The 72,089-nt window shown below is 41.1% G+C and overlaps 2 protein-coding genes across 2 annotated transcripts; one reads left to right on the top strand and one right to left on the bottom strand.

The window, feature by feature from the left end:
* Positions 1–34,535: 34,535 nt before the first annotated feature.
* Positions 34,536–38,674, top strand: LOC127661353 (UDP-glucuronosyltransferase 2A1-like). Its single transcript, XM_052152000.1, has 2 exons — positions 34,536–34,628; positions 36,885–38,674. Exons 1-2 carry the CDS (start codon positions 34,601–34,603, stop codon positions 38,483–38,485), a joined length of 1,629 nt encoding a protein of 542 aa, XP_052007960.1. The 5' UTR covers positions 34,536–34,600; the 3' UTR covers positions 38,486–38,674.
* Positions 38,675–42,897: 4,223 nt separating this feature from the next.
* chrna5 (cholinergic receptor, nicotinic, alpha 5) lies at positions 42,898–70,782 on the bottom strand. Its single transcript, XM_052152228.1, is given in 11 exon segments — positions 42,898–43,531; positions 44,950–45,312; positions 45,314–45,334; positions 45,973–46,104; positions 52,877–52,896; positions 52,990–53,092; positions 53,985–54,029; positions 54,351–54,502; positions 69,962–70,158; positions 70,435–70,588; positions 70,746–70,782. Coding segments are annotated over 11 exon segments (1,383 nt in total). The 3' UTR covers positions 42,898–43,372.
* Between the last annotated feature and the right edge of the window lie 1,307 nt (positions 70,783–72,089).

Here is a 72,089-nt window from a genome sequence, read left to right as displayed (position 1 = left end):
AACTGCATTACAGTAACGCATTACTAGTAACGCGTTACTGCACAACACTGGTAATAACACACCCCACCCATCCACACACACACACACACACACACACACACACACACACACACACACACACACACACACACACACACAGCAATAAAAATGCACTGACTTTAGTTCAGGGAAACCTCACCCACATGCCATCAAACCAGACTGATCAAAGACTGTCTGCATGTGCTTGATCACATTTAAACACCAATAAACTCAATTGTAAAGTCAACATTCCTCACACACGGTGTGCTCCAGCTTCTATCTATCTATCTGTCTCTCTGTCAGTCCATCCGTCCGTCAAGCCTTTTCACTCCTGACTTTGTGTTTTTTTTTTTTTTTTATGTGCAGAAGGAGCATTTCATTTGTGTTATATGTGTCTTAGGGCAGGGGGTCTGCCTAAGGTTTATTAAAAGCCTGCTGGAAATGAAAACTATTTCTAGTGTCTCTGCAAGACACCTCGCTGCGTAACAGGTCTCTATACAGCCTAGCCCGTGTGTAGTGATGAACTCCATTTATAGAAGCAGAATTTACAGATAATATGCTGCACTACAAGTTAATTACAAAGCACACACACTTTTCCAAAGTCCATACTGGGAGAACTAAAAACACATTAGGGGATTGTTAATAAACATGACATGATATTTATAAAAATATAAACAGGAAGGAATTGTGTTGAATTTTATTTGCACTCAGCTTTGTTTTTGAATGATAAACCAACTATTAACACGCTGTTTGAATACCTGTAATATTAATCTGCATATCATATACAGCCCTGAATCTGAAAGCAGGAGCAGATTGGCCATAGATAGAACTGGGACATTTCCAGGTAGGCCAGATGCAAAACGGGGCAGAACGGGCAAAAGGCATTATGCTGAATGGGGCTGCAAAAGGACAGCGACATGTTATTCTTCATGGAGAGGGTCCGCACATGGGGGCTGCCATGTTAGATTCACATGTCCAGCCAAATACTTCTTGCTTAATTTCAGTAACCTTCCTGTTATTTGACAATTTCTCTCATCGATTAAAGAAATCATGGCTGATTGTGAATACTACATTTCTACAATGGCATCTGAAACTGTAAACTACTGATTTTAAATAATGTAGCATCCAAGCCACTAGGTGTCAGTGTAAGTCCAAGATGACACAACGACAAAATTTGTGTCACCTTTAGTGCACCTTTAAAGTCAACATGAAATCAAAATCCACCCCTATTACCTTTCCTTTTTTTTTCTCCCCTTTTCTCCCCAATTTGGATTGCACCATTCCCAATGCGCTCTAAGTCCTTGTGGTGGCGTAGTGACTTGCCTCAATCCAGGTGGCAGGGGACTAAGACTGAGTGCGTTACTGCAGAGACATAGCGTGTGTGGAGGCTTCACGTTATTCTCCGCGGCATCAACGCACAACTCACAACACGCCACACAGAGAGCGTGAGCCACATTATAGTGATCATGAGGAGGTTACTCCATATGACTCTACCCTCCATAGCAACCGGGCCAATTTGGTTGCTTAGGAGACCTGGCTGGAGTCACTCAGCATGCCCTGGATTCACAACTCACAACTCCAGGGGTGGTAGTCAGCATCTATTTTTTTTAATTCCATTTGATGACACTAGTGGCGCAGAAATGACAATCTTCACGTTTCAAACATTTCAACACTGTCTACATAGTCCAGTGATGGGCCGAATATAACATTTTATGAGAACCTTAGCTTTACTTCTCACTCTCTTCAGATGTGTGAATATTAGTGTCTGAGAAAGAGCAAGTGTGAGAGACAGACATACAGAGAAAACAGAGACTGAGAGAGAACAGGAGATGTAAAGTGTACTCTAGTTAGCAGTGGGGTAGAGGGTCAGTGGTTTGAATAGTCAATGCTTTGATCACAGAGGAGCTCAGTAACCTTCAGCTCAGCAGACTGGAAACACATTGGTGAAAGACGGGAGGGGGGGGGGACAAAGACACAAATAGACAGAGGGAATAAGAGATGTCTATTTGCCTGAGTTTGTGTTGTTTCCTGCTGTCCTTGACTCAGCGGTGCGTCTGATTGTTGTCGCTATTGTTTCAAGGATGAAGGGTTTTTGGCCATCAAGTCATGTTGGACTCCATTGCTACTTATCACTGAGTGATGATGACCAATAGCAGCCGGTGCCAGCCAAACATCACTTCAGTCTATTACAATGGACTTCAGAGGATGAACTGATGCCAACTCCAATCATAAGACATGGGATACTTCATATGCCATTGCCTGAACCTTGGACTTACGATAGACCTCACTGAAATTACCGTCCAGGTTGAATTGCGATGCACCTCACTGATCTCTGCCTGCATCACCTCGGTCTAATGATGGACTACACTCTTGAAATGGAATACATAGTCTATAAATGAATTGCCAACAAAACCCTTCATCAGCCAATTAACAAGGACAATTGCATCTATGTAAACATCTACAATTAATCCAAGATGGACTTCAAAGACATTAGTCATTAATCTCACAGTACAAAATCTTTGTTTAAACACTGACCCTTAACACTAACTTAGTTTAATCATTTTAAACCATGACTTGCACTATACATAAGTAATATTGGCATCATATTCATGCTGTTAACCAGAGGGGAACTGGCCCCCACAGTGAGTCTGGTTTCTCCCTGGGTTATTTTTCTCCCATTAACCAATATCTTATGGAGTTTTGTGTTCCTTGTCACAGTCACCTTCAGCTGCTCACTGGGGATATAAATACAATTATTATTTAATTACTTATTTTTAAACACAATTCACAATCGTATTTTATCAAACTACAAAATGATGACTCATAGACATTATAGACATTACAGTTTTATCTTCTGTTAATGCCTGATCTTCTGTAAAGCTGCTTTGAAACTATGTGTGTTGTGAAAGGCGCTATACAAATAAAATTGACTTGACTTTCCAAAGCCACAAAAGATATACACACCCATAAACAAAAACACACATGCGTAGACACACACACACACACAATATACCTTATATTGCAGTATAATACAACCCATTCTCTCTCTGCACAAAGGCCACTTTTGTCTCAGCACATAAATGACTAAAGTGAGCTGCCCTGCCTTTAGTCTGTAAAGTTAAAATCATTCTGCCACATGCAGCCATAAACACGCACAAGTTCATAGAACCAGAAACCATTGAGTCAAAGACTTTTGTGATCACCAGTACCTGATCAAAACAACTATGAAAGAAAACAACAAAGAAAAGTTGGACTCATCACTTAGTTTGTAAAAACAAACAAAACCTTGTACAGTAATGCACTTACAATAGAAGTCTATGCAAGAAGTGTGCTGGGGAAATTCAAAGCAAAAATCTCATATTTTTTATAAAGAATTATTCAGGAAAAATGTTGGTCTAACTACATATTAGGTGTGTTTAACTTCTATCTTCTTACAGTTACGAAATAAACATTTGAAAAAAAAAATGTAGGCACTTTGGGCATTTTTTGTATGTGTTGTTCTGCAAAACACTTCCAAGATTTGTACATTTGCTTCAACCAAGGTTGGAATAAAGGTAGTAGCGCTGGGACGTCAGATCGCACATCAGTTCTTTCTGACAGTTCGATTCATCTAACTGGTTCAAAAACAATTCAGTAGTTCTTTTACTTCATCATGTGATGATATCTCTAGCATGCAATTCTAACATCCCAGATTCATGGTTTTCACTCTCAAACATATAAATAAAGCAATATGTGAATGCACATTGCTGATTATTACCTCTTATTCAATTAAGATATAATAATAATGGTGTTCATTGTCATCAGTGTTTCATTCTGTGATCCTTTATATCGAATATGAATTGATTTCATTTTGGATACGTTTCCTACATTGAAGTTTTTTGCTTAAAGCACCCAATACTGACATTGTGCACTAACGGGGATATGTTCTATTTAATAAAACTAGTCATAAGCATATTTTCAGTATGTTTTGTTTGTCATTAAAAAAACGTACACTTTTCCCCAGGCTCGTTCATGTCCTCAGTACACACATGCTCATTGGATCAGCAGTTCACTCCTCGGTAATCCTCAGCAAACTTCAACAGTTCATGGACTGGTTCTTTCGGTTCTTTTTGAGATGGACATGACCAAAAAGCTGACTTTTGATTCTGCCTGTAGGTTTGATTCCTTCATTTCGAACGGGTTCTTTGGTTCAATAACTGGTGTAGTCTGCCTGTATGAGTCCAACTCCTTCATTTTGAACTCGGTGTCAGGCTACTTGTCATCTCTGCATTTAGTTAATGAATGTCAGTTCACATTAAGATACACAATTCATTAAGTCTCATTAAAAAATACAACTAGAAAACGAATATGTTATTAAATTGTTTAAGTAACATAATCGAGTAAAAATGCCTACCTAATTCTCGAGACATTCATTTGCAAATATTTTTGAAAGGATTAAAAAATAACACAGACAGAAACATCTGTTTGTTATATAAATGTTTTATTCTGATACTATTAACGTCTTAACACATTGGAAGTCCTCGCTAATCCTCTGCAAACTTCGACAGTTCGGAGGACCGGCTCATTCGGTTCTTTTTGTGTCGGACAGAACCGAAAAGTTGACTTTCGAATCAGCATGTAGGTTTGGTTCCTTCATTTCAAATGGGTTCTTTGGTTCAATAAATGATCTATTAACTCCTAAGAGCTGCCTGCCTGTATTTGTAACATCATCGATTAAAAATGCCTACTTAATTCTCGAGACCTTACTTCTCAATTCCCTACCATACCTTACTTAACCTCACTATACCTCACAATACCCCACCATACCATACATTGACTGCTGTGCATTGAACAAGCACTACACGGATGCCTTTAATGGTTGCACACTGTCACCATGTCAAAAACCGTGTCTCCCGCTGAAAGCATTTAAATGCGCTCCTCTTACAAACATGGATAGGGGAAAATAGACCCAATGGCCGCAAACTGGGCCCCATGGGACTTGTAGACCCCTGTGCTTCAGCCCGTATAAGCCAGTATGTTCATGCGCCACTGGTTGTGAACCGGCTTGACCAGTTACTTGCTGAGAATCGGCTCAATAGAACAATTCATTCAAGAATAAGACATCACTAACAGGTAGTGTTAAGGGTAGGTTTAGGGTCAACAGTGTAATTACAGATGTAATAGCATGCACATACTTTATATGTAAGTACAATGTAATGTAGAAAAACATGTCTCGAGATCCCTGCATTGGGAATTGCTCTCCTTCCAGCTGTTTTTGATTGCAAGAATACATTCTTATCTCGTGCTGTCGCTGGTGTCAATCAAGAATGAGTTCTGTGTACAGATGCGAGCTGTTTATACTGATGGACTTTCGCTTACTGCCCCCTGCTGAAAACAGGTTGTACTGAATTGCTCTGATGGTAGGAATATTCCTTATTATGGTACACGAACATGATTAAATGTTCATTTCTTTGAGGAGATATTTTTTATATAATTAATTACACTGATTTGAGGCATTAAATCGATGGCCCTAATTTTAATTTATTATTTACGTCATTCTTTACTGTGGTATTGACAGCATGTCACAGATGCAGTCGTACAGCTTAAAATGTATTTAACCCAAAATATATATTTACTGTAATACGAGTTTGTGAAAGAGTTACTAAACTGCAAAAAACGATTTCCAAGTATTTTTTGTATTTTCCTGTAAAATTATCTTTAAATGTTATTAGATTTATCTCAAAACAAGACTAAAAATCGTATATCAGTTTGCTTGTCAAGTCAATAAATCAAGTTTTAAGAATGGTTAGATATTTTTACAATAAAACAAGACAAAAATACTTGTCTGTGTATGTGTTTATGTGTGTGCGGATGCGGATGCTGTAAGACTCCATTATCTGAGAGAGGGATAGTTTGGTGGGTAATAGAATGTTGCATAACAAGGATAAAATTCTCACTGGGAACAGAGACATAGAAAACACTTCAGCTTCAATGCGAGAGACACTCTTCATAGACAGAGAGCAACACAATCTAAAGCTTATGTCAGAAGCACTTTCAGTATTTGAGAAGCACTTTTAAATGATTTTGCACCTTGAGATTCTTGATGTGTTGAAAATACATTAAATAAGAGAATATACGTGTAGAAATGTTGCCAGCGAGTCCACATTCAGCTATAATAACCACAACATTGTCAACACAGTCGACTGTGTACAGATCAATGACAAGCAGCAGCAGAACTATGGTAAGGTCAGGGGCTACCGAGGACAGCAGAAAGGCAACACAAAGGTCATAGGCCTGGTTGTTATGATAATCACAGTACACACACTGACACACAGAACCTATTGCCTGCCCTTATAGTCCCTTTTGCAGTGTAGCAGAGGAAGGTCAAAGCTCCAGCAGGAGATCTGGAACCCTGCAAAGTGCGCACACACACACACACACACACACACATTGATCAGGCCAATTTCCATTGCAAATGGCCATATGGTGGTGTGCTGCTGTTTAGTAATTTCTGTCATAGCAATGGTTAAATATGGTGGAATATGGTATTGTAAGGTTTTATGAGGTATGGTGAGGTATTGTGATGCTTGGTGAATTATTGTGAGGTATAGTGAGGTATTGGGATGTGGTGAAATATTGTGAGGTATGGTGGGGTATTGTGAAATATAGTGAGGTCTTGTAAGTCATAGTGAGATATTGGTAAGTATGGGGAAGTATTGTGATGTATGGTGTTGAGTGTTGTAAGATATTGTGAGGTTAAGTAAGGTATGGTGGGGTATTGTGAAGTATAGTGAGGTCTTGTAAGTCATAGTGAGATATTGGGAAGTATGGTGAAGTATTGTGATGTATGGTGTTGAATGTTGTAAGATATTGTGAGGTTAAGTAAGGTATGGTGGGGTATTGTGAAGTATAGTGGCATATTGTGAGGTACAGTGAGGTATTGTGATGTTTGGTGAAGTATGGTCTGGTATTGTTAGGTATAGTGAGGTCCTGTAAGGTACAGTGAGGTATGGTGGAGTATTGTTAGGTATAGTGAAGTCTTGTAAGGTACAGTGAGGTATGGTGGAGAATTGTTAGGTATAGTGAGGTCTTGTGAGGAATTGTGGTATATGGTAAAGTACTGTGGAGGTATGGTGTTGAGTGTTGTGAGATATTTTGAGGTTGTGGCAGCGGGGGCGTTGTCTGGAGCGGCCTCCTGGCTGAGGAGGCTCTGGATGGCGAGCCGGTCCTCTGCTTGAGCCCGCATGATCTCGAAGAACCGACGATCCTGGTCCTGCCGGAGATCAAGCAGGGTGGTCATATGGTGGTGTATGCACACTGCTCCCACCCGCGTTACAGAAGATGGGGCCGGCAGATGATCTAGAGGCGTTCCTGGACCTGTTTGAACGTACGGCGGAAATTTGGGGTTGGCCACAAGACCAGTGGGCAGCCCGCCTAGTCCCTCTCTTGTCCGGGGAAGCACAACTTGCGGCGCAACAACTGCCGGCAACAAACCTCCTGGCCTATACCGACTTGAAGAAAGCCATCCTGCAACGGGTTGGTCGGAGCCCGGAAGAAAATCGCCAGCTCTTCCGGGCTATGAAACTGGATAAGTCCGACCGCACATTTGCGTTCGCTCAGCGGCTCCGTGATGCCTGTTGGAGGTGGCTGCTTGCGGGGGACCGTGACGTCGAGGGACTTGTCGATCAGGTGGTACTGGAGCAGTTTGTTCAGCGCTTGCCCAGGAGAACCGGCTTGTCAACATAAATTATATTTTAATGAGAAACTTAAACATAAACAAACATAAACATAAACACACATGACGGACATGCCCGTAATTCTCTCTCTCGAACCTTTATCCCTCGCGCGCCTCATCAGGCCGATTGGAGACCGGGCGCGCGATATTCCGACCCGGCCCCGCCCCCCTCCGCTCCACAGAGGTTTTATGAGGTATGGTGGGGTATTGTGAGGTCTTGTAAAGTATAGCGAGGTATGGTGGGATATTTTGAAGTATAGTGAGGTGTGGTGAAATACTGCAAGGTATAGTGAGGTCTTTTGAGGTATTGTGATGTATGGTTAAGTATAGTGAGGTATGGTGTTGAGTGTTATGAGATATTATGAGGTTAAGTAAAGTATGGTGAGGTATGTGAAGTATAGTGAGATCTTGTTAGGTATGGTGAGGTATTGTGACATATGGTGAAGTACTGTGATGTATGATGTTGTGTTTTGAGATATTTGATCCCCACAGCCACCACCATTGTGTCCTTGAGCAAGGCACTTAACTCCAGGTTGCTCCGGGGGGATTGTCCCTGTAATAAATGCTCTGTAAATCACTTTGGATAAAAGCGTCTGCCAAATGCATAAATGTAAATGTAAATGTAAGTGAGGGATGGTGTGGTATTGTGAATACAGTAATGTATGGTGTTGTGAGATATGATATAATAAAATATAAAAAGTACACTTATGTAAAATCTCCTCATCTTTCTTCCTGAATGTGCAAAACAGCACTACATTAGCTCATTATCTTCTCTTGATTGACAGCTCATTTACAAAACACTGTAGAAGTTTGTGATAAAAGAGAAAATAACAGAATACTTAGTGTGTGTGTTTAACATGCATCTCCTGAAAGCTCTCTCACAATAGAGGTGTGCACCGGCCACCGCTCATGAATGTGAGGATTCAGTGAATGTGCATCTAATAACAGCCCTGTTGAGTCAGGCTGCTGTCCAAGGTAAACAGCGTAAGTGTATGAGTGGCTGCATTTGTGGCCATGCTTATGTATGCATTCATGTGGATGTGCGTAGCCGGTGTGCACTGTGGTTTCGTGCCTCACTTCTATTCTATTCTACGCGTAACCCTCCGCTGCTGCGCTGTTCATATGCTGATAGACCTTCTGTGTGTGTGCTAAAACACACTTTGAGACAAAAGACCCTCCTATGGACACACACACTTAGAAATACAGAAACAGTGTCTCCTCTACAAACACTCATTTAGAGGTTCAGTTGCCCTCCCTAAGGTTAAGGGGTGTTGAAATTAAATTTGTGTTTGTAACGGTTAGCAATTTGGATAGAAAGAACCTATAAATTATGCAAATACATCTGTTCAAATGCTATAAACTATCATGCCACATTGACTGCAGCAAAAATAACCCATGGACTGTCTAATGAAAATTGCACACAAAAATGGCAATAATAATAAAAAAGGATATGATATTATTTTGGACATATCTTAATGTCTAAGTACATTGTTCTTGGCTAAAATGAGCAACAATGTGGACCAGGTCCAGTGATGGGCAGTAGCTTTGCTTGTTTTTAAATCAAGTAGCTTTTTAGTAGAGAAGCTATATTTTTGATTAGGAAGTGGTTGCATCTATAATTAAGGTTATATGTCATGTGTATATATCATTTTTACTGAATATTCACTTCAAGCAATGATCACTTTTATATTGGGGCACATTTATTTTTAATTTCATTGTGTGTCAATATAAATCTTTGTCAACTGTGTCATCACTTGACAAAACCCCTATAAATCAGTAATGGTTTGCTCCAATGTCACATGTCCTACATCACGGGATGTCACTTCCTTCAGTGGCGGCCATTTTAAATATAGTGTGGTAAGTTTCTACTCATCCTCTTCAATATTTAATCAATATTATTGTCTGCACATAGAGTAGATTAATTGCTCATCAACATGCTCATGTGTACTTGCTTTAGATATTATATTTACAAAAATGTAGAGAACATTTTTAAAAACATGAGCTGACCAAAGCTACAGTACACCGATACATCATACATCACACCGGTGTATACTATCGCCAGTTTTGAATCAGAACTAAAGATGTAAGGCTCACAAATGAATCACTCATCTGAGTCGGTTCTTTACAATGAACTGGGCTCACGTTATAGCAAAACGGTCTGAATCGGTTCGTGATTCATTCTGAATGACTCACGCTCACGCATGCACTGCTGAATCATTTGGTGCACACTCTCACTTGCCAAAATGCTCACGGAATATTGAAAAATACGGAACATAACGATAACGCTGGTTGCAGTGGATCTACAATCAATGGAAGCCAAACCTTCAAGTTCAACACGTGTGCAGCTTGTGAACGGCACTGCATGTAAAGAAATGTTTACCTCCGAACGATTATCAAAACATTTAGAAACCTACATGAAAATACATAAAAAAAGTATCATGGCATTACCATGTCTTTTGGACATATACCATTGCCTGGGGGCATCATGTTAAGACAACTGTATATGAATAAGTTAACAATATAGTAATGTATCATAGCAGTATCATGGTATTCTTTGAAGTGCTTTAAAGCACCCTGTAAATACAAAATAGTATCTCAAAGTACCATGGTATTACCATCTGATACCATCAGATATCACATTGTTCTTACCTAGATGTGCTCACACACACACACAAGAAATGTGGCCTCTGATCAGAAGCTTCTAGTACATACAGAAATGCAACAGCTAGACAAAGAATTACAGGATAAGATGAACAGAAGAATGTGAAAAGGAAATTCTGTTCAAATGGGCATGGGTTTGTATAGGTAACATGCATGAATATGAATGTACATGTTTTTTTAACACAAACATTTCATATTGTACCATACTGTATACTTGTATTCTGTATTGCACTGTACTGTTCCATGGCTTAGATAAAATCATGTGATTATGTTAGATGATTTGTCTATGACCATATGCTCTGTGCATCTGGTTAAAAAAATTAAGTAGCTTAAATGTAGAAAGCTACTTTTGGCATGTAGCTTGTTGTTTAACTTGCTACTCTTACGTGTAGCTTTTGGCTTAGCTTCACAAATGGTTTTTAAGTAGTTGGTAGCTTGGCTTGCTAAATTTTTTGAGTAGCTTACCCGTCACTGACCAGATCGCTAATCAAATGTCTGGTTGTGCAAGACAACATTTTGGCAGTTTGGAATATTATATTTTGTTTCTTAAAAAATAAGCAATGAAACAATTTTGATTTAAATATTATTAATAATTGGAAAACAAAATGTGTTGCCCGAATCAAAGTCAGGTGGTTTAACTAAAATGTAGTTGCCATTTTGTTGTCGTGACAAAAAAAAAAGCACCCTTTTAGACCCTCATATCTGCATGTGAAGTTTTTAGATAATATCTGATATTTTGAATAAAAAAAAAAAAAAAATATTACCAATTTTTTTCATAATGTTATTAGAATTTATGATGTTAATGGCTTTCGCTGCAATGGCACATGAGTGAATGGGCAATTGAGAGAATCAGAGTAGATTTGATTCTTTTGTAGACTAATAAAACGTGGACTAAATGATTTTACAGATGTAGGTAAATTTGCACCAGCTTGCTAATAACTTGCACACCTGTGTGTTCATGTTGACTGATTTTGCCTGACTGAACAACAAAATTAGATGTCTGCCACAAGGTTGGTGTGCATCTGGGTCACACCTTCTAGTGACATAAACCAACAGCAGTTAAGGCCCAGATATACTTGAAATAGAAGAACAGCCAGTATGATATCATTTAGAACAAAATCTGACCAAAAAGGTGTTTTGTTTAGTTTTAGTGGTTCATAACAGCTTGTCAAGGTGAACTTTCAGGAAAAAGTCTAACTGGCTGCTAAATACCTTCTTGCTGACATTGGTCTACATCACTGGTAGGTGTGAACTGAAGCTTCGCCTATAATTTTGTTTTTCGGTCAGTATTTAGTGTGAACACACTAGCGTGAAAGACCACGTCATGGTCATTTTTTGTTTTGTTTAATTAGTCTACAAAAGGAATCAAATCTACTCTGATACTCTCAATTGCCCATTCACTCATGTTCCATTGCAAAGAAAGCCATTCACACATCTGCATGAAGTAAGATATGTCTCTATCACCATTCTTTTATCTGTATAGTGAATATCAACACAGTTTTATAAGTCTTTGCAGAAGTATCAGTCATTATAAAATACATTAATAGAGTGTAATCAGCGCATATTATGGCCATGTATAGCATGTTAGCGCATTAGCATCATGAATTCACAATGTAAACAAGACAAATGAAACATTTTCTACTGTACATATATTACTTTAAATCATCATCGAATGGTTAAAACAACTTCTTTTACTAATCTACAGTGAATTCTACTCCTAGAATGAGGCATAAAGTCATTGATGACACATTTTAATGTCTCATTAGTTGTAGCGTCCTCAAAGCAGTAGCCTCCCACTGTGGTACCAGTATACTGTTGCTCGGCTGTTTAGATCTTATATTTTACCTCCAAACAAACAATGAAAAAGAACATCTGTGGAAGTATATCAGGGCCTTAAGAAGGTGTTAAGTAGCCGGTAAGACAATTTCCTGAAAGCTGGCCCAGGTGAGCCGCTACCGAACCACCGAAACGAATGCAAAAACAGTCTTTTTGGACATACTTTGTTCTAAATGACGTCACACCCTTTCGTTCTTTGATTTTGTATGAAGTATATCGGGGCCTTAACCTTAACCTTTTTTTAAATATTCCTAGTTAATAGCCATAATTACAAAAACATACAGTATGCTGGGTGTTTTCAAAAATACTTTTCACATTAAAAACGGACAAAGGAGGAAGTCAGTCACAGATGGGGAGTTAGTGTTGTTCTCCTCATGGTAATTACAGAGCAGGTATTTTTTTAAATAGGCCTCCCATGGTCTTTGCCACCTCTTACCTTCTCTGAGAATAATAGAGGAAGGGCTGAAGGAGGGATGCAGGAGGGCTGTTCAGTGTGTGTAGGTGTGAAAGGATGGCGACCCCTGTGATGAGGTAATTACTGCCTCTCTCTCTGTCTGCTCAGGTGGAACACTCATTACACCCGTTCTCATGCAAACACACACAAACTCCCTCTGTGTCACACAAATGAATGCAGAACTGTACAGTCACTCTCCTCGACTGAAACACATTAAACAGCACGACTCTGCCTCTTATATCTTCAGATTTTACTTTAATATACAGTATCAGTCAAATGTTTAGACACTTTTTTTATTATTATTACAGATAATAATGGAATAATAATACATTTTTCAAACTATGAATAAACACATATTAAGTATGTGAATATTGTAGTAATGCTTTTGGATCAAGTTTTTAAATAAAAATGTTTTTATGATCATGAAAAATATTAAATCAATCAAGTTTTTCCCCAAACCACTGACTGGTAGTGTAGTACGTCTGTTGTGCAGCTCAAGCCATGATTCAGGGTCCATTTGAAAACATTAAACATACACACGTGAACACACACACACACACACACACACACACACACACACACATGTTGTGTTTCCATGTTTTATGGGGACTTTCCATAGACATAATGGTTTTTATACTGTACAAACTTTATATTCTATCCCCTAAACCTAACCATACCCCTAAACCTAACCCTCACAGAAAACTTTCTGCATTTTTACATTTTCAAAAAACATAATTTAGTATGATTTATAAGCTGTTTTCCTCATGGGGACCGACAAAATGTCCCCACAAGGTCAAAAATTTCGGGTTTTACTATCCTTATGGGGACATTTGGTCCCCCATAAAGTGATAAATACACGCTCACACACACACACACACACACACACACACACCAAAGGGGGGAGTGTGTGATGTTGAAGGAAGGAGAGGATGAAATCTGAGACACTCTATTCCTGTATTCCCTTAGAAGGCCCCTCAATCTCATAAACCACACAGTGCCTTTTCAGCTTCGCTGCACACTTCAATCTTCCTCACGCATACACACAAAGCTTAGAAAAGATGACTGTTAAATCCTCCAATATAACTTGCTATACAATGACTAGAGTGAACAGAACTTGCTTGCAGTCATATATGAGATTAGATGACATGCAATTGTTGGAGGTTTCCCAGTGATTGACTTTGAATTCTTTGTTCACTAAATGTATAACATCATGATAACTCTGCAGCAATAGCCAATCATCACTTATTAATGACAGAGATATCAAATAAATAAAAAAATTTACGTTCTCAATACAGGATTGAGATGGGACAGAAGGATGATACTGGGCTTGGACAGTTTATATTAGTGGGTCAACACCGCCATCTGTTGACGGTACGTGAGAACTGCATTGTTTTTTCATAGTTTGGACGCTTGATGTCGCTAGAGATCATCATCTTGATGTCGCTAGAGAGTGACTGAGGAGTCAGTTAGTCATGATCTACAGGAGCTCTTAAACTTTCTTTATGTTTGCTATTTTAAGATAAGAGTTTGATCAGACCATCAGCAAAATCAATGAGAATATAACATACAGAAGAGGACTTTGATGGAAAATTATCAGAAAATTTAATATTCTTTGATTTAAAAAAAAAAAAAAAAGATTCAGCATAGAGAAGCTGATTCAAACAGCACAGCAGCAGAGACTTGAAGACAATTGGATGGAAAACTGCAAACAGGACAAAACTATACAAAATTCCCATTGGCTAAAGCAGTGAGTACAACATAATCCTTATTGGATGTTTTTTCCTAAGAAAGGAACAACTAATTGTAGAACTTGGATGCTAAATTTTATCTTAAAGCTTAAAGTTTACAATTAGCCAAACGTAAAGCTAAAATGCTAATAAACTGAAGCCATGACTAGCAAAGAATCTGGAGCACCTCAGTGTAGCAATTCAAATGAGTCTGGGAAAATGAACCAATCAGAGGAGCAGCTGCAATCTCCCCACTGCTCTATGCAAATGAATTCCCCAGTCCTCACAGACTGTGTGCACATTCAGTATCCCCCACATATAAAAAGTGACACTGCAAGAAAACAGTTTAAACAGAAGCTGCTTAAAGACAGTCCAGAGACAGTTTTTGCTGACTTGTTTAAAAATGGAGAAATAAGCAATCTAATTTTCTTCTCTGAAAACCCCAGCTTCTGGCACAAAGCTATAATCAGCCACTACCCGTCAGTAAAGAAAGAGGGCATCTGTAATGGCTGGAAAGTCAAAATCAGAGAGACAGATGATCCTGAACAGCACAATGATCACTGTCTATATATATATAAAAATGGCACAGTTATGGTCCAGGGAAACCTAAAAGCTTTCCAGGCTGACTACAGTGCAATAAATGAAATTACCAAGCAAGAGAAAGTTTTATTAAACGAGAATCTGTCATGTGAGCAGAATGCACAGAGAACACCAGAGCCCAGGTCAGACCACAGCATGGCCCCTCCCACGAAGACTGAGGAAAAAGAGAGACCCAGCCAGGACCTGGACCTTCTAGCCCTCAAATCTGTTCCTCTGCTACAGGAACACTTCACAAGGCTGGAGTGTTCCTGTGTTAAAACAGCAGCCTGTGCACACAGACAGATGTGCCTGTCTCACCAAACTACAGCAGGATAAAAAGCAGGTCACACAACAACTAACAGCCCTCTCACAGCAAATGAGAGAGTTGCAGCGAGAAAAGGACAATTACCACCATGAGCTGATTGCATTAAGACAGCAGCTACAGGATAGAGAGCAGTGCACGTTAAAGCTAGAACAACAGGTGAGAGAGCTACAGGAAGAGAAAGCGCAGTGAGCTCACAGCACTGAGAGAGCAGAAAAGAGAGCTGCTGGAGACCAGAGAGGGCAGGAGCAGACCCTTACAGCACCACTGCTGCCCCCCACCACTGAGGAGCCCGACTCAGACATCCCACTGACGCCACAGCACCCCCTGCCAGATAACCCAAAGCCATTCAGCACAGAGAAACCGGAAATAGTGCTACTCATCGATTCAAATGGAAAATAAATAAACTGTAAATAAACTTTTACCCCATCACAAGCTGTTAAACTCTGGTGCCCCAACACTAAGAAAGCCCTGGAACTCCTCACAGAGTCACAACTTGGCTGCCCCAGCCACATCATTATACACACAGGCACAAATGACCTGAGGAGCCAGAAGGACGGGGTGGCTGATTCTCTGAGAGCTGTTCTGTAGAAAGCAAGACATTCCTTCCCCAGTTCAAAACTCAATATCCCCAAACACCCAGCACCTGCAGGATACCCCACAGCACTGAACCACCCTCCAAAGCACGCCACACCCCAGCCAGGTAAACTAAGCTATGCACAGGCTCTCAGTGGAGAAGCAAAACGAGCCAACACTGAACTTCAGGACATCCAGCACATGCTGAGCATCATCTGCTCACACTTACTGTCCCACACTGGGCAGTGGTAAGAAATAAGGAGAGGGGAAAAAAATAAATAAAAGAAATTGTGTAAGGACAGTGCTTCCAATTTAAAGGACCTTACATAATTATATTTTCACTAATCATTGTTTCTGCATTGTTTTTGGTCTTTTATGTCTTTCTCTTTCCTAAAAATAGCCAACAAATCCAACAGACTACCTTTAGATGAAATCATTTTGCATTTCCATGTGGAATATACATGGTCTGAGCTCCTCAGCTTTTGGCCTAAAGAGTCGAAACTCTGATTTCATCAGAGAATTTCAAGAACATGATGTCATTATTTTACAAGAAACATGGAGTAGAGGTGATTAGCACACTGGTTGTCCCGCAGGGTACAAAGAAATAGTGTTACCATCAGTAAAACTCAAATCAGTTAAACAGGGTAGAGACTCAGGAGGGATGTTAATCTGGATTAAATCTGAACTATCCTGTGCCATAGAATTAATAAAAACTGAACAGTACCATCTATGGCTGAAAATAAAAAAAGGCATAATGTCAACATCAAAATCTGTCTTTCTATGTGCAATCTATATCCCCCCCTCTTGAGTCACCCTATTTCCAGGAAGAAACCTTTCCTATCATAGAGCGAGAAATCAGTCATTTCCAGGCCCAGGGAAATGTGCTGATTCTGGGTGATCTGAACTGTAGAACTGGTGTAGAACTAGATTTCACAGATACATATGGTGACCAATTCATTACTGGAAATAATGTTATTTTTCCCTCTCATGCCCCTAGACAGAACAATGACAAGGCAACAAACGCCCATGGAAAGCAGCTGCTACAACTCTGTCGGAGTTTGGGTCTGTAAATCTTCAATTGAAGACTAAGGGGAGACTTTGTTGGACGGTACACCTACATCTCAGCTCAGCTCTTGGTAGCAGCACGGTCGACTATGCCATAACAGATTTGGACCTTTCTTCTTTGAGAACATTCACAGTCAAATTAACAGCTTTCTCAGATCACAGCCAAATTACCCTGTATGTCAAACAGTCTGAATCAACAATCACAACACCACACGCAATGAGCAGAATACCATCATTTAAATGGACGGATAACAGCATCAATGACTACACAAATGCAGTTACACTTACAGAAATACAATCTCTCATATTTTCTTTCCAAATACAGAAATACAATAAAAATGAAGATGGTGTAAATCAGGCAGTAAAAGATCTAAATACCATTTTCTACAAAATTGCACAAATCAAACCTAAGAAAAAGAAATTAGACACAGACAAATGGTTTGATTCAGACTATAAGACTCTGAGGACGAACCTTGGTTGGATAACGAAAATGATCCAACGAAAAACACAGACAATCAAGGCCTATGCCTCCGTTACTGTGAGGCACTAAAACAATATAAATACACACTCAGAAGAAAAAAAGAACAGTTTTTACAGAGCCAGCTTCAAGAAATTGAAGAATTAGTACACTCAAATAAATTCTGGGATAAATGGAAATCAAATGAAGAATTGGGAATACAAGATGGAGAGCTGTGGAAAAATCATTTCCAAGATCTATATAGCACAACCCAAAATCATGATCAAAGTGACATTATTAAAAAATTTAAAGAGTTTGAACAATCCATTAAAGAATACCAAAACCCATTAGTTCATCCAATCACAATGAAAGAACTGGAAGACAAAATCAGTGTCCTAGAGTCCAAAAAAGCATGTGGTGTGGACGGCATACTCAATGAGATGCTGAAACACATGGATCACAACTTTAAACTGGCAATTCTAAAACTGTTCAATGATGTTCTGTGTGTGGGTTATTTCCCTGATATCTGGAATCAAGGACTCATCAGCCCAATTTATAAGAGTGGAGACAAATTAGACCCTAATAACTACTGAGGCATCTGTGTGAACAGTAATCTAGGGAAGGTTTTCTTCAGTATTTTAAACACCAGAATTTTAGACTTCCTTATGAAGCACAATGCCTTGAGTAAATGTCAAATTGGATTCATGCCAATATGTCGCACATCTGATCACATTTTCACCCTGCAGACACTCAATGACAAATATGTACATCAAAATAAAAGACACATTTTCGCTTGTTTTGTAGATATTAAGAAAGTGTTTGATTCAATCTGGCACGAAGTATTATATCTCAAACTTATTGACAGCGGTGTAGGGGAAAATGCTTATGATGTGATCAAATCAATGTACACAGCAGCCAGTCAATGTGCTGTTAAAATTGGCAACAAAAGAACCAAATTTTTCCTTCAGCGGCGAGGAGTGAGACAGGGCTGCAGTTTAAGCCCCACCCTCTTCAATATATATATCAATCAGTTGGCACAAACTATTGAACAATCTCCCGTTCAAGGTCTCACTTTACATGATATCGAAATAAAGTGTCTCCTCTACGCATGACCTGGTTCTCCTGTCGCCAACTAAAGAGGGGCTGCAGAACAGCCTGAATCTGCTGGCGGGTTACTGTCAGACCTGGGCCCTGTCAGTCAACAACCAAAAAACAAAAGTCATGATCTTCCAAAAGCGATCCAGATCTCAGGGATTAACAAACATATTTTCATTATCAAACAGAAGCATTGAAATCACAAAGACTTACACTTACCTCAGCCTAAAAATCAGTTCTACAGGTAATTTTACTTTGGCTGAGAAAGCTCAAAGGGCTTTTTATGCCATTAAAAAATCCATTAAAATGTATATTCCGAATTGGAATTTGGCTCAAAATATTCAAATCAGTTATCGAATCAATTGCATTATATGGCAGTGAAGTGTGGGTCCACCTGTACAATTTGACTATTTAAATTGGGAAAAACATCCTATTGAAACTCTGCATCTGGAATTTTGTAAAAGAATCATTTATGTCCAAAGAAAAACCCCAAATAATGGATGCAGGGCAGAATTATGCCAATACCCTCTCTTTTTGAACATTCAAAAAAGAGCCATTAAGTTCTGGAAGCACCTAAAAACAAGTGACCCCAACACATACCATTATAAATCCCTTAAATACCAAGAGCTGAGCTTAGTGAAGAGTCCCCTGTGCCAGCTTGTCCTGAGACTGACTGAGGTTACGACTGAGGTTACACCTGAGGAGATCGTCCAGTCTCAGGATAACGGCACACTCACAAAAATTCGGCCTAACCAAATTATACACAAAGAAAAGGAAAAATACCTCATGTATTGGACAAACACCATTAAAAATCAACACAAACTGGAATGTTATTCGGCACTAAATCGAGAGTACACGGTGGCAAACTATCGGACTGAAAATTATCTGAAAATTAAGAAAAGCACTGACGATGTACAAACTCAGCGTGCACAGTCTGGCTATAGAGACGGGCCTCCGCAGACAGACATGGCTGCCCCGCGAGGACAGACTGTGCTCCCAATGCAACCTGGGAGTGATTGAGACAGAACTGCACTTCCTCACAGAATGCCCAAAATACCAACCAATTAGAAACAAATATTACCACAAAATTAACAACATATGCCCAGAGTTCAATGAATGTACCTAGACACAAAAAGTTTTGTTTTATTCTGGGTGAAAAAGAAGAATGTGCAAATATAGCTGCAAGATTTGCAGTATCCTGTAGAAACCTGAGGGACAACCAGAAATAAAATAAAATAAATATATAATACAAATAATAATACATGAAAGTATTGATGACCCCTGACCCCCAATCCCCTACCCCTGTTTCCAACCCTATATAATGTTGCATTCATTCTGAATGTTATCTCTTTATATATATTATTGTTCTCCTGTCCTTGTTCAGTTCCTGTTCTGTTTTTCTATGTAATTGCTTTGGCAATACAAAATGTCTTTGTCATGCCAATAAAGTTTGTTGAATTGAATTGAATTGATTTGATCATCACTGACTGTCAAGAGCAGGTCTGATTCTCCATTGTTAACGTCAACAATTATTGTCAATGATACAACATCGTTGTTTGATTTAACACTGCTTTATCATAAAAGGCAGACTGAATGTAGTTGACTTTTTAGACAAACTAGTTTAAATATTTCTCAGGGTTAAGTCATATTTGGCAGTCAGTTTCTGTTTAAGGTTTGGAATCACTACAACATTTTGGTTTTGAAAGAAATGGATGCTTCTGTTCACCACGGATCCATTAAATTGATCAAAAGCACTGCTTTAAATATCTACCATTCACGCAAGCAGCGTCTTTGAATTTTTTTGTGTCGCTACCATTCACACTGAAAGGCTTTTGGTCTTGTGTTTACCTCCTTTTCAAAGGAGGCTAGTTATGTTATCATAAGTAATGGAATCAATTACTGTTCCTAAGTTGTCCACAAATTTCTTCATCCTCTCGGATGAAGAGAAGTGATTTAAGGCTGGATTACACAACATGAGTTCTAATATTTGAACATATTCTAAAAATACTGGGTATAATACACTACTGGACCATGTGAATGTGCTAGGGGTGGACCGAAGCCTGGCCACCTCAGTGCAATTCAAATTTTGGTCATTTTTTGTCTTGGGCACAATTTAGTTCCCTGTCTGTCGCTCACTTCGACTTTGTGTCGAAAAAGGGACACTAGGGGTCTCTAGGGGAAATGCGTCTGTTCATTCAGAAATTTTCTTCGGAGCCGACCGGTTGTGTGATCAGCGAGCTGCTATTCACAAGACTGTTCACTTCATCTCTATGAGAGTATGCTGTTGGATCTACGCCGCATATCAGCGGCTTTCTCCTTCTCTGCACGGCAATGCAGCTTTGCCCCTGGGTGCTTCGACAGCATTTTTAAAAGAGAATGTTTTCCTAAAAGAGTTTATTTCTCTATAAGAGCAATACACAGCTGGCGTTGAACATCCTTTTCAGGACGCATCTTTTTAAAGATGTTTTTTCCGCCCCTGTGTAGTTCCTGGATGCGGTCGAATTTCTCTCCACTTCTGACGGTCATAAGAGCTGCCTCGTGTGCCTGGGCTGCGATCACACGCAGGCAGTGTTTTATGAATGGTTCACGTTAGTCTTCTTACACAACAATCCAACCCTGTATCCATAATTTAATACTCGATCTGTTAACTGGCCCAACATCTACCGACTATCGACATTGAGCACTGCTTGCAAATCGAGTCTAAAATCTGTGTTAAAATCATGTACTGTAATCCAGCCTCACAACTTGTGAACGGCCTAAAGCAGACTTATTATGTTAGCACGTCCTGACCTTGTATGACCTCAGACAGTTAATCTTACAGCTTGTTTCACACATAGCATCAAATCTGATTTTTTTACGGTAAAGTTACAGTATCTCAAGCAGGGAAATTGCCAGAGCTGATTTTCTGTTTTATTTTTTCCCCAATAGGTCCTGTTTAAATATGACCTCTAAACGAAAATTTTCTAGAAAAAGTCTGTATGTGTGAAGGTGTCTAGCGTCTCTAGTTTGAGAAACCCTGATAGCGCGCGTACATCTCCAAGAGGTCTGTTTGAAACACACAGTGTTTACATCTGGAAGACATATTGTTTGCTGATCTCCAATACATCTATAAGACGTTTCCTTTCAGATGTCAAAAAGACATTCAGCAGATATTTATGAATTTGAATTTTTGTAAATCTGATCTTTTTAAGATGGTTAGTAGATTATTCTCTAATTATTATTTAATTGGAATGTGATGCTTTCCAGATGAAATTATCTTAAACCAAAATCTCACAGATGTGTGTGTGCTATCTGGGAACAGACCCCTCACAGGTCCTTAACTAGCAACTTCAATGACCACTACATGCCAAACACCCGTTTCATCTGAATCAATTAAGTGAAGACTCTGGGGTGTGGGCATTTTAGACAGAGTTTCAAAGAAAAGCCACATCTGACATTGGCAAAAGAAAAAGAAACATGTATAAGCAAATGAGTTAAAGATTGGATGGTAAATGGTTGGAAATGAGTATTATTTATACTATTATTTATGTAGGACACTTCTCACAGAGATCAAACTTTTCTAACAACAGCTCAACTTAGACTTATAAGTCTAAGTTGAGCTGTTGTTAGAAAAGTTTGATCTCTGTGAGAAGTGTCCTACAAAACTGTAGAGGTGCCGTAGAATGCATGGGATGAAACTTTATCTGAAGACCTTAATAAGCTAACTGCTAGAATGACAGAGGTGACATTGCTTCAAGTGGAGGATTTTTGGATGAACACAACGTTTAAAGAATACAGCATTCATTTAAATAAAAAATGTCATTTTGATCATTATAAACTTTTTACTTACATTTTTGATCAATTTAAAACATCCTTGGTACATGAAATTAGAATTTTCTTCAAACTTTTGAATGGTGACAGGGTTTTATTTTACACGGAGCCTCATAGGGGCCACTATGATGAGATGCATTCCATCTTTGCATGTGGAGATGAACAATTACTTTTCCTCAATAAGCCCCCTTTAATCGGGCACTTACACACACTGAATAAATTATATAATTATAAATTAATTCTGCATTATAATTATCATGGATAACTGTAAATATTGCATTTCTACAATTGCATCAATAACCAATATTTGTTACTCGTGATGTACAAGTTTTGATGATCCACACAGCTAAGTGTCAATTAAAGTCCTTATCGGCCATCACAACACAAACATAAATTGACAGGTTACACCTTTAAAGTCTTGGCTCCAAAATAAATAAATAAATAAAATAACACCATACTGGGCAAGTTGTCACAATGGGAACCTACTTTTTATTCACATTGATTGAGAAGAGAACATTTGTTTGGAGTACAAAATACTATGAAATTAACTTTGATAAAAGCCATCAATAGTGTATTAATTGTGTAAAATTACAACATTTAAAATGCACCAAACAACTCAGACCAACATGACAAGTAACTGAACAATACCCCTCTCCAGAGACAATAGTTCAACATTTTGGAGAAAATCAACCTTAAATGACAGTCTTTAACTATATGTGTTTGAAATCAACAATCAAAAACACTGCCAGAGAAAACAAGTATGTGTTAATGGACTTTAAAACTTTATATATCCCTTGTGACCACAAGTCCCAACTGTTTATACTGTAAGGTCCCATGGCAAAGAGGGTTTCACTAGAGTCAGATTCTGATAAAGAAAGTGGAAGCTAGGACTAAACTCACCTACCTGAGATGCTGCTGATGTTCTCTCTGATTTCCAGCATCCAAACTTGAAGCCAGTAGTTGAGATGCAGAGCGAAAGGCATAATGACACCCAAAGGTAAGTCTGACCAGTATGGGCTGGAACATGTCCTAACATGACCATGAACCACAGTAAGTGTAACTCACCTACAGAGGGAGACAGACACATGTTGGGTTCTTGTCCCTACTCCAGCTTGCATCCCAAATGAGAAAGTGAAGCATAAAATCCCTCCTCTTGTATTATCTGTCAACAAAACACTTACATTACATTACCATTTATTCATGTAGCAGACCCTTTTATTGAAAGCAATTACACAGGACGAATGGTAAAATATGAGTGATTCATCCTAAGCAGATAAGATGGCACCTTAGAATTCTTTGTAATCACTTAAGAATGTTCATTTTACAACTTATATAAAGCCAATGTTGCATACAAGGGATTCCAGCACTGATCAGCCAATCTGAAAATGCTCTATTTTCTTTATTATGAATCCTACTTATCTTGTAAAATCTAAATCAGAATGTCATACTGACATTGATAGGATCCCCCAACACTGCATCCTTTTGGACAGGAGTATAGAAACCATTTCTACTTTTAGAAAAAGTTGAATTATTCCCCCCACATTTTGAGAAATAATAAGTACATTTTAATACGTTTATTTTGCCAAATTGTAGTGCAAGGGAAAAAGTGCAGTCATTCGCCTAATAAAACCCAGCTGAAGCCTCTGCCATTGGCTAGCTCTCACATGCCACAGTCCCTGTTTTGATTCAGCAAATCAGTTTGGGTAAATGGAGACAACGTGTTTAATATGAATGAGTCCAACAGGGCTGCCAGGCATTGACGGGACAGACACAGCTGTCGACGATATGCAATGTACCTGAGATAAGATATGAGCAAAATGTCATATTCCACTATTGTAAGTTAATGTTGTTAAACATATGAAAACATTTTATATTTTGGCAACTTTTGAGTTTTAAATCTCTGATTTCTTTAATAGACTTTTACACTGAAACACTAAAGAGACCCAGACAAAATACTGAAGGGGACAGACATTTGGGATTTCTTGTATTTGGGATAAATCAATCTCATCATTTATTCACCCTCATGCCATCCCAGATGTATATGACATCCTTTCTTCAGCAGAACACATTTGAAGAAAAATATCCTTATAAGGTCCTTATAATGGAAGTGGATGGTAACCCAAATTTTGATGCTCCAAAAAGCACAGACAATCAGCATTAACGTCATCCATACGACTCTAGTGGTTAAATGAATGTATTATAAAGCAATACAATCACGTTTGTTGTGTAAAGATCAATATTTAAGTACAAATCATCAAGTCCGGTAAGCAGCAGTATGCATGTTCACGAGAGGGCTGAGGTCACAAGGTCTTTCCAGCAATGGCATGGCAGCGTTACATTCGTTGTACCAGACGCTATCTACCTCTGTTGGCATTGCCTACATGTGCACCACCATGTCTCCTGAGCTCTCTGTTTCTCTGAGACTTGTTGGTCCAGCCTCCTCCATCTCCCTGTGCTCCTGGTCAGAGTACTCCGTTTCAAATAAATATGGTTGTGCAAAAATGTGTATCTCCTCTTCTCCTTTTAAATCAAAATCTTCTGACATCTTTGTTTAAATTTGCTTATATTTGTTTATGGCATTCGGTCTGTATGCCATTCCTCCTACAGCACTGCTCTTCTGGCTGTGTCGTGCATGTGTTATTTCTCACATGAATATGCCAACGGCAATACGTCACACAAGAGACCGCCTGGCCACAGCCCTCTCATGAACATGCACACCGCTGCTTAACGGAAGCAATTATTTTTGCACCAAAAGCAATCGCATCGCTTTATCGCCTCCTCCTTTCCCTTGGTCCTTTACACTGATATTTCTTTAAAATTCAGTTGATATGCTGAATATCTAATATCTAATATTCTTTAAAACAACATATTGTGAAGAGAGGCTGATGACTCTGCATGTTATCAAAGCCCGGTTCACACTGTTAAGTTTTTTTTTCTGGCCTTCATGTTTGCTGCTTTTCAGACTGTTTGAGATGCTTAAGACAGACTGTGCGACATCAACTGCCTTCTATGTCAGACTGTACGATATACATAATTTAGGACTTTACATACGATTGACAGCATTGACTGGGCATTTTACAGTAGAAAATATTTAGAAAGTATACATTGAAAAACAAAATGTCTACAACACACACATTTAAAACAACACGTCTGCCTCCACTCCCCTCCCGGGAGTCTTCTAAAAAGCCTAATAATAGCTGCCCCATTTCTTTTTGAATAAATTGCCCAGCCTTCTATGTGACAGATCTTCAAATGTCGCTACCCTGCCATCTCTGCATACCACTCACGAAACAAGGGTGCTCCAGCCGACTTCCATCCTCTAAGTTTGACCTGTCTGCCTTATCAGAACACTGGCCAGGATCCACTTCTTCATGTACTTATCCCCTACATCAATAACCTCCCCATCACCTAAAATAAAGAGTCTGGGGCAAAATTACATTTGAGTGCCTTATATGTCACCCATAAAACTCTGAACACTCAACCAAAATTCTTGTATCTTAACACACCACCAAATAACATTGGTTGTGTCCAGAGACGTAGTGCAGGGTATACGCAGGTATACAGTATGGAGTATACCCACTTCTAAACCCCTCTGATGCGCATCATTCAGTAGTGTCCTGCATTAGCCAAAAACGTGACAGTCCAGCACACGAGTAGCTCATCCAATCACAGTGTTCCCAATAATTGACTAGTATATTTGCCCCGCCATGGTCTCATAATGAACCGAAAACATTTTTACACTTCTCATCTAAAATATTTTTGCAATTCACAGTCTCGTAACATCAAATAAAAGGCCGTGTTTTGCGCGCGAAAGTCAGTTCCTCACCCGTTGCTGTGAACTCACACACTCGCAGATATATCCACTGGAGTATTCCGTCCGTTATTTGGTTGCGTACGACTACAAATCTGGGAGGTAAGTAACGTTAACTCAGCCCTATACATTGCGAATAACTCATTCACATATGCGAGTAAATTACTCACTGTGCGACCAAAAAACGTCTGTTATTAGCCACTGGCAACAAGTAAAATGAAGCATAATAAAATGATGCCGCACTTTCAGTAATTAAATTAACATTTCACTCGCCAGTGATAGAGTTGTGTAGTCGAACACCGAGTCCCTTTTACTGAATATAAACAGTTGAAGCTGGATTCGGCCTCGTCTTCCCTGCATGCTGTCTGATGAGCGCGGGAAAAAGCACTTGTGTCATCCAGTTGTGAAGATGAATCACTTCTCAAGCGTTCTGATGTGCACGCCGTCTACAGAGACTTCTTCAAACTCCTGTGGAAAATAAACAAGGTATAAACGTATTAATTTTGTGAATGCAAAGGACTCCAGTTTCAATTAAAGGCTATGTTATGCAAATGGAATTTATTCACGCGGTGCAGCAGTGAGACAGAGGAGACGTCCTGCTCTATTTCTGTGGAGATGATCAAATGCAAGAAACAGAATCTCAAAGTCTTCCTTCATGAGAAATAAGGGCTTGTGAGTTAATCAGAGAGCCTTAAATAATGTGTGAAAGGGAAGAATTTAAGGCAGAAATATTTTACAATACAATATAATATAATAGCTATACAGGTTGGCTGGGTCATAGTGAGTTTGTATGGTAATTAATCGTCATATTCGTGAAACAAAATTAATCATCATAATCACAATTATTGAGCTCAGCCCATAATTTTCATTATTAGGTTCCCACCTTGTGAATTGTTTTGTTAATAATATGTATGAAATTTCAAACAGTGACAACAGCTTGTCTCATTAATAAAAATGCAATTTCATGACATCATAAAAATTGATAGAATGTGAAATTTGTACATTTTTAAAAAGCTAAAATGTGATTAAAATGAAAAGCAAAATCAAATAAAAATTACAATATACTATATTGCATGAATATATTGTGTTGTTTGTGATGTAAAGATCAGACTTGGTATTTTTCACAATGAGCTTGTGTTCAAACTTTAATGAACCATCATTATCAACATAAAACTAACTTCTAGCCCTTCTTGCTCGTCTCTGCTCTACCCCTGGTCATCTCACTAGACCGTTCCCTCTGCTGGTAACATTAGGTATTACAGTTGATTCATTGCATATCAACACATCCCCCTTTCTTTGAAGCTGTAAACAAAAATGGACTTTAACATATGTAAATGACACTGGGATCATGAACAACCAGATTCACATCTTTTTCCTTACAACTTATATATGTGTGTATATATATGTATATATATATGTTCTAAAAACACAAGCTCTTTTTAAACTAATAAACTTCAAAGATCACCAATTATACATCTCACTTTCCATTTTTTTTATTTTTTTTTAAACACACATATGAGAACAAATGTTCAGTCCATCGAGTCACAGATCGAGTCTGACTGGTCTTTTGACTTGACGCTCAGATCTCCTCAAGACAGGTGATGTTGAGTAACCATTACTTGTGTCCACATGCAAACGTCCATCTGTTTTCAGGTCTGGCACTGTTTCTGCATGTGACACAGAAGCAATTCCATCTTCATCTTCACATTCTGTTTCTTTGAAAGTCTCTTTGGTTCTGAGAAGGTTGCGCCGGTTCCTTCTGAACACGTGACCCTCCTCAGTCTTTACTTCATAAGATCTTGGTCCGACCTCCTGGAGAACAGTAGCTTTTAGGTTCCACGCATCCTGGTCTTTGATACGCACCACATCATCTTTGGCCAGTGGTCTAAGAGTTTTGGTTGACTTGTCATAACGCTGTTTTTGTTTCCATTTCATATTCTCCAGTTTTGTCTGTGTTTCTGCATTCTCCTTGATGTCTGTATAACAAGGTAGGGTAGTGTAGCTTGTGATTCATCAATAGTTCTGCTGGGGATAAACCACATTCAAGTGGGACCGTTCTGTAGCTTAGTAGAGCTAAATAAGGATCCGACTTGCTGTCTGTGGCCTTTTTGAGAAGCTTTTTGATGATATGCACTCCCTTTTCTGCTTTGCCATTTGCCTGTGCATGCTGTGGACTTGAAGTGACATGGTGAAACCCATATTGTCTTGCAAACTGTTGCCATTCCTTGCTGTTGTAGCAAGGGCCATTGTCACTCACTACAGCCTTTGGTATCCCATGCCGGGCAAAAATGTACTTGACATGAGTAATGACACTGTTAGAAGATGCACTTTTGAGCAAAGCAATTTCAGTAAAGTTTGAATATTAATCTATCACTAGCAGATAGTCTTTGCCATTACTGTGAAACAAGTCTGTTCCAACTTTCTCCCAAGGGGCAGTGGGAAGATCTTGGACCAACATAGGCTCCCTTGCCTGTTTGCTCTGGTACTTGTTACATGTTTCACATTTTCCTATCATGTTTTCAATTTCCTTGTTTATTCCGGGCCAATAAACGGTGTTCCAGGCTCTTCTTTTGCATTTCTCAATGCCAAGGTGTCCCTCATGTAGCCTACGAAGTATCTCTGGTCTCAGGCTGTGTGGAATGACAATTCTACAGTCTCTCAATAACAGTCCATTTACCACACTCAGCTCTGATCTAATGTGATAATACTTGGACAGGACCCCTTGGGCCAGCCACTGTGAATGTTTTCCATCACTGTTTGTAGCTCCTTGTCTTTGACTGTTTCTTCACTAATCTCTTTTGCTTTAATGTGAGATACAGGCAGAGACTCAACGATCATGTTGACATGATTCTCTATCTCTTTTTCAGTGAAGCATGCAGTACTCATCTCTGACGCTCGTGATAGAGCATCTGCCAGCACTAAGTGCTTGCCTGGTGTGTATATAAGCTCAAAATCATACCTTTGCAGTTTCATGATGAGCCGCTGAATCCTCGGTGACATGTCATTGAGACTTTTCTTGATAATTGACACAAGAGGACGATCATCTGTCTCAAATGTGAATGTAGGAAGCCCATAGACATACAGTAGCAATGAAAGATATGTAGTCCATAAGCTAATCCAAGACATTCTTTCTCAATTTAAGCTTATCTTGTTTCAGTCTTAGTCATGGACCTAGAAGCGTATGCAAATGGCTTCCAGCTATCTCCTTCTGCCTGTAACAAGACAGCTCCAAGTCTGTCCTTCGACGCATCTGTTGAAATCTTCAGTCTCTTGTTTGGATCATAATATGCAAGCATGGGTGCATTTGTTAGTGTGAACTTTAGAGCATTCCATTTTCGCTCATTTCTCGATGCCCACTTGAACTCATTAGAGTCATGGAGAAGTTATCTCAGTGTTGATGTTTTCACTGATAGGTTGGATATGAATTTTCCAATAAAATTGATCATTCCCATTATTCTGAGCACACCTTTCTTGTCTATGGGGCGCGGCATGCCTAAAATGGCTTTTATCTTTCTTTCATCTGGTTCTATCTCTTGAGAAGAAAACTTGTCTCCAAGGAATGTTATTTCTTGCACACCGAATTGGCATTTGGCGCGGTTTAAATTTAGTCCATTCTCACGCACCCTTTGGAGCACCTTTGTTAGTCTTTCATTGTGCTCTAGTAGAGTGGAGTCCCAGATTACCACATCATCCACATAGCAACGGACCCCTTCTAGGCCCTCTATCATATTGTCCATTGCTCGATGATATATTTCAGATGCTGAGATTATTCCAAACGGCTTTCTCAGGAATCTATACCTCCCAAAAGGTGTATTGAATGTGCAGTATCTTGAGCTCTCATCATCCAACTTGATTTGCCAGAATCCCTGTGCCGCATCTAGCTTTGAGAAGTACTTGGCTCTTGCCATCTCACTTGCGATTTCCTCCCTTTTGGTATCTGGTAATGTTCATGTTTTATGTTTTGGTTTAAATCTCCTGGGTCCATGCATATTCATAATTCTTTGCTTGCAGTCTTTTTGTCGACGCACACCATTGAATTTACCCACCCTGTCGGTTCTTCTACTTTTGTGATACTTTTAACTGACACATTCAGTTCCTTTTTGAGGCTCTCCCGAAGTGGAGCTGGAACTCTCCTTGGTGCATGGATTACTGGAGTTGCATCCTCTTTGAGTTTTATTTCGTATGTGCATGGAATGCATCCTAGTCCTTTAAAAACGTCTTGGTAACAATGCACAATGGACTCAACTGTGCCTGTGTGTACACTTACTGCTTTTGCGCAGTTGATATGGTAGACTCTCCTCACCAGGTTCAGTTTCTTTGAGGAGACACCACCGAGCAGTGACTCCCGTCCCTCAGGTACAACAGAGAACATTACATTGTGATTTCTGTCCTTTATTTAGCTTTGCAATGGCGAAGCTAAATAAAGGACAGAAATGGTTCCACCTTTGTCAACTGGCTTATGTAACTTATTGAAATGTAATCTGGGATGCTTACCATTCCAAATGAAGGACTTCGCTATGCTATCATATTGCTTGAAATAAGAATGGGGGAAATCTACAGGGAGAGATTTTAGCAGGTATTTGAATTTTGGAATACAATTAATTGTAATAACTTTAACCTTCCCAATCATAGATAAATGTAATGAAGCCCACCTGCCCACATCGCTCGAAAACCTTTTTATTAAGGGGTCAAAATTAACTCTAAATATATCACATTGGGAATAAAATAGTGGTTCTGAGACTAATAATATAATATAATCTGCGTAAAGCAAAAGCTTATGCGCTATACCTCCCACCACCACCCCTGAAAAATCATCTTCCTTTCAAATCGCGGCTGCTAATGATTCCAGGTCAAGACTGTACAATAATGGGGAAAGAGGGCAACCCTGCCCTGTACAGAGTAAAATAATCCATTATTTTAATTCATTAAATTAATCCATTTGTTTGTATCGCCGCTACCGGGTATCTATAAAGTAACTTAATCTATCCAATAAGATGATTCCCGAACTCGTATATTTCCAAAATCCTAAAAAATAATCCTATTCTACTTTAACAAACACCTTTTTGGCATCAAGTGAGATGGCAGTGACTGGAGTCTGATCATTCACCACTGACAACATGATATTGATGAAATGCCTAATGTTATCAGAAGAGCTGCGGCCCCGAATAAACCCCACCTGATCTATGTGTATAAGAGATGTCATAACTTTAATTAATCGGTTAGCCAAAATATTTGACAATATTTTTACGTCTAGCTGGTTCAGGGAAATTGGATGGTAACTCTTACACTCGCTTGGATCTTTGTCCTTTTTAAGAATCTGGAAGACTGATCCGGGCTTGTGTCATGGTTGGCAGAAGCTTTCCATTCTTTAATGTTTCTGTATGAACTTCAAACAAAGTGGAGCCAGAGATCTGATGTAGCATATAATCTAAAAAAATCAGCAGCAAAGCCATCTGGCCCCAGAGCCTTGCCGTAGGCCTTGCCATAGGCAAGGCCTTAATTACCTCATCAAGCTCGTCCAAGGTTATCTCAGAATCAAGAATTTTCTTTTGCTCAGTCATCAGTTTAGGGATTTCAAATGGTTCAATAAAGTTTCTAATAACTTCATTAGTAGACGATACTATAAAGATCAAGATAGAATTCTTTAAAAGCATTATTAATATCAATGGCCGATGTAAATATTTTACTACCAGCAGGGAATGGTAGATAAAAACTCTCTCTGCTTTATATATCTAGCCTATAGCTTCCCTGCTATGTCCCCAGACTCATATGACTGCCTTGCCCTGAATAGCCAAAAATCCAACTTCTGCGGAAACATTTTTATTATATCTCTATTTCAAACAGGTCAATTCTCTGAGGCCATCAGACAACATTCGGTGCTTCAGCTCTGCCTCTGCACTTTTAAAAATAAATAAATAAGTGTCCCTTATTTTAAAACAACAAAAGTGGCAACTCTATCCATTACTGTAGTTTAACACTACTGAATAGTATGCTGTGTCGTGTCTTGGTACCCCCACATAGTGGCAGTCCACAACAGTGAATTAATGACGACAGGAAATTCAAGAAGGAACAGTGGAGTTTGCAGGAAGGTGTATGAAGAAAAAAAAAAACAGCGTGAACTGAAAGATTGCAAAGGGCAATATTTATTATACAATTCATCAATATGTTTACACTTTACAAAAGCTGTCAAACTACCAAATTCTGTATACACCATGTACTGCGTGTATATAGTCCGATTTGGAACAAATATTATGGAATTTAAATGGAAAACTATGTAAATTTTGCTCTTTGGCGCAGAAGAATTTGTTGCTGGGTGCCTCTGACAGACACTGAATGGCAGCGCCAGTGTGTATACATTCATAGAAAACAGTTGTTTAGAATTTTAGAACGCACCATGTCGTCCGTTAGATGCGTTTGGTGTGCAACACCCATAAGTGTTATATTAATTCCAGCACAACTGGCCATTGGTGGGAGTGTCTGCAATCTGTGGCCATATGCATGCAAACTGTGGGTGTATTGTATGTTAATGACATGGTTCATTATTGTGATTTGCCGTGATTTGTGTATCTGTACATCAATATGATTAATTATAATTACATTATTATTTAACGCAGCCTACATCCAATAAGTCCTGACCAGCACCACATTTTCAATGCGTATTTAAGGAGCATGCCACTGTCATAGCAATATGACATTCAACAAGTACCTAATTAATGTACAAAAGACTGTAAAACACAAATGATTATATTTCTGTTCTTCTAAAACATTGCTTCATACAAAACATTTACACTACCAAATTGTAATGAATGGGCTGTCTTAATTTTATCCACGCTGCTGACAGGGAATGGAATATATAATAGGAAGCAGATGGCACAATAACAGGAGGAGAACCTAAGAAATAAATGGCACTTGACCAAATCCATTCATGCTTTGCACAAGCTATTATGGCTAACCAATAATGCATAAAGTTCCCGACTTCATGCAAAAAACAAACGAGTGCGACATAATTAAAAAAAAAATCTGTCCAAAACAAAGGTGTTTTGGTGTTTCTCGCTACCGCAATCCACCTGGAGGGCACCACTGCAGGGGTTGAAGCGATATGAATGTGAAGCGATTGTCTGTGCTCCGCAACTGCTTTCGGCTCCTTAAATAACGTATAACGTGCGTGTAAGGGCAGCCAGTGGACTTTCTAGTGCCCTCCTAGGGTAAGAGGTCTAGGGAGTTGGTGCCCTACGCAGTCTGCATAGTATGAGTATAGGGAGCAGCAGTTCTGCGTGAAGGCCTCCTCTTTCCTAGAGACATCCGTCCTTGTCAATTCAGCCCTTCACCTTGTCCTTCTCCCAGCGGCCGCTGCCGAACCTGGGCTCCCACCAGCGACGCCATCAACCCGGCTCTCATCCCTACTCTGGAGCCACCTAACCTTATAGCAGCTCAGGAGTCACCTAAACTTATTTCCGCTCTGTGGCTGTCTGACCTCATCCCCTCACCAGAACCACCTGACCCTGTTCCCTTCCTAGAGCAAAGTGACGTCAGCTCCGTGGGTGGGGTGACATGTCCTGCAACAGGAGTGTTCAATACAAGTTAAGTTCAATCGAAAGCATTTACGGCATAATGTTGATTACCAAAAAAAATATTTTGACTCGTTCCACCCTTTCTTTAAAAAAAGCTAAAATTTAGGTTACAGTGAGGTACTTACAATGGAAGTAAATGGGGGCCAATTTGTTTGTTAAAATACTAACTTTTTCAAGAGTATAGCCACAAGACATAAAGGACATGACTTAAGTGTGATAAAATAATGTACAATCCTTTTCTGTGTTAAGTTAGACAATTTTACAACTTTGTTACCATGACGATGTAATGTCAACAAACCATAAAAAATATGATTTAAACTACTTAAATGCTCAAATAATACACAAGTTTTAACAGAATAATGAAAGTGCTTTTACAAAATTATAAGCTTAAATTTTGTTTAAAAACTCAAAAAGTTGGCTACATTCAATTTCATTGTCCTCAATCACTTCCATTGTAAGTGCCTCACTGTAGCCCAGATTTGTGCAAAATTTTTTTTTTTTAAAGAATAGGAAGAACGAGTTGAAATACATTTTTGTGGTAATCAACATTATGCCACATGCTACCTCGGATTGAGCTTAACTTGCATTGAACCAGAACATTCCTTTAAATCACCAGCATATGCCTTTGTTGAGAACATTATCATTTATGTCATGGATACATCTTCTCTGAGCATATCAGTAACTTCTATTTGTGGAAAGTCTTGCTTGTTAGGACAAATGGGGCCACATGGTTGTTGTTACTAAAAGTACATGTGCTGTTTCTTTAAGAGACTTTCCTGCTCTCAGTATCTTAAAGAGACATTGTAAAGAGACATTGTAATATTAGCCACTAGAGGACGCATAGCAACAGGAAGTGTACTGTCAAATGTGCTGTTGTTGTGCATGAAGTTTACATTGCCCTGACATGTCCCTAATATTCTTCAGCATTTCAGGTGAGCTGTGATTTATTATATCTACACTGGATCTATATGCATGTTTGTAAGAAGTGTCTGCTTTGGAAAGTTATGATTAAATCTTAGATACCTGAGTTCCTTTGTGAAGGTTGGAAGTTAAACTTTACTTAATGTGAAATGTGGGTAGTCAGTCATTTATTCAACCCAAGAGTAATACTACTTTAATTACTAAGCACTTCAAAATGGAGATGGTCGAGTGTTTGGACATTCTTCTAACAAGTTTAGCATCCTGGTACTTAAAAGCATAGTGCAATACATGTTCAAACAGTGCTGTGACTCCACATGGCGAAGTGTCCTTGGGCAAGACAATGATGTTTCTCACAATGTCATTGGTGTGTTAATGGGCGAATGAGTCACAGTGTAAAGCGCTTTGGAACTGCTAAGGTTAAAAAAGACGCTATATAAGTGCAGAACATTTACCATTTAAACATTAACTAGGTGAAACAGAACCATGTCTGTTTGTAATAACTACCATTACTACTTGAAAACTACCATTAGACATACAATGTGTCTTAACTGCTTACATTATGAAACCACATACAATAAATAATAATATTGTTCTTCAATATGATCATATTCCATATTAAAACTTAATAACAGCCGTTTGTGATTGAACAATATTATTTACTGCAATAAAAATACATGCAAATACGTCATTTTAGCAGTTTGACATTATTTTTATTCACTTATGCTTTTACAAACAGTAGTCCATGCTCTTAAATCTTATATATATTGATCATATTCAGCCACGCCCCTTTTCAGTGATTCGCTCTTCCGAATTTTGTCATCTAACATCCTGTTTGTATTGAAGCTACTGAGAAGAGTCGATCTAAATGGATTATGTCTGGGAGCACAGACAGTATTTTTCACTAAGGGTTGAGAGGAGGGCGTAGCTTCAGGCATAGCTTCAAAAAGGGGCATGAGCTCCAAATCACCACTTAAGCTATAGGGAGCCCCAAACCTAACCCTTTCCAAAGGCGACGTTTCATAAGCCATTCTGAATGCTTAAATTCTGAAAACCAATGAGTTTATGAAATTAATGATAATAATATGTCAACATTTATTGCCAGACTGTAATATAAAGCAGCATAATGTAGTATTTTTGCATAGCTAAAATAGCTGGAAGTGGCTGAATACCGGAAATGGTTCATATTCAGTGTTGCTAATGGAAACATACTAGAAAGCTGATGGTGTGAGTCTTCACCACCCCTCTACTACATGAAAATTCTCGTGAGGTACTTTTCTGTCACTGTACACGTTTGTTTTCTGACACTAAATTGTAATTTGTGCTTTTAAAAAACATATATGTGCTGTCCAAATTGATCATGTGGCAAATAAAAGTAAATGTAAACTTTGTACTTTGAACTTTCTTGACGTACACTGCTCACTGCATTTGAAAATGATGACCTTTTCCCTCACAAGGAATGATAAAGGAATAAGTTGCTCTTTCTGAGAGAGATTATGGCGCAATGAAACTGTAGCACTAAAATAAGTGGAAGTACTTCTTAAGCCACTTTAACTGTAAGTAATCTACAAATAATTTCATTCTCATCCTGTTCTAGCTAATTACCTGAATGCATTTGTCTGGATAGTACATTAAATATAGAGTAGTTTCTGCCTAAAATAGTCATAATAAACTTGAAAATTACAACCTTTGACAAATGTAACAGTTAAAGGATCCTAAGCAAACATATGATACCATATTTGACTCGATGCAAAGCACAAAATTATACCAGGGTCTGGTATAATTGACTGTTATACGTTAAGGATATACTGGTTTAGCAGGCTAATCGGTTAGCATGCTAACCATTGGTAATGCTATGGATATAATATCTTAGCAGGCTAAATGGTTAGACTGTTATCTGGAAGCTAACTGAAAACACAAAAAAGAGAATTGTTGCTGTGGATATATGATGCAATATGTCATTCAAATGGATTAATTGACATTTTCATTGTTAAGATTTTAACGCTGGATTTGTGTGCAGGTATGAGCCAAAACATTATGACCACTCACATATTAAGCATTTTGTATGCTTTCTAATGAAACGATAAACCAGATGAAGCTCTTTCAGCCAATGGAATTAATTGCAGAGAATTGAAGAGAAGAATACAAAGAGAAGAAATATCAAAATCTTGCCTTTCATGCACTGTAATAATCCCAATATATGCTGCTATGGGTTAAACTTTTCTTATCATCTCTGAAAAATGTGTAAATTCTTTATTTTATTTTTACAGGCAAGATGGATCTATTTTCTAAAACCATGATTTATCTCTCACTCTGGTTCAATATCTTGATCTTTCTTGGTTCTTTCTGTAATGGTGGCAAAATCTTGGTGGTTCCTTTGGAGGGAAGTCACTGGGTGAACATGGATGTACTCATCAAGGCCTTACACAACCAGGGTCACACACTCGATGTAATACGCACCAGCAAAAGCTGGTACGTGAAGGAAAACTCCACCTATTACAACTCTATAACAGTACCTAACTCCAAATGGATTGATGAAGGATTTATAAAAGAAATGCTCCACAAAATGATCAACCATGATAGAGGAAACAGCACTTTGCTAAGTGTTTTAAATTTGCATGTTGATATGTTCAATAGCTTATTTAAAGTGCATGGAATGATATGTGATCTTGTTACAAACATATTTGAAAATGATGAATTAATGAAGGCATTGAAGGAAAGGCAGTATGATGTGGTTCTCACTGATCCTAACTGGGGTTCTGGCATTCTTCTGGCTCATAAACTTCAGTTGCCCATGGTCTATAACGTGAGGTGGACCATTTGTGGTGAAGGACACTTAGACATTGCTCCCTCACCACTGTCCTATATTCCTATGACACTATCTGGACATACTGACAAAATGAACTTCTTTCAAAGAGTTAAAAATGTTTTCTTCTATTGGTTGATGAACCTTACATACAGGCTTTTGAATGAGCCACAGTACCAAGCACTTTGTGACAAATATTTTCATCCACCTGTACATTTCCATGAACTTCTCCAGGGTGCTGACATTTGGCTCATGAGGGTTGATTTTGTTTTTGAATTTCCACGCCCAACCTCGCCAAATATCATTTACATTGGCTGCTTCCAGTGCAAAACAGCAAAGGCTCTTCCACAAGATCTGGAGGGCTTCATGCAAAGTTCTGGAGAACATGGAGTCATTGTCATGTCTTTAGGGACATTTGTCAGTGACCTACCACTTGATGTAACTGAGGAAATAGCTGCTGCTTTTGCTCAGCTCCCTCAAAAGGTGATTTGGAAATATGCTGGAAATAGACCACCTAATTTGGGCAACAACACATTACTGGTTGACTGGATGCCACAGAACGATCTTCTAGGACATCCAAAGACTAAAGTTTTTGTTGCACATGGTGGAACCAATGGGGTTCAGGAAGCTTTGTATCATGGTATTCCAGTTGTGGGAATTCCACTCTTTTTTGACCAATACGACAATCTTCTTCGACTACAAGACAAGGGAGCAGCCAAGATAGTCTCCATCGCAACTTTAGATAAGAACGTCCTCTACGCAGCCATACGTGAAGTAATCAATGAGCCATCCTACATACAGAGTATGCAGAGACTGTCTCATCTTCACCGAGACCAGCCAGTTAAACCTTTGGAAAGCGCCCTCTTCTGGATTGAGTTTGTTATGAGACACAAAGGTGCTGCTCACCTTCGTTCAGAATCCTACAAACTGCCTTGGTACTCTTATTACTCAATAGATGTTGTAGTTACATTGCTTGCAGTTGTTTTGATTTTCATTCTCTTGATATTTTTAACGGTTCAATATCTGTGTGTCATGTGCTGTAGCAGAAAAAGGAAAACTGAGTGACTGACACGTTTACATGTTTGCATATTGCTATTTGAGTTATAAAGAAATGGTCTTAACCTGCTTTGTACAATGTCTCATTAAATGAAACGTTTGGTTACGTATGTAACCTCCGTTCCCCGAGGGAGGGAACGACACGTTGTGTTGGAGAAGCGACATTAGGAAACACTAGGGGTCTCTCTTGAGCGCCGATATCCACCTCTGATCTATGAAAAAAGGCCAATGAGAGTTGGCAGCCGGTATTTGCATGTCCCGCCCCCGGACATGCGGGTATTTAAGCGGCGCAAATACGGGATTTCATTCAGGATTTTTCTGAGGAGCCGGAAATGGTCCGGCCACAACAGTGGCTCGGTTCAGCGACATGGCAGAGGAAAGACACAACATGTCGTTCCCTCCCTCAGGGAACGGAGGTTACATACGTAACCAAACCTTCCCCTTCTGTCGCTCTCTCCACATTGTGTCGGAGAAGCGACACTAGGGGACCCATTCCAATCTTGCCATGCGCTGAACCGTGTACGTGAACCGCCGATACAGAGGCGGGCAGGGATTTCATCCAGTGCCGCGCATCGTCTGTACCTGGCTGCACGTACCCTTCCCCAATGCCCCATAAGAACATCGGAATCCTTCTAGTTACCCTGGAAGGGGAACAAGGCGATGTTTGCCAACATGGGAACGGCCAGCCTGGCTGGGCCTCTTTTCTCTCTATGTTTCTCGCATAGAGCAATCATGGCCGGGGCCCTTACACGCATATAGGGAAGGGGGTCTTACCCAGACCCTGCGGAGACCACACCTGCCCTTTTTCTTGGGGAGGAAAAGTGGTAGACATGTCACACGGCCGTCTTAGGGCTCGTGTGGAAAGTATGGTGCGGTGGAAGATCCAGCCTCGAAAGGGGGGAGTTGCTACAGCACGGCGACCGGGGCAGCTGTAACTGCCTAAGGGAGACACGGGGTCCGCTCAGTAGGGGACAGAACCATGGAATTACACACAGGGGGAGTCCGAGCAGGAGGCCTTACCTGTGGAGCACCTATACCAGTACAGGGTAGCCATCAGGGTATCCGCAGTGGCTTGGGTCGGCGAGTTCCTCCGCTGGTCGGTCTACGTGTTACCGAGTTCTACGGGCTCGGACCTGAGAAAACACGAAACGCAACCGACTCGACGCGGAGGTTGTAAAACCTCGCGAAGGTGTTGGGTGTTGCCCAACCCGCGGCTCTACAGATGTCTGCTAGGGAGGTGCCCTTGGCTAGTGCCCACGGCCAGTGCCCACGGCCAGTGCCCACGAGGACGCAACACCCCTTGTTGAGTGAGCTCGGACCCGCAAGGGTAGGGGCACGGCCTGGGTGTGATAAGCCAGTGTGATGGTGTCGACAACCCAGTGGGCGAGCCTCTGTTTGGAGACGGCATTCCCTTTCTGTCGTCCCCCAAAGCAGACAAAGAGCTGCTCAGAGCGTCTGGTGCTCTGTGTGCGGTCCAGGTAAATGCGCAAGGCGCGCACTGGACATAGCAACGAAAGGGCTGGGTCTGCCTCCTCCTGGGGCAGCGCTTGCAGGTTCACTACCTGATCTCGGAAGGGTGTGGTAGGACCCTTGAGCACATAGCCCGATCGCGGTCTTAGGATCACAGACGTATCTGCCGGACCAAACTCCAGGCAAGTGTCGCTGACAGAGAGCGCTTGCAGGTCCCCGACCCTCTTGATAGAGGCGAGCACGATCAGCAGGGCCGTCTTAAGAGAGAGGGCCCTGAGTCCAATTGATTCAAGCGGCTCGAAGGGAGGTCTCTGGAGTCCTGCCAAGACTACCGAGAGATCCCAGGAGGGAACTAGGCCTGGCCGGGAGGGATTCAACCTCCGGGCGCCTCTCAGGAACCTGAGGATCAGGTCGTGCTTACCCAAAGACTTGCCGTCTACAGGATCGTGGTGGGCGGCAATGGCGGCAACATACACCTTGAGGGTGGACGGGGACAGCCTCCTGTCCAGCCTCTCCTGTAGGAACAGGAGCACTGACTTGATCGCGCATCTCTGCGGGTCTTCAGTTCGGGAAGAACACCAATCCGCGAACAAGCGCCACTTTAGGGCGTAAAGGTGCCTGGTAGAGGGGGCTCTGGCTTGGTTGATTTGTATTCACAACGGTCGCCGGTAAGCTGGCTAGCTCTTCCGCATCCCGTCCAGGGACCAGACGTGGAGGTTCCAGAGGTCTGGGCACGGGTGCCAGAGCGTGCCCCGTCCCTAAGAGAGGAGGTCCTTTCTCAGGGGAATTCGCCAGGGAGGAGCTGTCGCGAGAAGTCTGAGTTCCGAGAACCAAGTCCGAGTGGGCCAGTAGGGGGCCACAAACGGCTCCATAGGAGGAGACGGCGGGCGAGTTGTGACATGTGGCGGGAGCGTACGCCGCTTGACGATTTATGTACGCCACCACCGTGGTGCTGTCCGATCTCACGAGGACATGTTTGTCCCGAACTAACGGGAGGAACTTCCTGAGAGCAAGAAGGACGGTCAGCAACTCCAGGCAATTGATGTGCCAACGCAGCGGGGCCCTTTTCCAACGGCCCGCTGCTGCGTGCCCGCTGCACACGGCACCCCACCCGGACTGGGAGGCGTCGGTTGTGACCAGAACGCGTCGGGACACCTGCTGCAGGGGCACTCCTGCCCGTAAAAAGCAGAGGTATGTCCAGGGTCGGAGTGTTTTGAGGCAGGCGGGGGTGATCCTTACCCGATGCGTGCCGTGGTGCCATGCTTGTCTCGGGACTCGAGTCTGGAGCCAGTGCTGGAGTGGTCTCATATGCATCAACCCCAGCGGCACGACCACCGCGGAGGACGCCATATGCCCCAGGAGCCTCTGGAAAAGTTTTAGAGGGACCACTGTGCCTGGCTTGAAGGAAGCGAGGCAGTCCAGCACCGACTGAGCAGGCTCGCTCGTGAGACGTGCTGTCATTGAGACTGAGTCTAACTCCAACCCGAGAAAAGAGATGCTCTGAACCGGAGTGAGCTTGCTCTTTTCCCAGTTGACCTGAAGCCCCAAGCGGCTGAGGTGCCGGAGCACCTGGTCTCTGTGTGTGCATAGTAACTCTCGAGAGTGTGCTAGGATGAGCCAGTCGTCGAGGTAGTTGAGAATGCGGATGCCGGCTACTCGTATCGGGGCAAGGGCCGCCTCTGCGACCTTCGTGAAGACGCGAGGGGACAGAGACAGGCCGACGGGGAGGACTTTGTACTGAAACGCCTGGCCGTCGAACGCGAACTGTAAGAATGGTCGGTGTTGTGGCAGAATTGAGACGTGGAAGTACGCGTCCTTCAGGTCTACCGCTGCGAACCAATCTAGATGCTGAACACCAGCCAGAATATTTCTTTGCGTGAGCATTTTGAACGGGAGTTTTAACAAGGCCCGATTGAAAACTCGCAGGTCCAGGATTGGTCGTAAGCCGCCGCCTTTCTTGGGTACAATGAAGTAAGGGCTGTAGAAACCCTTCCTCATTTCGGTTGGAGGGACGGGCTCTGCCGCTCCCTTGGCTAAGAGGGTCGCAATTTCCGTGCGCAGGGAACTGGCATGCTCGCCGTGTACTGCGGAAAAGTGGACGCCCCTGAAGGGGGGCGGGAGCCGGGCAAACTGAATTGCGTAACAGAGTCAAATGGTCCGGTGCAGCCAGCGTGATGCGTTGGGAAGCGAAAGCCACGCTTCCCAGCTCTGCGCTAGGGGCACCAAAGGGACGAGTATTTTGGACGTACCCGGCGGGGCCTCGCAGCGGGGCGGAACAGGTAATGCAGCGTCGGGCGGCTTCGTTGCGGCCTGAGGCTGAGGTGCTGTGAATAGACTCCAAGCACTTACCTTGCTCTGAGGACCTCCTCCTTCATGACTGAGGAGGAGGTCTGATGTTGGCGTCCTCTGGACTCGTCTGAACCGGCCGGCCGGTGGACAGTCGTGGACTGTCGTAATCTGAAAGCACATTGCCGTGAGAACGGCATTTGCGGGCCAGGTGACCCAGAGGCAAAGGAAATAGCTCTTTTATTGAGAATGTGGGTACCACAGCCCCCGTCAGGGGGTGTGGCAAATGAAAAAACAAAGGATTCTCCACCCGGCCCTCCACCGGGGGACGGAGCGGTCTTACCACCTCCGTAGCTAACGTCTTTGGCTCTGGGTCGACTGTCTCAGGAACGCTTGGGAGCCTTCCGGGTCCTAGAGGGGGTTCGTGAGACAGGGGGCGTACGCCACCTGCGGGGTGCTCGACGCTGGGGCAGAGAGCTGGGCCCGGGTTGGGGCGGAGCAGGAGCTGGTTTCTTCGCCGCAGGGGGACGCCCTCGACAAGCAGACGGGGCAGGGCCCGTGTACTCCCGTATTTGCGCCGCTTAAATACCCGTATGTCCGGGGGCGGGACATGCAAATACCGGCTGCCAACTCTCATTGGCCTTTTTTCATAGATCAGAGGTGGATATCGGCGCTCAAGAGAGACCCCTAGTGTTTCCTAGTGTCGCTTCTCCGACACAACGTGGTGAGAGCGACAGAAGGGGAACTTTAGAGTAACATTTATTTCATAGGCTTGAACTATGTGCAGAAATAAAAATTGTTGGTGTACTTAAAACATCTTATTAAAGCACATTTATTTTATTGTAAATTTTATTGTAATGACTTCAACATATGAATATATAACGCAGCATGTAACATTAGAAATGATCATGCACAAATCCACAAGTTGCATAGATGTGATTGTAATGAAAAGCTAAAACTCAAAACTTCTTGATTATCAGTGATCCATATATCTTGTAATTATTCTCTTCACAATTAAAAATCCTGAAATACTAAATATTGTCTACATTCATGTGTTTTAGCTGGTACTTCCAGCGTAGTTGGGAACGATGATGTTGGCCCATTTATTGATATTGATAATATTGTCTACATTCATGTTTTTTAGCTGATACTTCCAGCGTAGATGGGAACGATGATGTTGGCCCATTTATAGATGACCGGAATGAAAAGTAGAGCAGAACCGAGCACTGATACCAAGAGGAATGCCCACAGGAAAACCCAGTCCAGAACCTGTGCCACAAACTTCCAATCCTGTACCACCTAAAGAGAAAAGCATTCTATTAGATTTTATTTAAACTCAATGCTTATTATACAATATTATAATTCCTTTTCTCAAATCGGATTGGCCAAGAGTGGTGATATTCAGTACTAAGCTTGATGCTTTGGTTTCCTTTGGAACTATTTTCATTGGTGGAGAAGATCTACTTACGTAAACGTGAGTTACTCTGTCATTTATTTGTCTTTGGAACTATATTATCAAAGCAATGTCACACTCACAATCATGCTTGTGGTCTAAATATCAGCCAAATTGTGATTATCTGCAGCTAAATCACAGCCGTTCTAATATTCAGAACAACAGCACTCCAGTAAAATATTGCATACCTAAGTTACAGTCTGGACGTTGGACATATTTTGTAATGATAATAGGTGTTAGCTTTAGTTTGTTTGCTATAAATAAACACTTTAAATGAACATTTTTAAATGGATACTGGATTTGTGTGCAGGTATTTACACTGGTGAGCCAAAACATTATGACCACTCACAGGTGAAGCAAATAAGTTGATCATCTCCTAACAAGGCCACATGTCAAGGTCTAGGTAGATCATATGGTAAGCGATGGATCAGTTCTCGTAGTCAACGTGTTAAATGCAGGAGTAAAGACCCGAGCGACTTGGACAAGGGCCACATTTTTAATGGCCAGACAACTGGGTCAGAGTATCTCTGAAAGGGCAAGGCTTGTGTGGTGCTCCCGGTAGTGGTGAGTACCTACCTATGGAGGTCCAAGGAGGGACAAACCACAAACCTGTGACAGGGTGTTGGGCGCCCAATGCACATCGATGCTTGAAGGCAAAAAAGGCTATCCTGTCTGGTCCGAACCGACAGAATGTCTACTGTGGCACAAGTCACAGAAAATGATAATGATGGTTACGGGAGGAATGTGTCAAAACACAGTTTAATCGCACCCTGCTGCGTATGGGGCTGAGTAGCCGCAGACCGGTCAGGGTGCCCACGATGACCCCTGTACGCCGTTGAAAGTACCTACAATGGGCACGCAAGCATTGGAACTGGAGCCGGTGGAGGGAGTGTGCTCCTCTGTTCAATGTTCTGGTGGGAAACCCTGGGTCCTGCCATTCATGTTCAATTTGACACATTCCACCTACATAAACAATTCCGATTCATGGCGGCTCTACCTCACAACTTATAGAATTTGAAGGATCTGTTGCTAATGTCTTCGTGCCAGATAGCACAGGACACCTTCAGGGGTGTTGTAGAATCCATGCATTGGTGGGTCGGCGCTGTTTTGGTAGCACGTGGAGGACCAACAGCATATTAGGCATTTGGTCATAATATTTTGGCTCATCTGTGTATAAGCAGCTGAACTTTTTATTGGTCATATGGTCACTCTACAAATAATGGATTTCTGCAAGTCTAAAGTGAGACAAAAATTGGCTTTTTACCTCTCTGACTTCATTTTCCTTCACAACATGATGAGTGATATAGTGTATAGATTCCAAGGCTGCCTGTAGAGTATTTTCTGCATTGAGCAGAGGAGTGTTTTCCTGGCCCAAACTCTTTCCATAACCCAGTCCTGCTCTGCCGGTCCTGTCTGTTTTCTGGCTCCCCACAGTGGTGGCATAGCAATCCATATGGCTCCGAATGCAGAGAAGTTTAGGCAGGTGGTGCAGAAAGATGCAGCGTACCCACGGTGCCATGCTGTGATGCGTAGATGAGGAACGATGGTGGATGTTGATGGCAAAGACAGTGATGGCAATTTAAAGCATCACAAAGATCATGGTGAAGACCAAATAGTCAAGTCAAATACTCTCCAATGAGAGGAATCACCTGGGAACAGAAAAAAACATACATCTGAAAAAGAGGAGAGTGCTCCAAAATATAAAACAAACTTGAAAGCCTTTAGCCAAAATGTACCATGTAGAAGGCCAATGACTGATTTATACTGCAGCTAACTAAATATCATTCACAACAATGTATTAATAAATGTTAAATGTTACTTTGTAATGTTTTGTATTTCCAACTGAAACAGGATATTCAATGAAATAAAAATGTAGGGTGGGACTTGAATGTATCCATCAGAAATTGATTGTGAAAAGTAGCCTCAATTTTTCAGATGGTTGGAGGGGACGAAAAATAATAGGGTTTGGTGTAGTCAGCCAAAAAGCACAAAGTCATTTGAGACAAGATATATGGGTAACATGTGCCAATGAATTGTTCATAATGCAACTAACAATGTTTAACAAAATTTTAATCTAAAAAATGTGCTTCATCTGGTAACATCTAAATGAACTGTTTTCAGATAATATCAGTGTATCAACCTGAATACATAAGGTTAAACCAACAAAACAAATTTTGAAGGGTAAGATGAAGTATAAATATAGTAAGTAGCTCCTTAAATAAAATGCATATTAAGGGAGTAAATATGGTCCATTTTCATTTCATGTTGACTTTCAATGCATTCTCACCTTTGAAGAAGGAATTATCTCTTCTATTACCAGAAGGAAGACTGTAAGAGAGACGAGGACAGACGTACAGAGGGAGATCTTTTCCCCTCCATTTGATAGAATGAGAAACAATTTTGGGAAATAGATCATTTTCTGTCCATCATTTGTTTCTTCAACCTGGTCTTATCTGTAATCAAGTTAGTATACCTAAATGTTTGCTAAATTATTTTTACAAAACAAAACCGTAACAGGTTATATCTGAACTGTTGTTAAAATGACTGCTTGAAACAATTGGTATGGCCGGTAAAATCTGAGACAGTTAAAAGGCTGCACTAAGCCTCGAGGATTCTCTGAGCCTGCACCTGGTTCAGATGCTAATGAGGCCATGCTGCTCAGTATTTGCGAAATGGAGGAAATGTGGCCTGATATTATAAGCAACTTTGACTCTGTCGTGTCCGAATCTGTTAAGAGGGAAATAACAGTGGTTTTGGAGCCCCTTGAGAGACGGATGGGTTCACTGGGTGAAACTTTGCGGGCCTTGAATGTGCAGCTAACAACCACACTGGTTGCTCAGGTGGAAACCCTTTCTAAGAAGTGTGAGGACTTAGAAAGGTGTTCCAGATGGAACAATATTCGTTTGTGGGTTTGCCCGAGGGTTCCGTTCACTACGAAAAATCCTGGTGAAGGAAAACCTTCTTGGCCACTTATCACGTTGAATCTTTTTCAAGTCCGAAACCAAATTGCATGGCAATCATCGCCACTTTTCTACAATGGGAAAAAATTTTCTATATTTCCTGACTTTGCCTCGGCGGTAGCCAAGAGACGGGCTGCATTCACAGCAATGAAGAAGGAACATTGTTCTTTAATAGTGATAGCAGCTGTCTAAAATACTTGCTTATGTTGTTACATTATATTCCATGCCTTAACAACATTATGTTTCATGTCTTAACTCATGCCTCAGCCTAAATCGTCATTACGGTCTAACAGAGGTGATATAAAATTTGTCAGTTTAATGGTAATGGGCTTAGTAATCATATAAAACGCAGCAAAATGCTACATCATTTGCAGAATTTAGATGCTCATATAGTTTATTTAAAGTAGACTCATCTCAGAGCCAGGGACCAATTTAGACTGAATGGTGGATGGGTGGGACAAGTGTACCATTCCTCATTATTGGTAAATCCAGAGGGTTAGCTATCCTCTTACTTAAATCCTATCCATTTGAAAACTCAAAAGTACTATCCGACCCAACAGGCAGATTCGTTATAGTCACAGGGCAAATTAATAATACCAATTTTGCTTTGGCAAATATGTATGCCCCAAACTGGGATGACGATTCTTTTTTTTTTTAAGCATTTCTTCTCAACACTCCCATATACACTCACCTAAAGGATTATTAGGAACACCTGTTCAATTTCTCATTAATGCAATTATCTAATCAACCAATCACATGGCAGTTTCTTCAATGCATTTAGGGGTGTGGTCCTGGTCAAGACAATCTCCTGAACTCCAAACTGAATGTCAGAATGGGAAAGAAAGGTGATTTAAGCAATTTTGAGCGTGACATGGTTGTTGGTGCCAGACGGGCCGGTCTGAATATTTCACAATCTGCTGGGATTTTCACGCACAACCATTTCTAGGGTTTATAAAGAATGGTGTGAAAAGGGAAAAACATCCAGTATGCGGCAGTCCTGTGGGCGAAAATGCCTTGTTGATGCTAGAGGTCAGAGGAGAATGGGCCGACTGATTCAAGCTGATAGAAGAGCAAATTTGCTTGAAATAACCACTCATTACAACCGAGGTATGCAGCAAAGCATTTGTGAAGCCACAACACGCACAACCTTGAGGCGGATGGGCTACAACAGCAGAAGACCCCACCGGGTACCACTCATCTCCACTACAAATAGGAAAAAGAGGCTACAATTTGCAAGAGTTCACCAAAATTGGACAGTTGAAGACTGGAAAAATGTTGCCTGGTCTGATGAGTCTCGATTTCTGTTGAGACATTCAGATGGTAGAGTCAGAATTTGGCATAAACAGAATGAGACCATGGATCCATCATGCCTTGTTACCACTGTGCAGGATGGTGGTGGTGGTGTAATGGTGTGGGGGATGTTTTCTTGGCACACTTTAGGCCCCTTAGTGCCAATTGGGCATCGTTTAAATGCCACGGCCTACCTGAGCATTGTTTCTTACCATGTCCATCCCTTTATGGCCACCATGTACCCATTCTCTGATGGCTACTTCCAGCAGGATAATGCACCATGTCACAAAGCTCGAATCATTTCAAATTGGTTTCTTGAACATGACAATGAGTTCACTGTACTAAAATGGCCCCCACAGTCACCAGATCTCAACCCAATAGAGCATCTTTGGGATGTGGTGGAACGGGAGCTTCGTGCCCTGGATGTGCATCCCACAAATCTCCATCAACTGCAAGATGCTATCCTATCAATATGGGCCAACATTTCTAAAGAATGCTTTGAGCACCTTGTTGAATCAATGCCACGTAGAATTAAGGCAGTTCTGAAGGCGAAAGGGGGTCAAACACAGTATTAGTATGGTGTTCCTAATAATCCTTTAGGTGAGTGTATATCTTCCATTATTTGTTGGGGAGTCAACTGTTGTCTTATGGATCTAGGTTCAATATTCACTTTGAATATGGTGATAATGAGGAGGAATAAGAGCAGCCAATTACTATTGAAGAACTCAATGCGGTTTCTTCTTTACAGAGTGGGAAATTTCCAAGGCCAGACGGATATCCGGTTGAGTTTTATAAAGTGTTTTGGCAAAAAGTTGCCCCTCTGTTAATTGATTTGTTTAATGATTCATTTGAAAATGGCCAACTTCCACAGACTCTTAATCGGGCTTCTATTTCCCTTTTGAAAAAAAAGACCCACTTGATTGCACCTCATTTCAGCTGATAAGTTTGCTGAATGTTGACTTCAAGTTACTATCGAAACTTCTGGCTTTACGAACGTATTCTACAGACAATTATATCACCAGACCAAACAGGATTAATTCGAAATCGGCATTCTTTTTCCAGTCTTCTGTAGCTTTTTAGTACAATTTACAACCCCTCTCTCACTAATTCAGAGGAAGATCTGATTTCTATGGATGCTGAGATAGCTTTTGACAGAAAGGAGTGGAATTATTTATTTCACACTCTGGAAAATTTTGGTTTTGGTGGGAAAATTTATTTTAAATGTTAAGTTACTTTATTCTTCTCCACAAGCCTCAGTCAGAACAAACAATATCCAGTCTTAGTTTTTTTTTTCATTTATATTGCTCTACGAGAGAGGGATATCCCTTAAGTCCACTTTTATTTGCAAAAGCCATTGAGCCCCTTCCGGTTGGCCTTTAATCTAACCCTCATATCACAGGTATATTTAGAAATAACATTGAACTGAAGGCCTCGTTATATGCAGATGATTTTTTCCTAAACATTTATAATCTATAATCTGTTTCAGTCCCTGCTGCCCTTGCTACTCTTCAGACATTTAATTAAATTTAAATAAGCTCAGCAGCAAAAAATCCCTCTGCATCTCGGAATCAAAGTTACACATAAATTTGAAGGTATTTACAAAGCCAATTTGACCTCTTTGATGTCCCAAACTAGGGAGGATTTTGAACGATGGTCACTTCTCAGTCTCTTTGTAGCAGCTTGAATCAATGCAGAATTCAATGCATCAATATTTTTCTTCCCCGGACCTTCTTAAAATTAGATTCTATGAAACTGTAGTTTATTTGGATTAAGAAGTTCCCAGATTGCATAAATTATGCCTAAAGAAACCCGTTTCTTTAAATGCCTTAGTACACTCCCATTTTGGAAAGGGTACATAATCATCTATTTGTGCCAGGCATGTCCTCATCCAGTGGAAAATTGTACACCGCACTTATTACACTAACGTCAGATTAGCAAAAATGTTTGAGGGTGTTTCTCCAGAATACGAAACCCTACAAACCTGTTTTTTTCTTACCGTTCTTTCAATGAATATTGGTCAAAGATTTTTAAAACTGTGTCACACATAACTTGGGAGAGAACTGAACCATATGCTCTCACTGCGTTGTTTGGACTTTGTCCCTCTGTACCCTCTCTTTCTATTCTTAAGAGGGATACTATCGCTTTTGTCTCCCTTTTGGCTAGGAGGTTAATATTGATTAATTGGAACTCAAAAGTCCCCCGCTCACTCTCGCTGGTTAACAGACATTCTTTATTTCCTTAAGTTATAAAAGATTAGGCTTTCCATTAGGAGCGGTTCACACAAATTCAGGAAATGATGGGGTACATTATCCAGTACATTCATGAGATTAACTTTCATCTTAGTTCTTACTAGGAAATCCAAGATGGGCTGGGGAGGTAATGATTACTGTATGCGTTGATTGTGGCATGAGTGATATGATTGTGTAAAGGGATTTAGATGGGCAAGGAGGAGGCGAGAACCAGCTTGATAATATAAATAATATAATAAAAAAAAAAATTTTATGAGAAACTTAAACAAACGACACAAACACACACATGACGGACATGCTGTAAACAATCTCTCTCTCTCGCACCATCTTACGCAGTCGGCCTTTATCCCTCCCGGTGGCTTGATTAGCCTGATAAGGGACCGGGTGTGTAGAATCACCACCCGGCCCAGGCCCCCCTCCTTGCCATAGATGGCTTTTTGGATGTGTTGTCATTTCTTTCTGACTGCTGTTTTTGTGTTTTTTTTTTTTGTTTCTTCATTTGTATCTTACCCAACTGTGTTTATCTATGCTTTTATTTATTGTAAAACCTTTTTTTTTTTTAGGTTAAACTACTAAACAAACCCATGGAAAAAGAAGTTGGAGAGAGTAAAATGTTTAGATTTGGTATGAATTTATTGACTACTTTGTTACATTGATTATATCTTTTTTTCGTTTGAAGTGTGATTTTGAATTTAGAAGTATTTTTGGTTGTTTTTCTTGTTTCAGTTAATTAATTAAACTTTTCATAATCGGAAAGCAGAAGTGAAGTGCTTGCCGATACAATCACTGTTAATACTAGCCATGACTTGTGTGTCAGTAGATAAAAATTATTAATAATACTTACTTTCTTTATAATTTAATTGAGCCTACATACATATCCTACTCCACATTTTCCATGCGTATAAAAGGAGCGTGTCCCATTTAACAAGAACGCACAAAATAATGTAAATCCATAATTTTATTCTTCCAATTCATTGCATATAGTCCATTTATACTACCAGGGTCTTATGAATGTGCTGTCTTTGTCTAAATCATTGGTGCTTGAGGGAATGGACTATATAATAGGATGCAGATGCTGCAATAACCAGAGAAGAAATTCAGAATGAAATTGCACTACTCGATTAGTGCCTCGCACGTGCAATTTCGCCAAACACACTTGCGCCTAGACTTAGAGCATGCTTAAACTAAAATACCAAAACTTTGTGGCCATGCCCATTGACTTATGGTATAGTGCTGCGCTTAGCGGTAGCACTCTTAAAATAGGGCCCTATAAGTTCATGAACACTTTTCGCCCTGCACAATGCTATCTTATACATCTAATCACTTTTACTATAGCCACACATTGGCGGTCATCAGCTGGTTCTTCTCATTCTAACAGACGAAACACCAGATGTTATCAACATAGTATCAAGATGAAATTTTGTTTATAGTCGGTTGTAGACTATAACCATGCACTATTGGATGTAATACATTCTAACATTTGAATTACATAATCAACTAAATTTACAAGCATGTCCAAATATTATAAAATTGTGGTTTAGCTTAACTGATATCGCATTGCACTTCCAAAACAAAAGACCGGGGTATGGGACCTGAAGGGTATGTGAGCCAAAAGTGACATAGAAGCACCACAAAATGACGTGGTTGCTTCAGCAATTGAGTTTCTCATGTCACATTTGCTAAGTAAGGAGTTTGGTTTTGTTTATTTAAAACTCGATAGAGCATTAACCTTCAAAACCTCACCTGTTTTTCATCTTATACATTTTCTTTAACCCTCTCTGGTCGACGGATGCGTCGGCGCGTCCTGCTGGATATTTTCGTCATTACAGCAGAAACGACTAAAAATACTCAATAACTAAATTTTTTTGGGGGTATACAGATAAGTGTAAGACATCATTAGAGACTATAAAGGGTCTACTTTTATTTGTGTACACTCACAATAACAACATAATCTTGTGCTTTTGTAAAATAAAGAAAAAAAGGGTGAGCTTTCAGCAGTCTCTGTGTTCACGAGCATATTTCAGAAACACATCACTAAAATGAACTGAAACTCCATGAATACTTATCACACAAACATGGAACATATGTCTAAAGAAAGCTTAAAATGTCTACTTTTAAATGAAATTATTCAAATTTAAAAAAAAAATATTCTCCTGCAATGCAATCTGTTTTGAAACAAAGCGATATACAGTTTTTACCGGTCCATCTCATTATCTGTAATGTGATCCCACCCACCAGCAGAGCGCACCATTCATACGCTAATGTGTCTTGTGGACAAATGTTTAGTATGTGTTATATGACCTTATTTCAGTGACTTAAACTTTTTGTTTTTTCAAAAACCATGCATAAACGTTATCAAAAATACAAACCTGTACATACATGTTGCTCACATATTATTGTAGCCCAGTTTTTGCTGAATACAGTGTTATCAGACTTCAGCCATTAATATGTTTTTATGCAACTGAAAAAAGCACAAATGTCAAGGCATGTCAAAAGTTCTCCAGGGCCCAAAATACCCTCAGACCCCAGAGGGTTAACACTGTATTCAGCACAAACTGGGCCACAATAATATGTGAGCAACACTATGGGTTAGGTATATGTTTAAGGGTTAAGGTAAGGAGGTCAGTTTTGTTGATTTAAGACTTGATAGAGCAAATTTAACTAGCTCTTACCACCACAAAGTAGATATTACACCTCGGAACTGCCCGATACCTGAAATGGACCACGTAATGTCGTTTCAAAACATTTTCACAAAAAAAGTCCATACTTATCATGAGATCAGGCTGGGTTTTCTTTGACTCATACGGTAGGCATTGTCAGGAATCCAGATGGAGTCTGAGGGGACTCTGATGGAGGTGATGCCCAAATAATGATCCGGATTCCACTGGAGCTTCATGTCTTTCCACTCCTGAGTGCAGAGAAAAATACCTTTATCTGCAGAGGTAATCCCCATACAAAGGATCGCCATAGTCATGAAAGCAGTGTGTAGTGGTGGATGGGTCATTCATAAATTTATAGTGTTTATGGAGGCTATTTTAGGGGACCATATTACACTAATACCCCAATTAATTAATGCCTTCCATAAACCATTATAAAACTGCAGACAAGATGAAGAATGGTAGAATAGTAATAATTAGTTATCTGTACACTATAACTTGGTCACATACACTCACTGAGCACTTTATTAAGAACATCTGTACACCTACTTATAAATTATCTAATCAGCCAATCATGTGGCAGCAGTGCAATGCATAAAATCATGCAGATACTGTTCAGGAGCTTCAACCATCAGAATGAGGAAAAATGTGATCTCAGTTATTTTTACCGTGGCATGATTGTTGGTGCCAGACAGGCTGGTTTGAGTATTTCTGTAACTGTTGATCTCCTGAGATTTTCACGCACAACAGTCTCTAGAGTTTAATCAGAATGGTGCCAATCTCAAAGAACATCCAGTGAGTGGCAGTTCTGTATACTGAAACACCTTGTTCATGAGACAGGTCAACAGAGAATGGCCAGGGCAGCATTTCCCAAAAGCATCATAAGCTTAAGTAGATTGTAGAAACCATTTGCGGCAATGGTCTCCAATAAAGCTTGCGATGCTTTTGGGAAAAGCAGCCTAGACTGGTTCGAGCTGACAGAAAGGCTATGGTTAGATAACCACTCTGTACAATTGTAGTGAGTAGAATAGCATCTCAGAATGCACAACACGTCTAACCTTGAGACGAATGGGCTACAACAGCAGAAGACCACGTCTAGCACTTTATTAGGACCATAGTATTGTAAATTTGTACCTGCTTTACCTGTTTCATCCACACATTGGTGGTCATCAGCTGATTCTTCTCATCCTAACAGACGAAACACCAGATGTTATCAACACGGTATCAAGATGAAATTTTGTTTATTGTCGGTTCTCAGATTAGGGAAACCCATAAAGTAGCAACCTGATGTACTTTACTGTTAAGTATGTATTTTGAGCTATTAAAACAGCATTGGGGTCTCTTGGACTACAAACAGAACGTGTGGGTTAACTATAAATGTGGCGTTTTTAACTACGTTTACAACATAAAATGTGTATTTTCCTAAATGCACTCTATATTTTTTAAAATGTATTGGAATGTAATATTATTCCAGGGTGGTGAGAATGAAACGCTTGTGCTTGTGCTCACCACATCCACCAGCTGAGAAATAGCCAGTCCAAATTTCACCAGCACTGTTCTGTTCAGATCCTCCACTGGTCTCACCCATTTCTGGTAGTTGCTGAAGAGATATTTAAAAAGCTTGTCCTCAGCCTTGGCATAGGAAGACAGCACAGGAGGCCCTTAAACAAAAGAAAATCTTCATGTTAATCGGTCTCAGATTCAACAGGGGGGTTGGGGCACTAAACAGTATTAATTAGATGGCAACATTCCCAGACACAATGACTGGTTTGTAGGTGTGATACTTCAGTTGACACTTCTTCAGTGAGCATATTGCTCTAACAGTGAACATCTCACCCATAATCACTGGTTTTCTAACAGTCAGGCACCTGCCACATTGACAAATTCAAAGCAACAGATTTTTGGAACGTTTGAAAATGGTTGTATTATACTTCCTCCTTATTACCTCACCGTGTCTGCCTTAAATATTAAATGTTCAATCTGACACCTGTAAGTTGTGGTTAAGAATGTTTAGAAGAAGTAAAGAATGAACCATTTTTGTAGCTTAGTTTCATTAAACAGTATTTTTGGACAGCGGATGAAGTTTCGGGTTTTGAAAGTTGCATTATGTTTTCATAGTAGCCTACACCATGCGACAAAATATTGCCTTTTAAACCCCTGTGTCTTTGCAGCCCTACTGCAGTCTTTAGCAAGGCTATGTTTTAATAAAGAGTAGAATTTGTATTATTTATAATCTGCTTCCAGTTTCATATGTTCATGATTTACATATGACACTGGAACATGCTGAGGTAAAATAGAAAATGGATGAAAAACATTGATGACTCATCACTTACGGGCATATCTTATTTTTTTTCCAATAAAATGCTCTCTAAAACTAGATAAAATAAAAGTATATTGATTCTAAACTTATAATCAACAACTTTAAATCAATATATTTTTTTCAATTCCATTCTGTTTTTAAGATGTTAAGTGCACAAAAAGTTTATAATTTTTATAAAGCTGGTTGGTTTGGCTCATGGCTTAGAACTCTTTTATAAAGTACTTTATGAAATTCCTATGAAAAATGGGAAATATACTTCCGGAACCAAGACAGATTAAAAAGTGTGCACGCTCTAAAGCAAGCACCACATTATGGTCCATTGGTGTGATATAAACCAAAGGCTATTGGCTATTTAAAAAACAATTATATAATAAAGAGAGCGAAAATAAAGAGGCTGTTCAATAAGTCCCATCCCAACTTCCTATTTCAATTGAAAATAGGTCAACACAGGAAAGATAAATGCACTAATCAAACAATTGCATGGGCTCTTTAAAGTATAGAATCACTCATCTAGAATTTGTAAAAGGTTCTGGTATTTCTGTCCTATTCAACTTTAGAAGCTTATATAAGACAGAATCAATCTTTTTGTACTGAGACCCCATTTCCCCCTGGTATTGTGATGCATCTCGGGTGATCCAATCACATGTGGTCAGGTGAGACAAATCACTGTTCATACCTGGTCAATTAAATGCATCTCCTGTCACCACTTGTGTTAAAATTTGAAGGGGAGGGTCTCTGTTTCATGACGACATACATAAATTACTATGTCAGTGTGATACTGCATGATAATAAAGCACAACAAAGTCAGAAAAGACAAAGAAAGCACACATTTAAAAAAAAAAAAACTCCCAGATGTGGCTGAAATTTAATCGAAGCACAAACGTAACATGTCAAGCAGTAATATCTGTTATTCTACTGTATTGCCTACTAGTTTGGAAACATCACTTTAGAACTAGCAACGGAGGATTTTCTGCTTTTCAGCATTGAAGTAACAAGCTAGTGTGTTTGTGTGTGCATGTATGTGTGTGAGCGAGATCGCGTATGGGATTACCCGTGTGCGGTTCTCGTCAGCAATAATTTATTAAATAATAAATATTTTAATCAAGTACTGCGATGGACTGGCGACCTGTCCAGGGTGTCCCCCGCCTTTCGCCCAATGTTAGCTGGGATAGGCTCCAGCCCCCCGCGACCCTGTACACAGGATAAGCGGTTGACGATGAATGGATGGATGGATGGATGGATCAAGTAATATTTAAAAAAAAAGTCAAACAATAGTCAGCATGAGATAAAACAATGCAGGAAGCTGTAAACTGCTGTCTCTCTCTCTCTCTCTCTCTCTCTCTCTCTCTCTCTCTCTCTCCCGCACGCCCTCTCTCTCCTGGCTCGTCAGTCCTCCCCGAGGTGGATTATTCAACTGTCTTTGAATATACAGTATATCTGACTTGCACTCAAAATCAGAGTGCATTGTGGGTAAGAATGAGTGAACAATTGTAAGGAATGAATGGTTCAATCAATTCAATCAAATCAAAATGGAGACACCCGAAATAGTGCACTATATAGTGGATTGTGGCAATTTCAGACACAGCATGTGTGTGTGAGACAAGAGCGAAAGAGAGAGGGTGCTATATTATATAGACATGGTTTGTCATTCTTTACTGATGTACATAACCACTGTCTTTGTTTTATTTTGTTAATTTGCTGTGGTAGCCTTTACAGCTCTTGGAAATAGCAAAAATAATTTGGTGAAGTGATATGGAACCGTTATGCGTTCAAGACCTTGAACTACTTCATAGCCATGCATTTGCTGAAACACAATTTCACACCTCAGAATGTCTGTCAACCGATCAGAATCAAGCATTCAACAGACCCGTGGAATAATTCCTTTTAAAGCCGCTCGTAAAGGGCAAAGTTTAAACTCTTGTTTTAGCACAGAGGTGGATTGACAGGTGAAGTGTGGTGCTTCACTATTTACACCTCAAATGCGATTTGGTCACATGCATTTGTGATCTGATTGCAAAATGTTTTAGATCCCAGTTAGTCTTGTATTCAGGGCTGACCACATGTGATCAGATCACCTGAAATGCATCTTAATACCAGGTGGAAATGAGGTCTGAGACTCAAAGGAAAGATTTAATCCAGATTTTAGATTATCTAATTTTACCTATTAAAAGTGTGTTAAAACCTAAATAGCATATATTGATTGATCCAGTTTGTGCTTGTTATTTACCTCTATATTTATACATTGACCGGATTTTGCCATTTTATCTCCATCGTTGAAATCTCAGTTTTCTTTGCTATAAATATGATGCCCTTCGGCTGGCCGGTCCACACCCAGCTTGAGACGATAATCCAGTTTCATCTGGTTTGTCCATGAATCAATATCTGTGGTTCTCATCCACCTCATTCAATATGAGGCTGATAAGAAAATATATTACTCCTGAGGTCACATTGTCACACCAAACCTGTACTCACTCATAAATGAATAATCAGTGTTGGACCATGACTTTTAAATGGCTCTGCATCACCCCAACATAAATTGATTCTGATCAAAGCTCAGTTTAAAGGTAGCTGAGCTTCAAACCACACTATTACATTTTCAACATCTTTAGTCTTTTAATAGAGTAATCTGGCATATTGCGCTAGAAGATTTTTGTTGAACCTTTTATTGATTTTGGTTGAGCTTGTAGTGTATTACAATGTGTAGTCTGCATGTTTCAGTCTGTACAGTATGTGTTGTCTTCTTGGGAGAACAGTGCAAGCAAATATAGAAGTGTCCAAATTATAAATGCGTTATTACAGTACATAAGAAGCTATTTATTACAATGTTATTTGTAATGTTATTCTATTGTTATTACATTAAAGGTGCTGTAGCTGATTTCAGACATTTCGATAACTTTCACCATTTTGCTAACTTAAACCATATGTCTTCTCTCAGAAGCCCTGCCCTCCAAAGAGCTAACCCAATGCCTGACTCTTGTTCACTTTTTACAAAGACTGAAAGGGCTATAGTGGCAGTCTAAGGGCTGTCACAGACTAGATTCACAGTTTTTGGTCTACCAGCCACTATGGTGGGTGACCTGTCTCAGATTTACCTTTGACAAGAAGCTCTATTCTTTAGAAACAACAATGGCCTCTTGTTGAAGTAACATGTACGCACTTACTAGACCAGGGAAAAACAAATGTATGGACTATATAAAGTCTGGCATTAACTTCCCATCATTTTATTATATAACATAAATATCTTTCCTTTATTTCTGTATGAGAAAGATGATTCATTTTGAAATGTAATCTTATTTACCCCTCTATATGAGAGAGAGAGAGAGAGAGAGAGAGAGAGAGATGTTGGAAAGAATAATTGGGTAAAGAAAGAGAGGGAGAGGGATAGAAATTGGATAATTGGTTGAATCCCTGGAAAACATGTCCAGGTCCACATTATATTATATTATAAAGGCTATGTTAGGACCATTCAGATTTCTATTTTATTTTTTGGATTGTTATATTATATTCATAACAATTACTAAATGTCAGATAATAATATAAAAGGTATTACTAGAGAAAAAATGATCAAGAAAAAACGCGTATTTTCTTGATATAATTCATTATGAAATATAATGGTAACAGTATATAAGGGCTAGAAATAGCATTTTAGCCTAGCATATGGCTAAATGTTCATATGGCAGTTTACACAAGGTAAACTGTTTCTGCTACAACAAACTTCCTTCCAAACCCCACAGAGTGAACACAACATCTTTTTCTGATCGTATGTGGATTCTGTTGGTAGAATGAGACAGAAAATATATTATTTGTAGCTTTCTAAAGGACGCTAATGGCTACATCGGTTAGCATTTATCATATAAACCATCCTTTATTCTTTTAAAAATATCCTGAACACATTGACAAACCATATATCATTGCAATTGTGTATTTATTGGTTTAATGTTTCATCTGTCAAAGCATTTCATTTAAGCTGTAGAAACATGCTATAGTTCCTCTATCAGCCATGATGTCAATTTGTCAAGGAACCTAGAAGGCTAATGCACCATGGGTTACCCTGGGAGTTTCATTTAGGTTTTTATAATGGTGTTTTTTTAAATAAACTGTCTTTGGTAAACATTAAATACTTGGACGTTTTGTCCTACAACATAAATTATACACAGCCATACACCAAACATGAATTTTGAAGCCACTGTTTAATAATATATAATATATATATATATATATATATATATATATATATATATATATATATGTATATGTTGCTACCAAGTTGCTAAACAAGAACTACAACAACCACAAGCATGCAAGTGTACAGTGGCAAGAAAAAAATATGTGAACGCTTTGGAATTAGCTGCATTTATTTACAATATGCATTTGTCTTAAATTCTGGATTGATCTTCATACAAGTTAAAATAATGAACAAACACAATCTTTTAACTAGTAATCTATTAAACACACCATTCAAGCATCCACAGTGTAGGTGTGAAAAATGATGTGAACCCCTAGAATGATGACATCAACAAAAGCTAATCAGAGTCAGGAGCTGGAAAACCTGGTATCCAATAAATTAATGGAGATTGGAGGTGTGGGATACAGTGACTTGAAAATCCAAATCCAAAATGTTGATTTTTGCTATTCACAAGAAGCATCTGCTGACGTTGACCATGCCTCACAAATAAAAAAAAGAGATCTCAGAAGGCCTATGATCAAGAATGCAAAGCATCAAGCTGGAAGGGGTTACAAAGTTATTTCAAAGAGCTTAGATTTTCATCTGTCCACAGTTAGACAAATTGTTTATGCTAGCAGCCATATCACCCTGCAGCTCTTGCCTGATTTCCCACTATAGCTAAGCAGGGTTGAGCCAGTACCTGGATGGGAGACCTCCAGGGGAAAACTATGGTTGCTTCTGGAAGATATGTTATAGAGGCCAGGAAGGGGTGCTTTCCCTGTGGTCTGTGTGGGTCCTTATGCCCCAGTATAAAAGACATTTGCACTCAACCAGAGCTTACATTAAGCTCTGGTTGGAGCTTAATGTGCCAATGGCAGGCAAATGCACAAAAGAATATAAATGTATGATAGTGTTTTGAATAGTTGACTAGTTGGTGCAGAACAAGTACACAACTCGTGACCATCACTAAAATCAATTGTAAGTCTACACTATACTGTAAAAAGGCACCGTCTTTCAGATGAGACATTAAACCGTTATCATTAAAAATCCCAGGACAATTCTCGTGAAGAGTAGGGGTGTAACCCTGGTGTCCTGGTCAAATTGGCCCTTCTCAATAAATATTCTCTATCCATTAATTGGCTCTATAACTACTCTCTCCTCTCCACCAATAATGGTGTGTGGTGAGCGTACTGGCGCACTATGGCTGCCATTGCATCATCCAGGTGGATCCTGCTGTAACCCGGATACACACACACAAGATGAGACAGTCACAATGTAAGTCAAAAAACTGCTTTTATTGACAACAATAAAAGCAGGCAAAAGTACAAACGGGCAAATCCAGTGAAGAGTCGTCAAAGGGGAGCGTGAGGTCAAAAGCCGGGGTATCAAGATAACAATAACAAGTGGGACAGATCTAATGAGGGAGGTGAACGATAGCGGGGAAAACAGTTAACAACTAGGGCGAGGAACAAGACGAGACTAGCGGGAACGAAGACAGGGGGACGAGAGCAATGGGGAGTTGGCAAGCTAAGACGAAGAATAGTGAGGAGGTCAAAACTAGACGAGATTAGCAGGGGCAAAACTAGACAAGACTAGCAGGGGCAGAACTAGATGAGACTAGCAGGGGCAAAGATACGGGGAACTAAATACAATAACCAACGGGAAACAAACGGAAGGATAGTGTATTTATAGGGGCGAGAACAGGTGTAAACAATGACAGGTGATAGGGACGAGTGCAGGTGTATCTAATGTGTGGGGACGAGAAGCGCGTGAGTGCAAGTGGTCATAATGTTCAGGCTGATTTGAGGCGAGTGCGCTAGAGGGAGGAGATAGTTTACGAGCGTGAGCTCGTAATAGCAAAACCGGGCGTGGAAGCCCGAGGGAGGAAACAGAGCGTACGAGCTCAAGGGGGCGGAGCGAGGAAGCGGGAAGCGAGCACGCTCGCGGAGTGCATGTGTGCGTGCTCGTGGACGCAGAGATGGGGCAGAGGAGCGGGGTTCGTGACAGTACTCCCCCCTCTGAATAGGACGGCTCCTGACGGCCGCGCTCGGCTGCGAGGAGCGCGAGGGGACAGAATGAGCGTGTGAGCTCGAGGGGACAGAACGAGCGCGTGAGCTCGTGGGGACAGAACGAGCGTGTGAGCTCGAGGGGACAGAACGAGCGTGTAAGCTCGCGGGGTGCAGAACGAGCGTGTGAGCTCGCGGGGTGCAGAACGAGCGCAAAAGGGAAATGAAACAGTCCATGGGGGTCAATGGGCAGTTCAAGGCAAGGTCAGGGGGAACATAATGGACAGGCGGGTGGTCGGGAGGTCTAGGGGGCAGCCATAGGGCAGAGACTGGGTCAGGAGGTCTGGAAGGCGACTGGAGGACAGGGACTGGGTCCGGGGGTCTGGAAGGTGACCACCGGACAGGAATAGGGTCCAGAGGCCAGGGAAGAGGCCACAGGACAGGTAGAGGGTCAGGAAGTCCGGGCTGAGCCGTGAAAGGCGGAGCCATCAGAGGTGGCACCGTAGGTGGCTCTGGAGGTGGGGTCCTGGAAGGCTCCGGAGGTGGAGCTGACAGAGGCTTTAGGGGCGAAGGCCTGGAAGGCTCTGGAAGTGGAGCCGAAGGAGGCTTTAGGGGCGAAGGCCTGGAAGGCTCTGGAGGTGGAGCCGAAGGAGGCTTTAGGGGCGAAGGCCTGGAAGGCTCTGGAGGTGGAGCCGAAGGAGGCTTTAGGGGCGAAGGCCTGGAAGGCTCTGGAGGTGGAGCCAAGGGGGGCTTTAGGGGCGAAGGCCTGGAAGGCTCAGGAAGTGGAGCCCATGGAAGTGGTGCCGTAGGAGGCTCCAGAGGTGAAGCCCTGGTAGGCTCTGGAGGCAGAGCCGAGGGAGGTGACGCCGTGGGAGGTGGTGCCGTAGAAGGCTCCATGAGTGAAGCCCTGGTAGGCTCTGGAGGCAGAGCCGAGGGAGGTGACACCGTGGGAGGTGGCGCCGTAGAAGGCTCCAGGAGTGAAGCCCTGGTAGGCTCTGGAGGCAGAGCCGGGGGAGGTGACGCCGTGGGAGGTGGCGCCGTAGAAGGCTCCAGGAGTGAAGCCCTGGTAGGCTCTGGAGGCAGAGCCGGGGGAGGTGGCGCCGTAGGAGGCTCCAGAGGTGAAGCCCTGGTAGGCTCTGGAGGCAAAGCCGAGGGAGGTGACGCCGTGGGAGGTGGCGCCGTAGAAGGCTCCAGGAGTGAAGCCCCGGTAGGCTCTGGAGGCAGAGCCGGGGGAGGTGGCGCCGTAGGAGGCTCCAGAGGTGAAGCCCTGGAAGGCTCTGGAGGCAGAGCCGAGGGAGGTGACGCCGTGAGAGGTGGCGCCGTGGGAGGCTTGGGAGGCAGAGCCGCAGGAGGCTCGGGAGGCGAATCTCCAGAAGGCTCTGGAGTCTTAGGGAGCAGAGCCATGGGAGGCTCGGGAGGTGGAGCCATGGAAGGCTCGAGAGGCGGAGCCCTAGGAAGCTCTGGAGTCTTTGGGAGCAGAGCCATGAGAGGCTCGGGAGGTGGAGCCGTAGGAGGCTCTGGAGGGGGAGCCGTAGGAGGCTCGGGAGGCAGAGCCATAGGAGCCTCTAGTGGCCGAGCCCTGGAAGGCTCGAGAGGCTTGAGGGGGGGAGCCATGAAAGACTCGAGAGACGGAGCCCTGAGAGGCTTGAGAGGAGGAGCCCTGAAAGACTCGAGAGGGGGAGCCCTGAGAGGCTTGAGAGGGGGAGGAGCCCTGAGAGACTCGAGAGGCGAAGCCGTGAGAGGCTTGAGGGGAGGAGCCATGAAAGACTCGAGGGGCGGAGCCCTGAGAGGCGGAGGAGCCCTGAGAGACTCGAGAGGCGAAGCCGTGAGAGGCTTGAGGGGTGGAGCCATGAAAGACTCGAGAGGCGAAGCCGTGAGAGGCTTGAGGGGTGGAGCCATGAAAGACTTGAGGGGTGGAGCCCTGAAAGACTCGAGAGGCGGAGCCGTGAGAGGCTTGAGGGGTGGAGCCATGAAAGACTCGAGGGGTGGAGCCCTGAAAGACTCGAGAGGCGGAGCCCGGGAGGGCTCTGAGGGGTGAGCAGAGGCCGGCAGAGTCGTGGAAGACTCTGGGGGTGGAGCAGAGCCCGGCAGAGCCGTGGAAGACTCTGGGGGCGGAGCAGAGCCCGGCAGAGCCGTGGAAGACTCTGGGGGCGGAGCAGAACCCGGCAGAGCCGTGGAAGACTCTGGGGGAACCTCTGCAGTCTTGAGCACAAGACGAGACTGGGGAGAAAGGGCCCTCTTCCTTCTCTGACGTCTTCGGCCAACAGGGGATGTGGCCATGGGGACGGTCGAGGCTACAGGCGCTGGCTCGTTAGCCGTGGCGGGCATGGGCGCTGGCTCTCTGGCCGTGGCAGGCATGGGCGTTGACTCGCTGGCAGGGCCAGGCTTCGAGGCTGGGGCCGTGACAGGCCTCGGGATTGGGGCCGTGTCAGGCTTCGGGACTAGGGCCGTGTAAGGCTTAAAAACGGGGGCCGTGTAAGGCTTCAAGACGGGGGCCTCCAAGGTTTGGCTCCCCTGACGCAAAACCATGAGTTGGGCCGCTGAGTCCATGATGTCGAGGGCGGGGTTAAGAGTGACACAACCGCTGCCTCGCATAAATAACCCTAGGTTAGCGCCCAAAGAGTGCACGGCGCTCAGAAACGCACTGGATGCATAAACGGGCTCGGGGGCAGACACAGGTGAAACAGGGTGACATAAATCAGACATTGTGCATACCTGCTGCCCCCGGGCCGTGAGCGCGTGGTCCTCTCTCCACACTTTAGCTCCTCGCGCTGAATGTGACGTGCTTCTCCGCTCGAGTGAGCTGCGCGAATCCTTAGCGCGGGGCATTGTGACTGTCAACGGTGAGGTTGGTTATTCTGTAACCCGGATACACACACACAAGATGAGACAGTCACAATGTAAGTCAAAAAACTGCTTTTACTGACAACAATAAAAGCAGGCAAAAGTACAAACGGGCAAATCCAGTGAAGAGTCGTCAAAGGGGAGCGTGAGGTCAAAAGCCGGGGTATCAAGATAACAATAACAAGTGGGACAGATCTAATGAGGGAGGTGAACGATAGCGGGGAAAACAGTTAACAACTAGGGCGAGGAACAAGACGAGACTAGCGGGAACGAAGACAGGGGGACGAGAGGAATGGGGAGTTGGCAAGCTAAGACGAAGAATAGTGGGGAGGTCAAAACTAGACGAGACTAGCAGGGGCAAAACTAGACGAGACTAGCAGGGGCAGAACTAGACGAGACTAGCAGGGGCAACGATACGGGGAACTAAATACAATAACCAACGGGAAACAAACGGAAGGATAGTGTATTTATAGGGGCGAGAACAGGTGTAAACAATGACAGGTGATAGGGACGAGTGCAGGTGTATCTAATGTGTGGGGACGAGAAGCGCGTGAGTGCAAGTGGTCATAATGTTCAGGCTGATTTGAGGCGAGTGCGCTAGAGGGAGGAGATAGTTTACGAGCGTGAGCTCGTAATAGCAAAACCGGGCGTGGAAGCCCGAGGGAGGAAACAGAGCGTACGAGCTCAAGGGGGCGGAGCGAGGAAGCGGGAAGCGAGCACGCTCGCGGAGTGCATGTGTGCGTGCTCGTGGACGCGGAGATGGGGCAGAGGAGCGGGGTTCGTGACACCTGCAGACTGGTGGTAGTTGAGGAGATTCCCCCGTGCAATTCAAAGCAATTTGAGTGCCTAGAAAAGTGTTATATAAATGTAAGGAATTATTATAAATAGAGTCTATAGAGTACTGTGGCTACTCTCCCTAGAAGTGGCAATCCAGCCAAGATGACACAAAAGGCACAAAAGACGTAAAAAGAACCCTAGATTGACTGCTAAAGACTTGAAGGAATCAATGCAACTGGTTAACATCTCTGTTCATGAGTCTAATATATGGAAAACAATAAACAGTCATGGTGTTCATGGCAGGATGCCACGAAGAAAGCAGCTTATTTCAAACAAAACATTGCTGCATGCAAGTTTTCCAAAGACCACCTTGACACTCCACAATGCTACTGGGAAAATGATTAGTGGATTGATGAAGCTAAGGTTGAATTGTTTGGGAAGAACCCACAGCACTACATATGGCGTAAAAAGGACACCACATACCAACATGAAAACTTCATCCCAACGGTGAAGTATGGTGGAGGGAGCATAATGATTTGGGGCTGCTTTTCTGCTTTTTGGCTTGGACCACTTGCCATCAACAAGGGAAAATTAATTTCCAAGTTTATAAAGATATCCTAAAGTATAATGTTAGTCCACATCTACCGGAATTGCTTGGTTGAGGTTATTGCTGCCAAAGGAGGATCTATCAGTTATTAAATCTAAGGGTTCACTTACTTTTTCCAAAGCACTGTGACTGTTTAATGGGATGTGTTTGATGAAGACTTTAAAGATTATGTTTTGTGTGTTGTTAGCTTAAGAACATTGTGTTTTTTCTATACTTGTGATTTTGATAAAGATGAGATCACATTTATGAACAATTAATGAAGAAACCAGCTTAATCTGAAGGGTTCACTTATATTTTTTTGCCACTGTATATGCCTGACGAAATGGAAAACAGTAGTTATTTTTTTATCTAGCAACTTATTAGCAACATACTTTTATTTTGAAATCATTGCAGATTCATAACTCACATTTGGGGTGTGAATGTGTGTAATAAATTAGAATAAGAATCAGAATTAGCTTAATTGCCAAATATGCATACACATACTGTACAAGGAATTTGTCTTGGTGACAGAGGCTTCCAGTGCACAAACAATACAGCAACAAGACAGAGATAATAATACAAAAATAGAATAAAAATAAAAAGTGAATAGAAATTATAAGTATATATATAAATACACAACAATAAGAAAATATATATATGCATGTTTATGTACAATTATTATATTATTATAAAAACCAGAGGACAATCCAGAGGGAAACCATTGATCGAAAATGCTAATTTTCTTCTGGATTTTTGGACTACAACCTGAACAGCTTTAATAAGCTCCTAAGGGGACGTTCCTTAATGATGTCATATCCTCTTTTTCACTTATAACAGTGTGAAATAGCCCTCTGTCATGTATTAACTCCCCAAAATCTGACAGTGTAAGAAGGCAAAGAAATGAATAGTCCAAAACAGGCTTCATTTTCTTTCAGCAAAATATAATATTTTCTTTCTCTCATTGACCCGGACATGTTCTTGACAGGTTCCGAGAGATTCAATCTCAAAGGTTGGATGAGGCAATGAGCCAATGTCAGACAGACTCACCTATAGAGGAGCAGAGGACAGAACAGCAAGCTAGCAGCAGGAGAGAGGTGACTGGGCTGTGAGCTGTTAGCATGACCATCAGGAGTTGCAAAGCCACACAGAAGACTTGCAAGCAGCCAAATGCAAGCCTGCACCTTATTATGTACAAAAATAGTAAGATCTATTATTGAACACTTGCAAGCACATTGACAATTAAATGCAAAACATGTTTGCAGTGAAAACAATGCATCTTACATGTAATGGCCATAAATATACATTCACTCACATGCATCCCATAATATGTGCAAATCTATAGTAATACTACCATGTATTATGATGCACATGTGAATGCACCTTTATATATACACAGACATAATTTCCCTATCTACCTGTCTGTTGAGATTAAACATACATTCATCAGTCTGCAAATATATAGTCTCTCTCTCTTTCCCTGTCAATCTTTTTTACTTACCTAATTATGAATTGGAAGAGAGCAGAATCTTCAGAAATGTTCTTTTCCATGTGGTTATCGCGTGTGCATGCCAACCAGCATGTGTGTGGCTGCTTACACACATTCACTCTCTCTTGCTCCTCCTTCACCTTTTCCAGAAAAGAAGCCCTGCCCCCCTCCTTGCATGGAGGATCCTCCATTATCTGTAAAGTCTGCCCGCTCTTGCCCAAACACTCATATGAATCTCTCTTGTTACACAAGTGTTCATGTTACACTTGCACACATTGAGGTTAAGAAGGGTCACTTAATCTGAATGCAGCTTTAAGGGAAAAATGGAGAAGGATATATGTAACAACTATTGTAACAGTTCTCTTTTTACCTTGGTTTATCCTCTGAACTTCAGAACACTACAGAGAGCAAGACTGATATGACACACAAACAGACTAGGAAAATGTCTTCAACCAATTTATATTATATTTCGTATGAATGTATGTGAAATGAAATTACAATGAAGGAATAAAATAAAGAAATAAAAAAACACAAAATTATTAAATAATTTTTTCAATATTTATTTTATAGATATTTAAATATATTAACTCGTTGTTTAATAGCTTAGTTTAGAGCTTTTGTTAATCTTTTGGATTGTATTTGTTCCTTACTATTTATTTATCTCTGATATGGAATTATTAACTCATAAACAGAAAATACAGATTCACAATAACCAGGTTCATGTCAGTAAAAGAACAAGTCAACTTCTCCTTTTGTAGCATCCAAAGTAGATATAATAGTCACTGGACGTAAGTAGTAGTGCAATAATCAGTAGTGCAAATAATCAGTTCAGTCCTACAGATGAGAATTACCAATGGAATGTAATGGTTTCAACATGTAACACAGTAGAAAGGCACTATTCTGGTGATGAACTGTTGAATCTCTTCTACTCATCTCTCTAATCAATAATCATTCACTGGGTGGCTCGCCATCTCTGTTTTTGAAGGGTTCGATCCGATCACAAAAAAAAACCTGACCAAATCCAGGGGATTCATATACATTTACCATCCACATCGGATTTTACTGGAGGTTCACAATCAGCAACCATCGGCATCAAAATCAACAATCACCACTCTTAGATTCGTCTTCCGCAATCAGCAAAACGTGTTTCTCACTCTGCTTCCCAGTCTTCTCTTTATGACGTCTCACACAGTTTTCACTATCTCAGCATATACATATCACACTTTCCGTGTTGGATTATTTTTTAACTATTTTATTTTTTAAATTACACAATTACTTCGATTAGATGTTTTATTGCATATTTTTTGTATTTTTGTTGAAAATAGAATTATTGCAAATTATATTATTGTTCTAGTCAGTCAAATTCTGACCTGTGTTACACCCTCTCCCCTTAAGTCTAGTCCCTTTGCATGACTGTAGCTTGAGGTTTAGGGTTTGGAATGTATGATTGATATAGGTTGTTTTGCAAGTGATTCAACAAAAACTGTTTTCAAACCCTGAAGCAAAGATTTGATAATTAATTTCATTGGGTTTCCCAACTCTGGGTAAGTCAGCCTTTTTTTTACTTCTGTTTCACTCTTTTAGACCATCTTAGATGACTTTCATTTCCACTCTCAACTTGATCTGTTTCTTCCTCAGATTCATCAGGCGCAACTGACACCAGTCTGCTTCTCCACAGTGGAATATCAGGTATGGTTTCCTCAATTTGTACTGCATGTGTTTCAATGTCTTTTTCCTTCTTGTTTCCATCAGGTGCATCCAGTGTTTGCTGCTCTACTTGAGGTAATTGATTTCTTTCTTTCAAAGTTTCCTTTACATGTTCCACATTACCAGATGGAGATTCAGATAAGTACTGTGTATCAGCCATGTATTCAGTAGTAGTATTCTGTATTTTGTAAGTAATCCGTTTCAGGTTGGACTTTCCTACTTAGTGCATTTCATACTTTCACATCCACAGTAGTATTGTTTGAGACAGCTGATAAGTCAGGTGAGGTTTGGTTTGCAGGAATAGAGTTAAGAGGAATCTCCCTAGTCTTCCTTATGATATTGTATTCTCGGATGAACCTTTCTGAGGTAATAGCTGGCACATCCTCAAAGATTTGAGGTACATAGTCATCCTCATTGGAACTTTGTTAGTTCTCTGGGCATTCCTCATTTTCCACATTTCGGCTTTGTCTGGTTACTCGTTTCTCCTGAGGTTTTGTCACAACATTTTCATCTTTTGTGAGCGAAGGCAAGATCCCACAGGGTAACAATAAGTCTCTATGCGATGTTTGTAGGGGACCTTCTTGACTCTCAGGTTTGACAGTGTAAACAGATTGTTCACCTGCATGGCTCACAACAATGTTTACTACAGGGTCCCACCTGTCAGCCATTTTGTGTTTTCCATGTACCCACACATTTTGACCAGTACGCGGTCACCTGCTTCAAGAGACAACTCGGTCACTCTTTGGTCGAAACAGGCTTTGTTTCTTTCTGCAGTCTTAGCCACATTCTTTCGGGATAGCTTATAGCTCTCCTGAAGATGAGATTTTAATGACTGCACATATTGGGAATGGAACTTTGGATTGTTATGGTTCACTAGAACATTGAAAACCAGGTCTGCTGGCAACCTTGGTTGTCGTCCGAACATGAGCTTGTACTGTGTGAATCCTGTAGTCTTGTGCTTTGTGCAATTATAAGCATGTATGAGTGGTTTGACGAAGTCTTTCCAATGTACTTTCTTCTGAGCTTTCAAAGTACCCATCATTCCTAACAACGTGCGATTGAAACGCTCAACCGGATTCCCTCTAGGATGGTAAGGTGTAGTTCTGACCTTTTTGATACCAGCTATTTCACAGAGTTCTTTGATTGTTTTGGATTAAATGTCAGGTCCTTGGTCACTATGGAGCTTTTCAGGGACACCATAATATGAACTATGAAGTTTTCCCACATACTCTTGGTGACCGTTCTGGCTTTTTGGTTTGGGGTGGGAACTGCGACCGCATACTTGGTGAAAAAGTCTCTAATCACCAGGATGTCTTTGGTATTGCTACGGTTGAGTTCCAGTGACAAAAAGTCCATGCTCACTAACTCCAGTGGCCTGGTGACTTGACTGTTCACTAGAGGTGCTGCTCTTTCTGGTAAGGCCTTTCTACACACACAACAGCAGGTCTTGACATTGTTTTCAATGTCAGTGGCCATCTGGGGCCAATAGAATCAGGCCCTGATGAGATCAAGGGTCCACTCTATTCCCATATGACCCTTGTTGTCATGCAGACTCTCCATGGCCATAGTTCTTAGCTCAGGTTGAAGGACAAGTTGGTAAGTCATGTAATCTCCAACAGTTAATTTCCAATAGAGTATACCATCTCTCAGTTAAAGTTTCTTCCTTTCTCTTAACAGGAACAGAAGTTCCGGAAGTTCACACCTTAATGCAGGTAGGACTATGTCTCCTGATTCCAACTGAAGAATCACATCTCGCATTACTGGCTCATTTCTCTGCTTTTCTTTCAGCTCCTGTTCTGACATACAGGGAACAACTGCAGATCCCTCCATTTTCTCATAGTCATCAGGAATTGCTTCTGGACACATTTCATAAAGATTCAATGAGAGGAATACAACTGCCATCAGTGGCTTGACAAAATTAATGCTTGTCACAGATTGCTTGGATTACATCAGCTGAAACCAAAGTGGAGATTGTTGCTTCAGGTGTGTGATACAAGGTAAATTGACGTATACGGTCTTGCTCTTTTTGAGATGTTGGATCATCCACCATATCACCATGAGGCCACCTTGAAAGTCTGTCTGCGTTGAGATTGCTCTTTCCAGGACAAGACTAGAGTGTGAAAGAGAAAGTAGACAAGAAAGACAAGCACTTATAGCTAGTTGCATTCATCTTAGCCAAAGTTAGAACATACGTAAGGGGGTTGCTGTCTGTAATCACTTTGAAACTACTCCCATAGAGTTAGTCGAAAAACTTCTCAGTAATAGCCCACTTCGAGGCTAGAAGTTCAAGTTTGTGGGTAGGATACCAGGCTTTGCTCTTTGACGTGCCTCGGCTGGCATAGGCAGTTTCTCGTAGAGTTCCTTCTTGCTCCTGATAGAGTGCTGCGCCTAACCCGGAGGTGCTTGCATCTGTGTGTAGCACGTAAGGCAGCTCAGGGTCTGCAAACCCTAGTACTGGCACTTTGGAGTTTAAGTAGTTTTTCCCATTGCTACTTTGCAACTTTTCGGAAGGGGAGGATATCCCACAGTTAGATAATTTAGTGACTTCACTATCTTCGCATAGTCCTTAATAAATCGTCGTTAGTAACCGGAAAAACACAGTAATGAACGCAACTCTTTCAGGTTTCTATGATTTGGCCAAGTCTTGATGGTTTCTATTTTATGGGGTCCGTCTCCATGCCGTTCTGTGACACGATGTAGCCAAGGTATTTCACTGATGTTTGGAAATTTGTTTATTTCTCAACCCATACTTTCAGGTAATTCAAGACGTGAAGAAGGCATTTTTCTTGCTCTTCCAGGGTATCCAAAAAAACTATTAGATCGTCCAAGAATAGTAGGATTCTGAAAGTTAAATGTCACCCATACACTTCTCCATCAGCCTTTGGAATGTGCTGGGAGCATTGTAATGCCCTGAGGCCTCCTGTTAAACTCCCAAAAATCTAATGGGCATACGAAGGTAGTCTTGGGTTTGTCTTTCTCTTCTAGTTCAATCTGTGTTGAAAAGGTTTCCTCTAAGGACCATCCTTAATGGCCTGCAGGTTCAACTTGCGGTAATCAATTAAAAGTCTTACATCACCATTCTTCTTTCTTACCACAACAATAGGGGAAGAGAATGACGATTCAGATTCACGAATGATACCGGCATCAAGCAATTCCTCCAGATGCCGGCACACAGCTTCAAAATCGTTTGAGTAAATTGGTCTCACCCTATGCTCGAAAGGGGTTTTGTCATGTAATTTGATGCTGTTTTTTACTTTGTCAGTTTGCCCGACATCCATATGCCGAGTTTTTTGGCAGATTTTGCACGGACACTTGACAATGAGCAATCAGATTGTATGACCTTAGGGGACATAATTT

This window comes from Xyrauchen texanus, chromosome 21 (assembly GCF_025860055.1).
Source record: "Xyrauchen texanus isolate HMW12.3.18 chromosome 21, RBS_HiC_50CHRs, whole genome shotgun sequence".
Taxonomy (NCBI): Eukaryota; Metazoa; Chordata; class Actinopteri; order Cypriniformes; family Catostomidae; genus Xyrauchen; species Xyrauchen texanus.
Note: the sequence above shows the minus strand (reverse complement) of the source record. Positions and strands in the feature narration are given on the sequence as shown.

Excerpts from the sequence above, each read along its gene's own strand:
- LOC127661353 (XM_052152000.1), top strand. The coding sequence starts at position 34,601 with ATGTCCCTAATATTCTTCAGCATTTCAG. Across the intron at positions 34,629-36,884 it reads AATATTCTTCAGCATTTCAG|GCAAGATGGATCTATTTTCT; the intron begins GTGAGCTGTGAT and ends TTATTTTTACAG.